The following is a 72,089-nucleotide window of genomic DNA, read 5'->3' on the forward strand; positions in this document are numbered from 1 at the left end:
TGGGGATACGCTGGTGAACAAAAACTCAGTTTTTCATATGCAGGTGTTAGGCTAAATTTCTTTTACCATCAAATGTAGTCAAATATATCAAAATGGTATTTAGCCACATTCAATCTGAAAATGCTGTCAAGTGCCATTCTGCTTCAGATAAAAAAATATTTTATGAGTAACAGAAGTAGTAATAAAAGTAGTATCTTCTCAAAACCCAAGTCACTTTTAAACAACATAGAGTTACACCAGGAACTTATTTATCTTTGGGCATTTGCATCAAAAAGCTTTTACTGAGAAAAGATCAGTACGCTCACATGCAGCCAAGCACTGCTGATGCAGAAAAATTTGTCATATTTAGTCAGTGTGTTACAATGATCAAGAGCCATTTGGGAAGGGCTGTCTTAACAATTCAGCTGCAGCTCTTCACCCTCACTGGTGCTGCAATCCACAGAGTCAGAAAAAGATTCCTTGTAGAAAAGGAAAATAAATCAGGACTAAAGTCTTGCAATGTAATGTTATCATTAGACTTAATATGAGTCAGCACTCAAGTAAGGACAAATCAATAGTAAAGGGACAATCTCCCATAAAATTGTACTTGTTAGATAGGTAAAATACAGAAGAGGTGGGTCTGCTTGTGTTAATGCAGCTGATCAGTGACGAAACTAAAAACTAGGGGTAAATACGCTATGTCTCAGCTCAGCACCCAAGTGTGCAAGAACCAAAATAAAAAGCATCTAGAGTATTTGGCCCACATTTTGGCTGAAGGTGTTTTAAACTTCTCCATAGCATGCTTTGGGGGGCAGAGAGCGAGTCTCTTCCTGTTGTTTTTAGAATATCTGTCAGTTTTCTTAGTATTCTTCTCTACTGTTAAGTATAAAGGCTGAATTTTCTCTTACAACCCACATATGATTTGCTTTTCTCATTCATATGCCTAGAAGTTTATGCTAGCATTTAATTTTGTTGCTTGAAAAGTGACAAGTGGATATGAATGGACGAACTGATCCACTAACTGCAGTAATGCAGTACTGGGAACCCACAACCCATTCACATTGCTGATCCATTTGGATTGTTGGATCATATGAGCATTTTTCTACACTGATTATTAATAACCAAAGAAAGAGCATTGTGAGATTGTAACAGTTGCAAAATCAAACTTTCGGAAGTTAGGAAATATCACATTTGCAATCGCCCAAATAGCATCAATTTTGACATTTTCTATGTTCAGGTGAGGCATGAAATGGAGAAGGGCTGGCATGCAAAGTTGCAGAACTAGGGATACTCAGGAAACCTCAGGTTTGGTACTTCCTAATTTCTAAGTGTTCATTCTGCAACCAGACCATGTCTCAAATGAATCAGGGCCCTTGGGAAGAAAGAGTCCTTTACAAAGGCAATTGAGGACCATAGGAGAACATACAAATGTGAAGCTGAATTTGGGTTGGCCAGATGGACAAGTATGATGGTCCCAGCTTCAGTGGACTTGATTTTCACCTATAAAAAGAAATACAAGTTTCAAGTCCACATTCTTATTAAAAAAAAAAAAAAAAAAAAAAAGCCTATGCTGTTCACATGCAGTCACCTCATCTGTGTCACTGGGATTTCAGTGCTGACTGTTTGCGATCACTGCACAGAAGCCAATCACTTGAGAAACTGGATTAAGAAATCTCAGCCACCAGCCTCAGAAAACCTTAACTGCTAATGGGAGAACTGGTGGAAAAAGGTTCTGAGAGTGAGTCAGAAGGACCTTGCTGCAGCCCTCCTTCCCCAGGGAGCTGCTCCTGCAGCCCTTTAACCTGTTGGTTGTTTGACATCAGCTCCTGCTGTCGTGATGACAGTAGAGCTATGGGCACAGTGGTGTTCGGTTGTGGTGCTGGCTAGCTGCCAGAACATCCCTGAGCTCTTTAAGTGAGAAATGGGAAATATCTCTGAAAAAACTCAATTTTGCAGGACAAAAGAATGTGTTTTTCTGCCTTAAGAGCTCCATCCTCTTTCTCCTGCCATGTACATATGTGTACACCCCACACACAACCATATTTAAAGCCCCGTTGGAAGCAACAAAGGTGTTAGGACTTCTCAGGATGAAGTAACAAGAACCTTTTATGCAGAAAAGTGTCAGGGCCTATTACAGTACACCACATTCAAGAATAAGCTCTCCTCTCAATACCTAAATTTGGAGTTTTTGCCCAATATTCATTCAGATTATCCCCCAAAAGTGCTATTACTAACTTCAGCATGACAGGAACCCTAGGCAGATTCATTATCTGATCTCCCTGAATGAATCAGAATTTTAAATACACAAAGCAAATGCTGAATCTCTGCCACAACTATTACAGGAAGAAAAAAACCAATGATGTCATTGTAATAGCACATTCTCTCTCAAGAAGCTTTGATGTCAGGAAACAAAATACCCAACTACAACTATTTTTCTATCTTGGTTCATCTTTAGGGGTTGCCAGCAGAAGGTCTTTTTTGCCTTACAGACCATTGCAAAGTTGAGACATGCAGAACAAGTGATCTTCCACATGACTCTTCTGTAAAAGTTCTGGATTTTCCAAATGGCAGTTTATAGTTACATATTTATTCATTTTTCCAGTCAGTCAGTATTATAAAAATAAAGGAGAGAAAACAGAAGTTATGCTAATTGTTCCCAACTGACCATCAGGAACACACAGTTCTAGTCTCTGATGTAGATGATAGTAGATTTTCTTAGGAAACTGAGAGAAGACACAGTCTTGGTTTATGGAATTACTTCAAAGACAATCATTTGTAAAATTTATAAGGCCAGACCAGCAATTGGATTCTTTGCTAATTCTTGAATTACTGGTAACATTCATCGCAGTTACTGACAGATACCATCTGTAAGAGGTATTGTGGAATTTCCATTAGAGTGGAAAAGCCCTTAAGTGAACAAATACATCTATGATTGACTTTTAAGATTTTCTTTAAGAGTAAGAAACAGTACCAAATTTCTGATCATCTGACTCTCAGACACATTCTATAGCTGAAGACTGATGCTTAGACTATTTTTTGTTAGGTTTTCTGCCTGAAGATAACAATCAAAATAAAAAAATTCTGTGTAATTGTTTAAATACTTAGAATGATGGCCTATTTTTACTGCTCTCCAGTGTGATTCACAGAATAATCCAATATGTAGCCTTGCTCCAGCAGTGCTGGAGTAAATTATACCTTTGTTGCTTGTTGGGATGTTGATAAGAGACAAACTGTTCATCAACATTAAATGTAACAACCCTTCTTTGTGATTTCTTTTTCCAGGCCTCAGTAATTTCTTAACCAAACTTAGTACAGATTGATGAGCCCTGCCAAAATGAAGGCATTCAGGGACACAAAATTGTATTGCTAGGCAAAAGCACAGAGTTGTCTTCAACAGAAACCATTCTGTGCAAGTCTCACAATCTTATTAAATTATTTGTCACTTAAATTCAGCCTGTGTTTTCTCTGCATTCCAAAGTAGGTGAAAAACAATCGTTTGGGAGGGAAGGATTTTTGGTATGTCCACTCTTACGTTCTTCTATATGTTGCTGTTTCCTGCTGTCTGGATAGTCAGTTTTTATCATTTTGCTGAAGTGACCACAGTGAAGTGGTGGATTGGGCTTTATATATTTATGCACTTGACTTTCCATTGTATATAACTTACACAAGATTTGGTCAAAAACTCAGAGAATTTAATTGTGAGATTTTACTATTTTTCCATCAGAGATCATTAATTTTTCATTGTCTTTCTGAATGTTCACCTGCAAAACCACATCCTTGGAGTCATGCTTTTTCATTCAGAGATCCGACAGAGAAGCTCCTTCTAGTTTTGTAGCTGTCTCATATTTTTCCCTCTGTCTGGTATTCTCCCTTCCACAAAGAGTGAGCTTGGGATATTCTCTCTTGCTGCCATCTCTTTCCCAGATACACCCTACTTCCTTCCCTAAAATTTTGTCACATTTCTCAGGTATAACAGTGGACTAAGAGAGCTACTGGGCTTCCTTATTTTCATTTAGGTTGGAATTTATGTTTCCTCCACACATAGGTACAAAGTCAAATGCTTTACAGTAAACTTTTAGAATCAACCCTTCATCTTTCGGAGTTATGAGACAGCATGGACAAAGGACAAACGCAGACAAAACTCCTTCTGGACCTGGACTCTTCTTGCAGAAGCTTGGCTGTATTTCTTCTGCACACAAATTAACTTGAGAAGCACCATTGTGGCACTGTGCCAAAACTGCTTAGCTTTGCTGGATACAAACTGACTCATAGGGAACCGTCTTACCTCTCTGTGGCCACAGCACTGGCTGATCTGCAAACCGAATCGTCTTCCCATGCATAAGGGAGTGATGACTCTTGGCTTTATCAAGCAAATTGGCAGTCTTATCTAAAAGGATATTCAGCCAAAAATGTTGAGGTTTCATTGCAGATGTATGAGCTCAGGTTTTTTTGCAACCAAGACATAAAGGTGCATCAAACAAGAAAAACCAAGGTCACTAAGGACAGCCAGACAACATCTCAGACACCTCTTGACATGAGAGACACAGTGGTAATACTAAGGTTACCAACGTGGCCTATGGAGTTTGGAGCTGTGGAGCTTGTCAAGAACACTACATGCAGCAACAGGTTAAGAACACTGGACCTCAGGGCTGCTACCGAATGGAAAGAAATAAGCAGAGAAGCTTCACAGTGAGACTGGGCCTAGTCACTCCTTATCACAGCATATTTTGATTTTACTTAAAGAATAAAGATTCTGGGGCTTTCTGAGGAAACACTGCTGTGAAAAATATGAAATTACTTCAGATTTAAAAGTAAAAATGTTTTACTGATTTGATGCCTGCCTGACTATTTATGCTATAAGAATCTGCTGTAACCAGCAATCTATGCACCATGTCTGCACCATTCCTCCATTAACTCTTCATGCTGTTAAGTACTGATGTACACTAAACCAACAGAGGATTAGTTATTTTGCAGTTAAGCAGGAGAAAAAAATATATGTACTGAAAGATCCCAAATCAATGAACCAGCCTGAAAAAGATTCTGAAATTTGCATTTGTTCAGGTCTATATGATAATAATCACAGTAACTTTCTACTCTGAATGATTGTATATTGCTATGTGCTGAAAAAAAAAGCTCACAGGTGGGAAGTGTAATACTCCAGGATAAAAGGTGCTCTCTAACTGTGACGCACTGTGTCAAAAGCAGACTTTTAGGACACAGGCCACAGAACTATTTTGCATATGGGCTTAAAATTGATTAAAAGTAATAAATAGGTATTTCAAATACTGATTCGAATAAAAATTCTTAAGCAATACTTAATAGATGGGCACACATGTAAAATATAGTCAAATAAGTTTGTATTACAGATCTAATAGGCTATAGAATGAGGGTAATTGGCCACTGCAACAGGTTATCTAGCGCATTTTTACTCGCTTGAAGTAGTTAAATAGAAATTCTACATCTTTTTACATGAAACTTCCCTTCACCATCAGCAGCTGTGAGCAGGAATCACTCAGTGAAATTCCAAGGTTTATGTTACGCAGGAGGCCATCCTGGTTCATCATAATGACCCCTTCTTGTTTTAAAAGCTCTGAATATTTTATGTAATTCCTGTAATTAATCTAGCTCCATAGGTTTCTGTTTACAAGTCAGTTATTTTGGCTGTCTGTATCAGGAGAAATAACTAGTTGCAGCCAGTCAGGGTTTATTGAAAATAGGGAATTACTATTTGAAGCCAGGTCTGTTTCTAAAAAGCCTGCTGTATAAGCCTATGCTCTTTGGAAACACCGGAGTTGATCTCTATGACACATCCTATTTGCTGAAAGTTTACGGTAGATTGACTCATGCAGTTTTATGTTGTGCTCTGTTTAAAATACTATTTTTTTTGGTTGAGTGGTAGCTGTTTCAGTGGTTACCTTTTGGTTTGATGGTTTGTTTTCATAGGGCAGCGAAATTTACCCAAATTACGAGCAGTTGCCAGTATTGCCTGAAGAAAAATGTCATCCTGACATTGATTTCTTTGGGCAATGAATCATGCAGCCATATAACTTTTAGCAGCGCTGTCTGTCTAGATTTGTGATCTTTTCTCTTACTTTTAGTACAAAGTTTGTCACTTGAAACAATGCGTGATGTCTCGTCTTAAGCGTATTTATAGTTTACCCTATGTTTACTAACAGTTCTGTTCTGTGTGTCACTCGTGTCTGGCATATGCATCATCAGTAGTTCCATTTCAGTATAGAAACCCATAATTTCATTTTATATTTTATCCATATGCATCATTTTTGTGGCTATGTTTTATTCATGATGGGGTATTACAAGGAGGCCTTCTTAATGATAGAAACCATAATGTGTCCCAAATATAGCACAGTATGGATAATTGTAGACAGGAGTTTAGGGGTATTTTTGGTTTTGATAATTAATGACTGCCTGCATGAAAGTTTTAATGCATTGCATCACATAAAAAACCAAAAACAAAAAACCAATGGCACATTCCTTTAGAGACTTCCCTTGAGCTCAGCTAATCCAAAGAAAATCAAAGCGGCCAGATCTTTAAGTCAGCACAAACAACAGCTCTAAGTAATGAATGCAATTTAATGGATTTCTTCAAGCTAGATTCTGCTTTCTTTCAATCTTCCATTTAGGAGGAAGGGGCTGCAGAATCTCAAGAGCAGTAAAATCAAAGTAACAGATGTTTGTAGTCTGGTTCTAATCCCTTGTAATTAGAATAACAGACTAATCATACTTTCTCATTTTCCCATTCCTGCTTATTTCTTTTTTTTTAAGAACACTTGATTCCTTTGGTTTTGTGCTGTAATATTGTGTGTCCTGGTTAGTTATTATTTACCAGGTGGTGGTTGATGCACAGGTTTGGAGTTATAAAGACACTGTGCCTTTGCCATGTTTAAAGGCTCTAGTCCCTAAAAATATCAGCTCTTGCCCTTTATAACCTTGAAAAAGAGCAGCTCAGAAATCAGTTGGTCCCTCCATTGCCCTCCCCAGCATGGAGAGACACTCACCGAAACTGTGCCTGTATGTGGGGTATGGCATGATAGTGGGTATGGTAATCACATCTGAGGGAGTGAGCACGGAGTGGCACTGAGGACACACTGGCATCCACCCAGATGGAAAGACTCACAGTTACTGTCTCATTCCCCTGCCACAGATCCTCCTTAAAGGAAAACACGTGCTGTCTGTGAATCTCTTCCTAGTGCTAACAGACAGCAATTCATTTCCAGATTGGCTACAAAAAAAAAGAAAGTTACTACAGAAAAGAAGATAATTCCAGATGAGCAACTGGCACAGTCAGCACCAAGCAGGATGCCAGTCTAAATCCATTTCCAGTGCTTATCTGTACCCAAGTGAAATCGGCTTCTGACTGCTGCGAGCAGCCACTGTGCCACCCAACAGCATGGCTGTGAGAGCGGGCAGCCAAGCGATCATGCCCAGGCACAGACTGTGGGCGAGAAGGGCATGACTCCAAGCCCAGGAATGTGGATGCAACAGCACAGCCGGAGCCTCTGCACAGACCGTGTCAACAGCGTGGAGCTGGAATCACTTCAGGGATCAGCCAAACAGCCTCCACCACCACATACGGGCCTTTTTGTTGCCAGGGATCAGGGCATATATTGCACAAGGACAGAGGAGGAGGAAATGAAGAGCAGTTGGAGATTTTCTAATGATGGTCCTTGGTCTTTGAGAGGAAACATATCTAATACATGACGCAGCAGTATGGATGCTTTGCACAGCAAATCTCTTCTGTACTGTAAAGCAAGGGACAAGATAATATTAGAGGTAGCCTGTTACTGCTGTTAAACCAGCTCCTCATAAGTGCACATTTATTCTGACCTGTTTCTGGCTGGTTACAGCCCAAGGGAAAAGACCTCTCTACCGCAGTGTAGGCAACACGCTTCTAGGATGAACTGTTTCGTTCCAGGCGCATGGAGCACTCTGCTCTGACCAAAGCGCAGAGCACCTAGCACAGAGTGCAGCCATCTCCTGGCCCCTAGACCGCCAGCGACTGTGAATCCCACGGTAACACAGCACTGAAAGTGAAATCTCCAGGATGCTCGGAGAAATGGCAACAATACGTAACACTTTACCAACAGTGTCAGACACTATCCTTGGAGCTGGTTTAATGTTACTTCTAAACTCATAAATTCCTTTGAACACTGTCATAAATGCCCACATATTAAACGAAGTCATGTGCCAAATTCTGGTAAGGAGAAATATTGTTCTGATCTTTGAGCTTTTCCTGAGCCTTTCTTCTACATCTACATCTACATTTCTATAGCAAAAGAGCAGATAGATTGAAAAACAAAGCACTCAAGCATGTGTCACAATGTAGGAAGAGACAAACAAAAACCTGAAGTTTGGGGGTATCCTATCTCACAGAAAAAAGCTGGAAACTCCAAGGTTCAGAACAGTTTCTTTCAATGATTCATAGGCAGAGGTCTATTTATAAGCTCTTAGCTAAAATTGATCCTCATAGGGATGGCTGAGCAGTATATCCAAGTAATGTGAATTACACCAAATGACAGAAATCTCTGCAGTCCTTTTATCTAGTCCATATTAGTGCTGTACTGTATATGTTAACCACTGTTAAATTAAAAATCTGGTCATAATGAAACCACACTTGTACACTTTAAACAAGTACCTATAATTCAGAGATGTGCACATGAAGCGGGAACTGGAATACAGCCTTTCAGTTCCCAAATCACAAGGTAAAAGCTCCAGAAATACTAGCAATAATCAGAATTAAGTGTGTCTTCCCTCTTTTTTTTTTTTTTTTTTTAATCTTTCTTCATTATGTGAAACTCAGAGTTGTAAAAAATAATTAAATTCACTAGCAGGTTAAGAAAACAGACCTTTCAGAGTATGGACTGGGAAAAGGGTTTTTTGGTTTTGTTAGACTAACAAGTAGAAAAAAAGCTACCAACATCACTCTCTCTCTCCTTCACTAAAGAACAGTCTGGCAGTCAAGACAGTAACTAGGAAAGTGGGAGAATGAGGTTCAAAACTTTCTTCTTTTTGCCAGAAATAAACCCACACAGACATGAATCTGGCATTACGACAGACGTTACACAACACTCCAGGTCCCCAAGCCCCAAGGAAGCAATAGAGGAGGTAAGATTGAGTTCACTGAGCGGGGAAGCCCCATGTCTATCTTGAAATGTTCTTGGCTCAGGCAGTGTCCAGGGCCAAGGGCTCTCAGAGAGCAGCAAGTTGGCCACTTTCAGAGTGGTGAGCAGCCACAGCAGTCCTCAGAGCTGCCACCACTAACGCTGTTCTTCAGCACAGCAAAAAAAAAGGGGGGGGTGGGGGGTTTGAAACAACTATTTTAGGCTGTTCACTCATACCTCTGGGCTAAGAGGGAGGTTTCAAGCTCACTACAGTTTCTTGTGGATCTTTTCTCTTTTCCCCGTCTCTTTCTATCAAGCTTCCTTGCCACCATTTTACCAGGATGAGTTCATAAAACCTCCAAGGCAGATAGCTGCCTCCTAAGTTTTTTTGGCAAAGTGCTGAAGAAAGTGCTAAGAGCTGTTTGGCTCAGGCTCTCTTTGGAAAGTGTGTGGCAGAGTTTGAACTGAAGTGAAAAAAAAAGATATTGCACAGCTATAATCTATAAATATGCATGTGTTGAAACAGAAGGTCATATGGGTAACGCAACACAGAGCAGCTGAATGCTGGGAGCTGGTGACTGACATCCCATAGGGCTGATGGTGCTTTGAAGCTTTTTCATTGTTTTTTCAAGACAAACAGGTTTCATGTAAAATCCGTGGGTCAGCACATGGCCTAGGTATCACTTACCCATTTACATGTTTTATCCTGGGCACAAGCTTAGCATCTGCCCACCCTCATGAATCTGTCTTCCACCCATCACACAGCTTTCTCTGGAGCACCCCACACAGCTCACCACTTCACACAAGGACTGAGAATGTGTTGACAGGCAAGGCTCAGTTCTGCACTAATACAAGACTTGGAGCAGTCTGGCAGTCTGTGCTTCAATATCTGTCACTCTTCTTTTCTCTTAAAATGTTAAAGAGAGTAGGATCAACCTGTTTCATTTTGTTGTGGTGGAGAGTATGCTTGCTCTCTTGGGGCAACTTGTGCACAGCTTTGCCACTAACCCCCACTATAAATTTAGAAAGCAAACTGAAAAGATTGAACTTCAGTCCTATTTCAGTTCAGTCCTACGTCAGCAGTGTGTTTAAGTTTGTTTCTAAATATAAACATTTTTCATTAGCCATGCAGTTCCTTTTAAAATTGCTTACATTACTTTTTTTAGAGAGGAGCCTCAAGCCAGAATGGGAAGAACATAGCTGGGCCAAGGAGAAATGTGATTCCAGGCAGAATGGTCCCTATCTCTGCAGCCCAAAATACCAGTGCTCAAGAGCCTTGAGTATACTCAAATTCCAGAGCCAGAACTAAGCTCTGTGACCCAAGACATGATGGCATCTCTATGAGGAGAATAAAAGAGAAATTTAAAACAGAGAAATGACTGAGATAAGAATGTAAAAATCTAAGGCAGTGGCTGGGTACATGCCCTAAATCTCTCAGATGTAAACAAACAGTTAAATTTTTGTTAGGGAGAAGTATGTTCAGTTTTCTGAAGAAGACATGTTTCCCAGAAGGAATTATATAAATATTTATGAAAATGAAGCAGGAAATATTTTCCCAGGGTAGGACACTGTTCAGCACTACATCAGGTCAGCAGAAGCCAGGGTTTATTTTGTCAATCTTCCCCTGGAACTGAATCATTGCCCTCTTGTTTGCAAAAATCTGTTCTGAAGCAGGAAGAGGCTGCATTTAGATAAACACAATTACAAACCACACTCAGTATTTCACTTTCTATTGTATCTCTAAATGAATACGTGAAAGTCTTACTCTTTTGGACAGCTTCTTCGAGTGTTTGCATGGAAAACGATAACAATAGGTATTTGTCTCAGCCTCTTCAGGAAGTCTAATGCTGTATGAGTAAAGTCAAAGCCATTTTCAGTATGAGTAATAGCCTGCAGACCAACTGTAAGAGAAGGTCTACTGTGTAGAGTATAATTCCCAGTAGATACAAATAAGGGCCAGTACTGCATATTTGATATATGCTGCTGGAAAAGAATTAGGTGGAGTCCCTGTGTCACCTTTAGTTTTTGTAATGGGGCTCATTAACTATGAGCTAATAAATCTTGTGAAGTGCAAGAGTTAGAAACACGAAGCTGTAATGCAGTGTTACATGAGTGAGCAGAGGTTGCAGAATCACAAAATCACAGAATGGTTGAGGTTGGAAGGGACCTCTGGAGATCATCTAATTGAACCCCTCTGCTCAAAAGGGGTCACCCAAAGCACATTGCCCAGGACCCTATCCAGATGGCTTTTGAATATCTCCAAGGAAGGAGATTCCACAATCTCTCTGTGCAACCTGTTCCAGTGCTCAGTCACCTTCAGAGAAAAGAAGCTTTTCCTAACGTTCAGATGGAACTGCCTGTATTTCAGTTTGTGCCCATTGCCTCTCCTATCGCTGAGCATCACTGGAAACAGTCTAGCTCCATCCTCTTGACACCCTCCCTTCAGACACTCATACACATTGACAAGATCCTCCGTGTCTTCTCTTCTCCAAGCTGAAGAGTCTCAGCCTTTCCTCATATTAGAGTCCCTTCATATAAGGACTCCAGTCCTTTAATCATCTTAGTAGCCCTCTGCTGGACTTGCTCCAGTAGCTCTGTGATTCTCTTGTACTTGGGAACCCAGAAATGGACTTAGCACTCCAGATGTGACCTCACCACACACAACCAAATTTCGTTTAGAAAACAGGGCACAGTGTCTGCTCTGCATTGCACCTCAGAAAGTGTCCAGCAGTTCCCTCAGTCTATGGTTCTGCAAACCAAGCTCCTTCCAAGATTTTGGTACCGATCAGTCATATTGTTGCCTGGGTGCTTGCTGTCTCCAAAAGCCGCCTGCCTCAGAGCTGGCACTTCTGGGGGAATCTGGGCCAGCTCTTCTGTTCAAGGGCTAAAAGCTGAAGGGAGGAGTGGATAGGATGGGTTAAGAAAGTGGAGAAGGAGTATTCCAAGGTGTCCAAGTAAGGTGTTGTACAGCAGACCTCAGTATGTCTTAGAGCACTATCTCTGAGCCAGACTAGGGAACACTAACTAGCATGGACAGCCAGCATGGACAGACTCATGCCACCCCTCGAGGTATCCTACTCAACATAGTCAAATGGACTAGCAGGAGTCAGGGAGATCGTAGATGATGGGAGATCATATATTTCTACATTGCAGGGACTGACAAATCTCTTTGAATATTCAACAAGAGTTAAGGAACATCATGAGACTCCTAAAAGCTCTGTTTACTGAATAGAGAAGCAATGAGATTTTGGAGAATTTTGTCCTTAGTTGTGTCCTTAGTTTTACAGTTATTTGCAGGCATATTAAAGTCTGGTCATTGCTTGTATCTTAATGATAAGAATAACATTGATAGAGCCTTTGTTTATAGGTTCAAGCAGACATTGCATAGTGTCAAAACCAAAAATGATATTTTACAAAATAACCTTAGGATTAGTTTCCTCCCTGTATTTGGCAAAGCACATTGTAAGGCTTTTTCTCTTCCATTCTCTGTAAGCTTTGCTATCCTGATTGAGATATCTAGCAGGACAGACTGAAACACTTCAAACAGTCATGGTCTCCAACACCAAGAGAACAAAAACCATATAGGAACAAAAAGTAGAGAAAATTTGTACTTTTTTCTTTGACTTTAGATGCCCTTGGGTAGTGAGCACACTCAGGCACAAAGGATGAATGTTCTCCTTAATATTAAATTTGGGACAGAAAGCATGCCAGTGGACTCTCAGCACTTCTGGCTGAATCAACCCATAACAAGCAGGATGTATTAACCTGGAGTCGAACCACAGGATCTGGGACTCTACGAATTATTAAAATTGGCTGTAGATCTGGCCACATTTTGACAAACACTGCTTCAGGATGTGGTGTATACTCTTTGTAGTCTATTAGCATTTAACTACTAACATCCAAAAGATAATCAAATGAAGGTAATACAAATTACCAAGGAAGTACTTGGATTCTAAGGAGGCAGTGTACTACACAAAGGTGAGTTGACTACTGCTCAGCTTGAAGCAACAGAATCTTTCAGGATTTTCTTTTGTGTTTTCTTGTGGTTTTCTTGTAAAACATTCATGCTTTAAGAAATGTTTGTCTTTTATGTCTGGACAACTGCCTCATTTGTTTTTCCTTCTTGCCTACAGACAATTCCCTAAGCCTGTTTAAATGAGAATTAAGATGCACAATACACAATCTGCCTCATTAAATCCCCATGAGCAATAGAGCTGCTTGAGGAATTTTTCAGTGAAACTGGTTTGATAAATATTTATTACCAAAACCCATGTCTTGGGTGCTAGTATATCAGTTTTGATGGATTTCCTGTTGAGGCAGGTTTCCTAGTTCCAGGACATGATTTCTAGTCCAACATACAGGAAGAGATAATTGATTAGCCCTGTAATAAGGTGATACAGCCTTAAAGCTCTACTGCAAACACTGATCTGAATTAAACAGATGAAGAATTTGAATCTGGATTTCCTAGATTTTAAGTAAATGCCTTAATTACCAAGCTCTTAGATATATTAAGCATCATTTCTCACTCTGCATTTAAGGGGTTTGTGCCTTTCATTACGAAAACATGTAAAGAGTCTTGATTTCTTGTCTAATACAGAACAAGAAAATTTAAAAACCACCATAGCAATAGCAGTATCAGAAAAATGTTCCTCTCTTAGTCATAGTCAGCAGCCGAACTGGTTAAACAAATGGTTTCCTGTCTCACTTACGCTTACTCCTTTTTATCACTGATGAATAACAAAGAAGGCACTGTAAGTCTCTCAGTATTGTAGAACAGATAGCATCATTCACATCACTTTGGCACCATTTCCCAAAATGCCTCCTCCAAAGCTAAGTACACTAGCTTCCCACTCCTACGCTATCTATTCTTGCTCTTACATTGACCTTATGCTCACGAAATGGAAAGTAGAGAGAAAGAAAAGATAAATAAAACAGATTTAAACCTTACAAGTCAGAGCTGACTCAAATCACAGAGGAACAAGTTTATTCCTGGTACAACTCTGTCCATCTATAATCCCAGGTTTTACTTTTCTCCTCCTCTACCTATGGTGTATCTGTTATCAAGGCCAGATCTGAGGGTGTTAGATGACTTTTGTTATGATAGACCACTATTTGCTTCTAAAAAACACCATATACAGTTTAACAAAAAAGAAAAATCATGTTAAGTGTTTTGAAAAGTGGGACAGTCTGACCAGACTAGAAAGAGAGGGAGAGAGGAATCTCTTGACCCCTTTTAGGAGTTTGGCCAATGTGTCATTCCACATGAAAGCTTGAGATCAAAGCCCTTCTTCAGCCTATAAAGAAAAGGTATCCACTCTTCTTCAGTACTGCTACTTTTTCTGTCAAAAGGCTTAAAGGTTACAGGAGCTAAAGAATTAAAGCTCTCTTAAATAATGAAGAAAGTATCTAAAAAACTATTATTATAGGAATTGTTTGCCTACAATAGAAAGCAAATACGCTATCACACACTAGGCAGTTAAACAGAGAAGTTCAGCTTGGAAAATATTTGTGTCCTTCCTTGTGTAACAAAGCAAAAGTTAATGAAGTTCCAGGAAAGATTATAAATGCCCATCTCCTTTCTTTGCTGCCAAGCTACGTAGAACAGTCTGCTGTCCCTGTTCACTGTGTTCTCCCTCACCAAAAGCTAAAGTCTTTTCTAGGAAGAGACTGCACAGGGATGGATATCTGTCACCGTTCCTTCTGAGAGGATATATAGCAGTGTTGCAGGCTACCTGTTCCTTCATCCAGGAGGGCTCCTGCATTGGGTTGTAAAGTCCCAGCACCCAACTGAAAAACTGATAGCCTACCTCATGCTGCTATGAACCAGGAACACTGGTCCTGGGCAACTCAGGAAAAAGAGCAGAAACAATATGGCCTTGGGAGCTCTTCTATGCTACTATCCTGGTCTCTCCTGGTTAGAAATAGCAGGTAGAGGCAGAAAGGTAGAAGGTACTCAAGCTTATCTTGTTCTGTTGCTTCAAATCTGACATCAGTCCTTCTGTACTGCGTCTACCAACATAATATGGGCTTGCAGCAACCATTGTGGAGAAAGCTATATACATAAAACCCTCATTCTCGGGTTTCTGGCTCAGAGATCCACTGGTAGCTTCAGCTTTTCAGCCCCCGCTCTCAGGTCCTACTACACAGTACACAGCAGCTAGGAAGTGTGAAATAGTCCCTGTGACTTCAACCCATGGCAGGCCCACACCTACTCCAGTGTCACTAAAGATCTCCTTGGAAGAAAGTTTTCATAGAAATGACTCTTTATAAGGAATCTATGTTACTCTTTTAGCACAGAACCAGCCACAAGTATCCTATAAGTAATTAGTACTCACATGGTTACAATATTGAAGTCTTTTGTCTTTTGAGTAAGCACAAAGTTGTGTATAAAGGAGTCTATGCTGAAAGGAAAAAAAATGACAAAAGAGATATCTTCATATATTGAAGAAATTTTCCATGGCAAAAGCAGCTAAACATCTCACAGATAAGAGATAAACTGGAATAAACAGCTGTCACTGTTAAATAAATATCCTGGATAATGTGCAGGACAGAAATAACTAGGGCATTGTCAAACTTTCTCCTTCACTTTATTTAGCTGTTGTAGCATGTAACTCCCAATTCTTTGCACTGCTTCAGTTAGTAGAGCATTTATTTTTGTATCGGCTGCATTTGTTAAGACTGTAACAACGAAAGGCATTTCCTGAGAAGCTGCAAGGATGAGCAGCAAGAAAGAACAACAGCTAAGGAAATATGGGAGCCTAGTAGTGCTTTTTATTTTCCAAGTTCAGATTTTTGGTTTTGATGTTGACAATCGACCTACAACAGATGTCTGCTCGACACACACTATATTACCTGGACCAAAAGGTGAGGAATATCAGGTTGTTAATGCTGAGACCAGTACTGATGAAGGTTGATTTTTTAAAATAGAGACATAGAGGGTTTGTGGCATTGGCTGGGGATGAAAAATCTAAATCACTGCAGACTGTACCAACATCTAGAAAAGTGAAACTGAGATGAGGGGAAAGTGATGCAGCAAGGAGACTTGAATTTGTTTTCTTTAGTTTCAGGAACAGTCTCATAGATTCTCACCTAAGTTAGAGATATCCTTCTGCATCGTTCTCCAGCCACATAATTCTTCTTATATTTATCACGAGTACAGTTAGCAGTCATAAATTGAGAGGATTTGCCTAAAACTAAGCACCTACTATAAAATGTTCATGTTTCACTTTGGATCTACAGGTAGGGAGATATATGCAATATTTAAAATGATTGTACTGTCATTATTTCCAAATGTTTACTTGTATATAGAGCTCTGCTGCATTTATCAGACCTGATCCAGCAGCTATTGCTGAATTAAACAGGACTTTCACTGCAGACCTCAACAAGAATTAGATCAGCTCTTGCCTATGCAGTTCTTTTATCTTCAGAACACTTTCCAAATACCTGAAACCAAATTTTCTGCATTAACTTTTTGTGTAACACAACTAATGTCAGTGGAACTGCCTGGGGGAGCACATCAGCCAAGAACTAGGTCCTTGACATACAAATCTATCTTGCAGTGACAGATATAAAATATATATTCCAGACCATGACTACTGCACTTCAAAATACGTCTTTCTTTTTAGTAATTCATTGTATTTTTCTATAGGCTAAAAACTGAGTGAAAAATGCAATTTATTTAAATTTTAAACAGGAAAGAGATTATCAAGTCAAAGTACTGCTACAGACTCAATTGTTTTTTGATGGATTATTCAAACACACACTGCTTAAAGGATCATTTTTAATCAGCAAGTTAATTTCTTTATGATTACGATCCAAGCTTAAACTTTTGCTGCTGCAGCATAAATGCAGAGAGAGATGTAATGATCCCCAAGGGAGATCTTTACTGCTAGTGGGAGTTTGTTTAGTTAGTATCTGAATAATGGAAAGCTGGAGATGAAAGTTTGACAAAATTGTGTTTAACAAGTCACAGGGCTAATGAGGCAGTCTTGTGACAACACAAGACTAGTTAGGACTCCAGCTACTTTCTGTGGTCTAGCTGGGATAGGGAGCATTTAAAGGTTAGACATTGTTGCTCTTCACAGGTGTTCCACTGAGAAAGTTTGAATTTAGCCATTATCAGTTCTATTGTCTCCTGGTTGACACCAAAAGATGAGCAAAACCAAACAGTACTTTGGCAGGGTCCCCACAACTACTTCGTATGATATGATGATATGAATTCATAGCATCATTTCAGTTCCTAACTGATCTGAGTTCATCCAGGAGACTTGTAAGTGTCTGTCAATAGCACTGGTAGTTTTGATTGCCAGTCAACTGAGCAACTAAAGACAGAATAAGCTGGGTGTGTGAACAACTCTGTTATTCCTCCAACATCCCTTGTAGTTAAGGATGTTGACTAATATGGCAGAAGAAAGTCTCCTGCTGACAGTTTTCCTCTATCTGTCCTGTGCCTTAGTACTTAGGACGCATGATACCCAGCCTAGGACCACACCACAGCCACAGGCAAACTTCACTGCTCAGACTTTAATCCTGACAAGGAACAATTTCATGACTTCTACTGCTGCAAATTTTATTTTCGGTGCTACATCTGTGGTATTCATTCATCCACTATTGTTCAGAAAACAAGTTTTTACCCACCCTGCACAAGTTTCATCACTTCCATCTGTTCAGCACCTTCAGCTATGGCAGAACACAGTGGTGATCTCACGAGATGGAAGAGCTGGGCTCTCACAGTAGGCTGGTCAGCTTTTTCCATCACTGCAGGTCAGATTGCTGTCTTGGCAACTTCCTCCTTCCACATGGACATGGGAGTCCCTAATGGGACTAAGCACCTAGGAGTGCAAGGGATTAAAAGGTATTCAATAGCTGTAAAACTTCCTACATTGTATATAACTCCTTTCCCCACTCACCTACTATCCCAGTGCAAAGTTGTGGTGGGAAAAATTGTCCCATGAGCTAGATGCAGTTTGTGAGCTACAAGTGGGACTGACTCCAGTCCAATGCAGCAGCTATACTGCTGTTCCCTTCATACAGTGCAATGCAGAAGGGAAAGCTGAGGGAGAAGTGGAGGTGTTCAGAGAAACTCAAACCTCGTAAGCCTATGTTTCTTTCACTCATGGAAGTTACATTACTCCATCATCTAGGCATTCCTAGTTGCTATAAGAATAAGAACTTGACATTTCTGGATGCTCCCTATCAAAATCACCTGCTCAAAAAGGGTCATTAGTGTCCTGAAAACTGGTCACTGCTCACACCAGCCATGTATAACTTGTCTAAGTTAATTAGCCTAAGCCAAATCCTTCCCCTTAAAAAAAATATTCTTTTTTTATACTCATACCAGAGGCTCCACAAGAGAAGTATAACATGAGTGATGGGATGGAAAGGAAGGGTGATTCTAGGCCAAATATCAGGAAAGCCTCCATACCAGTCGTGACAGGCCTAGCAGCTCTCAAATCACATGAGGCAAAATCAGAGGCCTTTATAGACATGAAAATACTCTGGAAGGATACAGTGTGCCAGGACAGGAGGAATTAAAGGAGCAAACATCCTCTATATCTTTTGCACTTCCAGTTTCTATGATATTAGCCAGTCTGAATGAAAGTTGTTTAGTATTACAAATTAATAGGAGTTAAAGTCTGACCTCTGGTGGTTATGAGTGATACAAACCAAGCATGTTGCAGTTCCCTCCATCTGATGCTTTCCAACCACTAGTGCAAGTAAATGCAAGTTGAAGTCTAGTTTTAAAGAATTATGCAATGAAATTTTGTAAACATGTGCTCCAGGAAAACGAAACAGAAGGAATTAGAAAAAAGCAAAAGCTGGTACTCCTCTCCCAGTTTTCTAAGTCATGCTCAGCTTACTTTTCAAAACAAGGGCAATCTTTTTAATGAACATAGACCTAGTGCAATGGCTGCCTTGTCCAGTCATCTTGAGAAAGCTTTTGAGTTACACAGCAAACATGATTATATAGAAGTTAAACATAGAAATCTGTGAGGCTTCTTCTAGAACCCTTACAGAAATTCTCTAGGAAACATGCCTCCACTACAGCCTAAAAGACATAGCTCTATAAAAAGTCTGTTCTTTGGACCAAAACAGCTTTTCAGTATTTGTAACTAGTGATTTTTGGTGTCTGACCTGAGATATTTATGAACAGGTTGGTTTTAGCTAGAGCACTTTCGCACAGGATGTCTGAAAAGTCATGTTAAGTAATGCTTATCCACAGCTGAGTAACTAGGACAATAAAGGCCAAATTCTGTACTTGGCCGACTCCTTCAGTACAAACAGAACCAGATCAAGCATAAACAAAACAACGAATTTCTTAGGGCAGCCAAGAGCTTGGACAAGCAAAATTAGTCACGGCCCCATCACTTACTTTCCACCCTCCTCAGCCTGCAGATAGGTTGGCTATTGATGAGAGAGGAATTAAGGAGGCAGCTGAAGCTGCGAGACCAAAAGCACCAGTCCTCTGGCAGCAGTGGAAAGAGCTGGCCTTGCTCTCCAAGGCTTTCCCTTTGGCTCCATCCCAGCTCTGCCCTTTTTTCACTTCCTCCTCCACCACAGTGGGGAATGGCCCAGCCCCAGCCTTGAGGCAGTGAGTTCAGCTTTGCCTAACCTGCTGTAAAGCTGACATAAATGAGACTAGGATCTGACCAGGCTGGAGTAAATCATTATGCCTCAGTGGGAGGGCAGAAATAAGCAGAGAGCCCAAAACTTTGACTTCTCAACTCCTATTAGAAGCAGAAGAGAGGCAATGATGGGAAGCAGTGGGAGCTGAGTCCATGGACATGCAGAACAAGACTATAGTTGGTTTCTTGTGGATTTATGGGAGCTCAGGGTTTCAGAAGACTGGCTCTAGATCTTTTCAGCTGTCCCAGGTCCCAATTAATTTCCTTTGAAATCCAGACACAAGAACTTGAAAGGCCTTGAATCAGATCCAAGGTGAGAATGAAATGAAATCTGAAGAATACTGGGAGTTTCCCCACAGTAATTCAGTTGTAAAGCATTTCCTTATTATTATTTCTGACAAATGATGCTTATAAACTCTATGACATTGGCTGGCGCCTCAAAATAGCATTTATTGTGGTCTCCAGTATAGCTGTCCTTCTCTCAGCTTTAATTGTGCTTACACAATTCCACTCCTGGAAAATCTCAGACTCTCTCAGAAACCAGATATGCTGCTATCCGCATTTCCTTCCGAAAATATAAAATGCCTTACCACATCCTATAGGCTGTTCAAACCTATAACTAAGCTCCCCTCTTAGCGCCTCATGTTTGATCCGAAGAGTCCTTTAATTTCAACACATAATTCTGCTTTTCATGTATTTTAGATTTCATATATTTTAGCATATATTCAGTTTTTGAAGTTTATCAGTCTGAGCTATATGCATATATGTAGGCACTTAAAAACATAAATTCAAAATAAAATGGGCCTGTATTTCATATCATTGTTGGTTTGATTCCCTGCTTGAGCCGCAGTAACCCATGGGTCTTTGAGATAATATCACAATAGCAGAAAAATACATCAGGGCAGCTCAAGTGAAAGGAGAATCACAGCCAATATTTAAATTATTTCTGTGTTATTAAGGACATAATATATGTCCCATTCATCCAAAAAGGACCACATTCTCAAATGACATAAGTCAGCAGAGCTTCACTGAATACACTGCATACTAGGGTCTGATTAATGGAATGAAACAGAAGACGAGGGTATTTTTACCAAAATCAATGGACATTTATAAGTGGAAAGTGGAAAAGTGAGTAGAGAATCCAATTTATTCTGGATGATTCTTTCCCTTTCATCATGGGAGGCGACAGTGCCCATTGTCTGACTTGGGGCTGGGTGAAGAAAGACAACGTGTGTCCAAGAACTTACAAAGAAAGCTTCTGCTTCTCATGGTACAATTTGTGGAGCACTGCATGGCCCCTGCAGCCTGTCTGGGAAGAGTAGCTAGCTATGGGTGAATGTATACACTACAGCTGAACTGGTCTGTCAGCTTTCTGCCAAAAGCAGAGGTCCAACTTCTCCTTTGTCTCCCCCCCTCTGACCTCCTACCTCCACCTTTCATGTTACTAGACCTTTCACTGAGCCAATTCAGTTCACCTAAAAATGTTTATCTGCCTTATTATTTTTCTGTTTTGTGAGTTAAATTTATTCAACACAGGGTAATAAGCGTGTTCAAAACTGTGTACAGTGGGAGGGAAGTTTGCAGACCAGTGCTGGGGACTGGTGGGTAGAAGAAGGATGCGGAAGAGGCCATTGTATCAGAACAGCTCTAGGCAGACGTCATTTCACTCCAAGACAGGACAAGAATTCCTGTCCTAACTAGTCATACATAGCTTGAAAACAACAATCCCTACTGGAAATTCTGAAAAACGCTGAAAGTGAAAATAGACAAAGTCTTGAGGCTTTCTTGACGTAATTGTGACATGCCCGTACTTCGGAAAGACAAACTAGACTATTTATTTCTTGGAATCAGCAGCTCCCTCTAGTGCCTAAATCTCTCAATAGCGACTGTACGTGCCCGAGCGCTGCAAAGTTTCACAGTGTGCTCAGGGTTACTTAGCGCCTGTACGCTGCATACTGAAGACGTAAGACGTGTTTAAAGCCTAGTAGTTGTGGGCTAATCCTGTGGCTATCTGCAGAGCTTCTCTAGGAGCACAAGGCTTTCAGTTGCTTCTGGATGACTCTTAAAGCTTCAGAATTACGCACATATCCTTCTCCCTTTATTTTAACACTCGGGAAAGGCTGCACCATCTGAACTCTTCACGTTCTGTCTGTGGAGATAGGGAGGGTCTGTAATTGCCTAAGCAGTACTGTGAGCACAGAACATAGCTCTTGTCGACATATTCACTGTGTAGGTAGCTGCCATGGAGCAGTGAAAAGCCCAGATTAGAAATTCTGGTTTGAAGGAGCTATGGTGGTTATCAATCGCAGCTCCGTAAGTCCCAAATAGTAATGCTCTCTCATTTTGAGAAATATCAGGGAAATGCAGTGTAGATCAACTACCTCTGGCACACAAAGGCTTTCTAGTAACCTGCAATGTACATGCCACTTCCCTGTCTGTCCTGATTCACATAGCCAAGCACAGGGATGTTTTGGCAATGCCTGGGGTATTTTACCAACTTCTGTTCTGCACATCTTTCCCTGGAGGGCACCTGTCCTTCTGGTCAGTCCTTTTATGCATTATCTTCTGAGTAAGGGTAGCTTCATCTAAGAAACTTAGCAAGACCTCAACTCTGTGACTGCTTCAGCAGAGAACATCCCTGCAATAGGGACACCAGTGTCTTTTAGAAAATCATGAAACCTGACCACCCACCTTAAACTAAAGCAACCAGGGCCCTCCATGTAGCAAGTGGTCAGAAGGGAGCCATCATATAAACTGCCCTCCTTGGAAGATGTCCTGAAGTGATAGCCATATTGAGAGAAAGACATGTGACACAAAAAAGGAAATACTATGATGAAAAACTGAAGAATCTTCCCCTGAACATCCCAAATCCTACTTGTGTAGAAGGGTGTTACCCTCTCTGGGGAAGAAAGAGAAAGCTGCACGAAGCTGAGCAGAACAGGGCAACACTGCATAACAGATTCAGTACAATGACTGTGGTGGGAGATGGGCTACATCTGGAATACTAAATGCATCTACTCCAGGGTGTGATCCTTGGCCTCCAAGACATTTAGTGCAAAATGGCATGTCCATACTGATCAAGGTTAGTCCTCTCTCCCTCCATAAAGCATACTGGTCATGCCCCCACTGCACTTGGCTGCAGGTCTTCTCAAGGTATTTTTTATCATTTCTTAGTCATGGGATCTTTCATTTCAAGTATCTGATGCAGGTGGAAGGCTGTGCTGCAGCCCACCAAAAGTGACATTTTTATCATTACAAAGACTGAGTATGCCCTAGAGTGTGGAGGAAGGCATACAGGGTTGTGGTGTGTGCAGAGCCGGCTGGGATAGAGGTGAACACAGTGCAGGGAACTAAACTTGAGATAGTCCAACCATACTGCATATTGGAAGGAGTCTCACGAAAGGCAAATAGCCTTTGTCTGTCTGTTGTTTCAGAGGGAACAATTTAGCTGATTCACTGTGAAAGACAGCCTTGGAGAGCACTAATTTTTCTGTGGTATTTTTGATCAGGAGACAGGATTGGGACCTAACCTGAGGATACAACTTTGTCAGCTCACCTGGAGAACTGCATCAATAAAATCATGGGTAGAACCAGGAAGTCTCTAAGTAGAGCTCTGAATGAAAAGACTGGGCATTTTTCATGCTTTCAGAGGAAAAAAAATACATAAACCCAGAGTTAGGAGTCTCCTCCTGGCTTTAGTCTTTATACAACTTGCAGACTTGCTCTCATCCAGATGCAAGCCTGCTTCTACATGTAAGTGTGGACACTGTAAACCCCAGGGATTACATGCTGATTCTCCAAGAACTGGGGTTAGCGCTTAACTACAAGACTCAGGGAGTCACTAAATATACGTGAAAAATTTAACCTGATAACTTCCTTCATTCATGAATACAAGCCAGATAAATTGCCAGCAAAAGATTCACCAGGGAAATACAAGCCACTTGAAGGTTACTAAATTCTTACTAACTAAATTCTTACTAAAGGTAACTTCTTAACATTATATAGTTTAATGGAACTCCTAAAGCAGCAGAGACCCTTTCAATGGCCTAAAAATCCTATTGATTATTATATCTTCACCATTTTCCTAAGTTTTTTTACAGGAGGAGGAAAGGCTTAGTTTTTTCCCCCTCTCACTTACAATTAAAATGTTCAAATGACAGTGAAAGTCATTTACTGTTCATGGCTTTTGCTTTCCTTCTGTTTTGCACAGTCCTACTAAGCTCAAAGAGTCTAGTAATTTATTGTTCTGTGTCTTCACTTTAATAGTCTGATATTTTAAATCTGTGACACAGAAGAAGTGAATCAACATGAGAGAATACTTACAAGAGCCGACATGGCTATTCTTCAGCTACCAGCTCCAACTGCTTCATCCGTGCTTCAGGTGCCAGTGCACTGCCTTATCTGGCCCCCTTGCAACCACATTTTAAAGTGATAATCAGCTAATTAGGATAAAACTAAACCTGTCACTTCCTCAAATAGTCAGCAGCAGAAAGGAGAGTTTAAACTCGGTATATGCTCTAAGCTCATTATGTCAGGGATCTGAGGATTTTTTTTTGCTATAGAACAAATCATGTTGTACAAAGCACAATGGCACAAAATTTCCAAGCTCAATCCAAAGTACTGCCAGGATTTAGACTCAATTTTTTGCCAGATTACAAAGAAGTGGCTAATACAGTGGGATAGCTTGTCCACATGAAGGCCCAAGAGGAAGGGAGAGGTGCTTATTATAAATTAGAGACAAAGCCAACTTAACCCCTGCCCAAAACAAACAGTAAACCTCCTGCAATCCTTCCTACCTCGTTGTAAATTAATGTGCAACCACAAGAGGGGAGCATAACCCAACAGTTCACACTTTTTGCCAAAATTCGAGATTTCTACACACAACAGCTAATGGGGAACACAACGGACATATAATTATTAACACTGTATTATCAAACACTGGAGTTAATCCAGTCTTAAATTAACAACGAAATGGTACCACTAAATAATACTGTTTGCTTCTATCCTTGCTTTGTAATGGTTTACCCATTTCAGAGGCAAAATGGGAAGAACAGGATCTTCTTTCTCCTTTTACAGATAGCCATATTATTATGTTTTTACTCCTTTCCCAGGTAGGGGAACGAAGGCATAGTGGTAGGTAGGCTATAGGGTGGTAGGCTGCTTTACATGAAGACAGAATGGGTCATAGAACTTACTTCCTTCTCCTTCAGGCTTTTAGAGGCACTAAACATAGGTCCCTGACACTATACATCAGATATTATCAATAGAAGTTGAGACACTCTCAAGTCTCTCAAAGGATTTTCCCACATCTTTCACACCGTTTATCAGCTCTCAGTCTAATGGCTCATACACAGGAATCAAGCTAAATCTCTGGCAGCCTCATGTGTGAAAAGCTTGCTCTAAAGATTCCCAGAGAAAAAAGCACTGCAGCTTTTAATGACTCTTTTAATACAGCTTTTAATGTTGTATCTGAGACTGGGGAAAAAATACATCTCTAGTAGTAATCACAGCTGCATCTAGTGGTATACTGATAATCTTTCCAGAGCTCTAGTTCTCAGACTAATTGTCTGTGCAATGTGTCTTATAAACAAAGCATCATTTTTGCATAGAGCCCCCTACAGAAAAAAACAGTCTCTCTAGAGCCCTTAACCCTATAAAACAGTCTGAAAGACATGCAGATGTGTCTAGTTAGCCTGACAGATGCAATATGGATTTTGCCAGGGTGACAGACCCCTTCATGACTTGGAAGTTTGCAGGAATTTGTTTTGCTCCTACGTGACACAGGCCAAAGAAACTACCTCAACAGTTCCTACATCAAATCCAGAATTATAGCATGTCTTGTATAAAGGAATTAATCTCACCAGTAAAGCTTGGAAGTGAAGAAGAGCCTCCTGCATCTCCCTCTCCTGCCAGAGAGCATGTTCCAGTTGTTAAATATCCCAGTACTACTTTTCTAATCAGAACTCATCCAATGTCATTTTCCAGCCTTTAAATTGTGTCTTGCTTTCTTTCTATTATCACAAACTTCTTCCCCTTGCACAGGCTTGCGGACCATGACCACATCAGCCCTTAACTTTCTTTTGGAGTTTAGTTTTACAAGTTCTTTGTCAGCCTCAGAGAATCTTTTCCAGATTTCCAAACTACTGATAACTAATTATTACAGTTTTTTCAAAGTCTCACAGATGGGCTTGGAAAGAACAATATCTTGGTTTCTCAGTCATAAATGTTAGCACTGAGGTTAACAGCAAAATTAACCTGTAAATTCTCTGGGTGCCTCTTATTTGATGACCTCTATAAAATAACCTCGGTACATGTACGTATCTTTTCATGACCTTAAAGTTCAGACCAATAGCTCCATCTGGATTTTTAAGGAGTGTGGCTTTTCAAAATATATATACTGACTTAATCAAGTATCTTTGAAGAATCAGTGAAAATAAAAAGATGTTTAAATGTTCTTTTGTTGGCTGCTTATAACCTTTTCTCTTCCTACTTCGTCCTGTGGCAGCTAGCATTAAAAATAAAGTGCCTGAGTGAACAAGCACACACAGCAGATGTCATGTTTCCTCAGAAAGTCTTCTTGTCCTTCCCTCTAGCAAACACTTCCTCCCTCTAACTCAGACTGAAGTACAGCCCTTTACATTCCTCAGTTAGGACTATTCACCACCACCCCCTGAGACCATCCTGACCAGTGGAGTGAGTCTGCCCTCCATAGGAGAGCCCTATAGCTAGTGTCTCTTTTGATGTACAGGGACAGACTCAACTCAGTCTCCATGAGTCCATGAGTATCGAGGAGCAAAACAGCTACTACTACATTTCATATATTGCAATTAATGTGCACCACTTCTCATCACCCCATAAAACAGCCCTACCTGTTGGAAAAGAAAATAAATTAGGAATGAGTGGACAGTCTGTTTCACAAGAGTGAGGGCACTCAATGAAACCATCAGTCTGAAAGCAACCAAGGAAAGTGACTTTCTCTCCCAGTACACAGTTAAACCACTGAACTCTTTACCATAGGGTATTATAGGGGGCAAACATATAAATGGGCTTGAAAGGCACAAGACTAATCTGTGCAGGGCAGAATTGCTCTTCATGAGTGGTCCTCGATGTTGCCCTTGGCTGCAGTAACCTTTCACCACTGCTCCTGTGTGGCTGTAAGTGGCTACTTGGGCAGCAGTCCCCCTCAGCAGTCAGCAGCTCCCTGAACACCCCCAGCCAGGGCTGGAGACCCTCTACCAGGCACTCAGTCTTGTCATGTAATGCTTGTCATGTAGACATTCAGACAGACTTCCCTCCCTTGGTCCCCAGGCCCTGAACTGCAGCCTCTTCTCCATTCTGGGCTGCAGGCATTAGATACAATAGGCTGCAACTCACATGTAAGATCCTGGACTGGGATGGGGAGTGTGGCACTGCTTCCCCTCAAGCTGCAAGTCTTTTTGCAGAGAATGGCAGGGAATACAGAGAGTGGCTTTTGACAGCTGCCTGTATTCACAGATGGTTGTTTGGTGCAGCACCACCCCGTGTTTGTCCAAAAAAAGAGGAAAAATGTTCCTAAGATTTGCCTCATGACTAAAAATCAGAAAATAAGAAAATCAACTCCAGTTGTGTCTCAGATTTCCTGCATAACCTCAAGCTAAATTGCTCTCTAAGAAAGGATGTAACATTTCTTTCCAATTACTGTTTGCTGTCTTGATCCTTTATACTGTAAGCCATTCAGTAAGAGGCTCTCTCTTATTATAGTTATATACAATAACCTGTGTAATAGGACCTTGATCTCATTTGTGGGACTCTCTGCACTACTGTAATAAATGCAACGAACTTAACCTCTTGCAGATATTCTGTGCATGCAAATTTCAAAATAAAATATTGGCATAATTGCAAAACATGCTTTTCACATTAACACATAAATATAGTAATATATAAATGTCACCTATCAAAAATTGAATGCAAGATTTCTGAAATACTAAGTGCTAACGTCTATGTTAAGATCTATTACCACATATTTATACTCCTCCCATCACTGTAGCTTCCACATACCTTGAATATAGACTCACTAGGAGCAATTAATAAATTCCTATTGCATTCCTTGGTATTTCTCCTGTATGAGTTTAGGTTTCCAACTAGAGAAAGACTTGCTTATTTATGTGCTATACAACTAATAGGGCTTAAAGAGTAGGAATAGAACTTGATGTTACACATAAGGTGTGTAATCCTTATGTTGGAACAGCCTCTCCAAAAGAGAAGGTTTGCAGTTTTTCCTAATGATGGCCAGATTCATCAGCTCTTCTCTGGAAATATATTTCATGGCTACTGTGTCTTCAATGTATAATAAAAAGAAATCAATGGAAAAAAAATATGAACTTCTCTTTCTGAGGACGTATAGTTGCATTTACTGTGCTGAGTGAAACGTACCGTGATGCTTTTTTTTTTTTTTTTTGGAAGGGGACGAAGGTGAAAAAGGAGATAGAGGAGAAGTAGGAAGACAAGGAAAAGTTGGACCAAAAGGACCAAAAGGTATTTATGATGGTTTGTTGACTATTAGTGGTATGTGAATAACAATGTACACAACTGCACCAGTACATAAAAAGAGTGATGTTTAATACTTTTTATTCCTGTTGCACCAATTAATTTCACAACACTTGCCAAACATTAATTAGTGAACCTGACAATGCTCCTGAGAATTTGGTGTAATTTCTTCTGGTATGGAAGACAGCTACAGCTGGCAATAAATTTAAATACTCATGTAATAAACCAGTACTTTTACTGCTGCTTTCCCAAGTGGCAATCACAACTGAGATACAGAAGACTGATCAGCTGCCCAGATCACATGTATAACCAGGAAGACTACTATTCTATATGTGAAATGATCCTTTAGGTGAATTTGGAGAGTTACTTCTTAGCAATCTATCAAGATGCTCAACAAAATCCAGTCTCAGCTGTCCCTATTTTGCAGATAAGCAAGCTGAGGCATACACTGAGAAAGAAAGTTCCTCTGATAAACAGCAGCTGCACTGGGAACAAAGGGCCTAAGTTTTCTCAGGACTTGACACTATTAAATATATCCCACATCTACATAATGAGCTGAGCAGAGCCTTCTGACACACCAGACATTATCATGTCAACCTTGTCTGCATGCCGTAACTCAAGAATTTCATTTATCATTAGAGCTTAATGTTAATGCATATCTGTGTTCCTTCTTAATTGACAGTAGTCCAATATTTTAAGACAAATTAGGAAAGATTTTACTTGAATAGAACCTTTAAAACCATCCTCTTACTATTGTTATAATGTAAACATTTTTCACTTCTATATACATTCATGTGACTTTGCCTCCTATCTTAAAGAGATTAGATAAAAGGAGATCAGATAACAAACCATTTACAAAGTGGCGTTCAATGTTGGTGTGCAAACCGAAACTCCCTAAATTGGGATCTCATAATTAGCCAGCCACTTCAGAATATAAACCACTGATAAATCAAAAAGTCAATCATTATCTTGGTGCTCTGAGAACTGGGAAGGTGCATAGAGCAAAGCTAGCACCTCCTTATTTGTAGTCCTGCTTTGAGAAGGACTCCCACTAAAGCCATGAGGACTTTACCTCGAGAAATCATCAGGGACTTTTGCCCATGGTACAAAGAAAGAGAGGGAAAAAAAAATAGTTTAGCTGTGAAGTAAGATCAGTTTCTGAATACTCACTAATAGTTTTACTTTGTATTTCCTGTAAGAAATATGGTGTTTCTGGGCTTTTAAACAGTGCTTTGCAATGTCCTACTGTTTTATTCTACTGTAGGACAGAGCTGAACTATCCTTCCAAACCATCCTTAAAACTCCAGTTATTTAAGCTTTGCAGCACTAGGCAAGCAACCACTTACATATAACAGCAAAGGAGGGTGTTTGGAGGAGAGATAAGGAGAACTAGAAAACTGTCTGCACAAGGTCATTGCAAATGTCATTTGTTTTCTGACATTACAGCCACATTCCTGTTCCCTGCTAAAAGAGTGAGGATACCTATAACACAGTGGCTGATGGCAACACCTTCATAGGTCGGGTCAGAGCAAAGGGAGCTCCAGTTAGCAAACCTTCCTAAAGTTACAGTAGTTACAGCTTGTACCCTAGGCACCACACTTAGGACGCAATAAATTCATGCCTGGTGTGGGTTCAGCACTGAAAGAAACTCAGCAAAATGCGAAGGGGAAAGCTGCCAGTAGAACGGATGCAATTGCTGACTATGGATCCGTGCTGTTTTCCTTGTGCCAGCAACAGTTTTCACGGAGACCCCTCAGCAATCCAGCTCAGGCTGCTACCCCAACAGATGGCTAACTTCATCAAAATAGTAATTCATTCTTTGTGGGTTTATTCCTGAACTGTCTCCCTCTAAGCTCCAACAAACACCAGTAAAAAGGAGAGGGAATAAATATGAAACCAGAGCTACAGAAACAGGGAAGAAATGGGTGCATCATTTTTGTTAGCATCTACCCATGATACTGGCTTATGCCTAATACCACACTATTCCTCGTACCATGTACACTTACATAGCATACTTGTGTCAATGACTAGCATTTGGACAGGCAAAGCTCAGGAAAAGTATCAACAGTAGAGAGCTAAGAAGTGTCTTGGGAAAGAAATGATGGATACCATCCCCACCCTCTTCCTTGCATTTCTTCTCTTAGGAAACAAAGGAACTGTGGGGGATATTGGTGATCAGGGAATGATTGGCAAAATTGGCCCAATTGGAGGAAAGGGTAAGTTCTAATTTTGGATTTTTTTTTCTTTTCCTTTTTTTTTCTTCTTTTTTTTTCCTTAAATTAAGCATGTGTTTTGTGAGATTTCCAGGTATGGAGTAATATCAAATAATGGCTGTGATCCATGTCTCCACATAAACTAATGAGTAAAAATTGGTGACCAGTGATAACTGACATGTTTATGATTTACTTCCTATCTGGCATATATCAGACTTATTTGGCTAACATAATTTGCTACATGACCTAATAAACCAATCCTCTTGGATGATAAAAGAGAAAGAGAGAAGTTTGCCCCTTGTGAAGTAAGTAGCACAAATCCTCTGAGAGATCTAAAAGAGAAAGGCAAATTTGTGTCTCTGCTTCTGATACTGAAGGCCCTAAATCAATATTCTGTCGCTGTTTGGGATGCCACACTTTGTCAGCTGCATTGGTGTGGGAGATGTGAGCAAGCGACACACACAACACCTAGGAAGAGAAATGATTTAAAGATTTTTAAGAGAACGTAAGCAGGGCAACTCTTCCTTGCAAATCAAGGTAGATTCTGGCTCTGCCTGGATAATAATGCCATGAAATTATTGCCCTAGTAGCCTGAGAAGAGACACAGACCCTCCCCTTAGATACTCCAAAGAACGACACAAGAAGAACCATTCCTCCTGCCAGCAACCTGCCTTGAAAGCTCAGCAGGGATTCCACCAACCTAAGAGGAACTCTGGGGTCTCTAATCAGCACATCAACCCAGAAATACAGTGAGTGGGTAGAGCAACCTCTCCTGAGAGCTTCTCAGGTCATTGTATTCTAGCAAACCCTTGATGGCCTCTAGCAGCCTCAGGATCAAAGAACAAAAGAATTTGGCCTGAGGGACTAATTTTCAAAAGTTCCTAGACAACTGAAGACACAGATAGTTATCTCCCAAGTTTCTTCAATCAGCAAAGGAGACTAGAATTTAAGATTACCACAAGTTGCTTATCTTTAAGTAAACCAAAGCTCTGAGTCTTTAAGTAAATTAATCTCTCTGGCAAGCTGACTGTATACTTCATCACTCCCTTCCAGTTGGAATATTTTTCCTTACTTCTCTTTACTTTTTATCTGGAGAAAAAAAGGAACTTCCACTCAGGAAAGTCAGGGCATTTCCTGATCAAAATTACAGCTGAAATTTTTTAAAAAGGTGCCTTTTAGCACATCTGAAGAAGTACTCTCATCATTTTCATGATTTACAGAACAAGAGGAAAGCAGCTGGATGAAAATAAACCATATTTCCATTAAGTGTAATGTCCTGAACTCTGAAATGTAGTGCTAACGCTTCTTAATCCCATTATGAAGGTGTTAATTGCTGCCTGCATGCTCACTCTGTTGCACACACGAATTCAGTGGCTTAGCGTACATCAGCCTCATCTTGTGCCTAATCCCGACATGGAGCTATTGAATCCACGAAAGGCTCTGTCCTGCCAGGCAATGGAAAAAACTAGGTCTCCCCTCCCACAGGTTTCTTGAGTGTCTTCTGCCTTCCAGGATCATTGTGTAGCTTATATTTAAAGTAAGTGGTACCAGGAACCAGCAACACGCAAAATGCTTGCTTTATCAGTGGGTTAGCTATTAAAGGGTTCTGCTTATTTCCATTCACTAGAATTAATCATGGGATGTTTGACTTGGCACATCTGCTAGTACAGTACATCAGAGCTTTCTACCAGATGCAGACCATTAGTATATTATTAAGCAGGTGTTTCGAATATGTTTTCCTGACATGTGCACAATCTGAGATCTGAGAATATATTTTCTTTTTTATCCAGGTGACAAAGGAGCCAAAGGCTTATCAGGGGTGCCTGGAAAAAAGGGAAAAGCAGGTATGTTATGCATCTTTCTCTTCAAAATGGTTGAGTCTGCTGATTCTTTGATCTCAGAGTTGGTTGTTTGAATTTGATCTTTACAAAATTCTGAGGCCTACAAAGTGGATAAACCTCAGAATAGATGAAACAAAGAGAAGGAGACTGGAAAAGCTTTGTTTGGCAAAATAGACACTGTGTAGGGACATGACTGATGGTTATGAATACACCAAAATACACACAAGATGGAAAAGAGTTAAGGAAATTAATGGACAATGACCGATAACATAAAAACTAACATGTACAAATAGATCAGCAACACATTTATATTGGAAAGTAGAAGAAAGTTTCTGAACATCAAAGGAATGAAGAGCTAAACTCCTAATAGCAGGATGAGTACAAAAGAATATGGTTTTTTTACATAGAGCATAAGCTGTAGTCTGCTAATAACCTTAAATGTTTTTCCACTTTGAATGTACAGCTATAATCATTTTTAACACACTTCATGGGCAATGCCAGCTTGGTTCTGGAATGGGAAACCATCAACAATTTCCTCTCTCTCTGAGAACAGGAACAAACAAAATCTATACCAAATCAAATTTCAGTTTACCAACAAAAATACAACTTAGCCTTCAGCACTTGAAAGCTATTGATTATCTGAGTTGGTGTAAATTATTTCTGCTCTACCACAGCTGTATGCAGCCTTCACTAACATGGTCTCTCTCCCAAAGATTTTCCACTCCTGCCTCTGTGCACACTCACACTTACTCAGTTTTACTGAGCAAACAGCAGTTCCACATTTCACAAATGCTGCTGTTTCCTTCAGGAGGCTGAAGAATCAATGGTGTTTACAGTTTTGGAGATAGACTTTGAGCATTCAGATCACAATGAAAATCACATCTCAACTCGATGGAATTAGTGATGACAGGGGCAGAGGATGTATAAATCCTACAGTGATATGGGTGGATGGAAGATGGCAAACTATGACTCTTTCATTTGCATTTTCAAACTTAGGGATGTTTAAGCAAGTTAACAAGGGAGTATATAGAGGTAACATATTGAGTGCTTTGGTCTACAAAAGTATGGCCAATAAGATAGGGTGAGACTAGCTCTCCACAAGTTGACACCAAGTCTTTAGAAGGTTTGAAAGTGGATTACAGCTGATCCTCTACACACACATATATACTTCTAAATAGAGGAATTCTCTGTCCTTTTTATTGCATCAGGCACAGTCTGTGACTGTGGAAGATACCGCAGAGTTGTTGGACAACTGAATATCAATGTCGCTCGGCTTAACACATCCATCAAGTTTGTAAAGAATGGTAAGCATCACCACGTCCTTAACGTGTTTTATTTGCTCCTGCCATGTTTATCATTGCTATTCCTCTATCACTGCTGTTTTACAGCAGTGCCAGGAAAAGGGCCAAATCATATGAGGCACTCTCAAAACACACAGCAAACAAATTCCTGTCTCTGCAAGGACACATGCAGCAGATGAATAAAAGTAAAAACAATATAGAAATGATCAATAGAATGATAGGAAGAATCATGAAAAGCACATGGTACAGGTTGCTAAATCTATGAGCACGGCTCACCTTCAGGTTCAGTCACCTCTCAGGCAACAAAAGGAAAAAGTTTGTGCCAAGCTGCTCAAAGTGCCAGAAAAGGTGATAAGAATCTTTTGACCTCTCTACTGCACAAGAGGGCTGCATGGATGGTAGTCCTAGCATTCCCCTCAGGGCAAGCATTAGTTTTTCCAGTAATAAGGGAGATACCAACACCCCAAAAACATGGGTTATAAGGAGTCACGTTTGCAAGCAGTGCTTTCAGCTGGACAGTGTAAACTGCCCCTACTGAAAGGAAAGAAGGAAATGTCCTGGCACAGCAAAGCTTTTTGAAAGGGCTCCACATCACATCCCTCTTTGAAAGGGCATTACTTCTAGGATTAGGTCTCTGTGAGTAAATTAAATGTCTGGGACCGTTCTCTGGCACTGTGGGCAACTGACATAGTGTAGACCTCATCTGTATTATTAAATCCTACAAAACTGAATGGTCACATCATCAGGAATGGTCTCTGGCCTCTGCTAGCTCCTAAACTGTGCCAAGGGTAAGTCCTAAATTGTTATGGAAAGCATTAGTTGCCCCAGGCCAAATCTGTGTCTGGGACCATTCCAGCAATCTAGAAGCAGGGACAATCAACTTCCTGTACCCAGGAATGCTCCTTTGCACTGTTTAATTCACCAGGATAGATAATGCTTGATAAGTTTGGCTTTTAAAGCTGCTGAGCCTCCATAGCTCCCTTTGTAATCAATGCACACTAAGTGGCTACAGCAGCTCTGAGAACATGGCTCTCATCTCTCATTCTAGCAATCACATTTTATAAACATTGACTTCTTTCTGTATGGAAAGGACCTGAAAGCTATTCATAACCCTGTATTTCCATCCCAGAGCACTTTTTAAAATCTATATTCAATAAAAAGTAAAGCAACTGAGGTGGCTGAGAATTAGACCCAGCTAATTGTCCATTTAGCATGCCCTGTCCAATCACTTTTACTTCAGTGATATCTAGTACTAAAGTGTCTCAGGAGATGCATGCCAACTAGGACTGAAGAGCTCTTGTCCTAACTTGTGTAAGACGTTCATCACTCCCATTAGCAGCATTAGCCTTTGATCCAGTCATCATTGTTCATTGCAAGTTCAGTTGCAGGAACATTTTTTCCTCTCTCCCTTTGATTAATTCCAGGGTAGAAATCACCTCATTGTGATATTGGAACAGAAGCATCTTCAATATATGTTGAAATGCCATTGAGCAATGTTTTTTCCCTCTAAAGTTATAGCAGGCATCAGAGAAACAGATGAGAAATTCTATTACATTGTCAAAGAAGAGAAGAATTACAGAGAAGCCTTGATCCACTGCAGGGATAGAGGAGGAACACTAGCAATGCCTAAAGATGAAGCAACTAATGCCCTGATTGCTGACTACATCTCCAAAAGCGGCCTCTTCCGAGCATTCATTGGGATGAATGACATGGAAAAAGAAGGACAGTTTGTGTATGCAGACAACACCTCACTGCAGAACTACAGTAATTGGAAGGAAGGGGAACCAAACGACCCAAATGGGCATGAGGACTGCGTGGAAATGCTCAGTACAGGCGAGTGGAATGATTCAGAGTGTCAAGTTACCATCTACTTTGTCTGTGAATTTCTCAAGAAGAGAAAATAAAAGTGCCACAGAATGTGCCTGGCACTTTCTGTACATATAATAACCCCTCGTGATTCATCCCTTGTAGGAAAAGCAGACTAAAAGGGCTCAGCTCAGCTTTCACTTCACTGGGTTAAGGAAGAGTAACTATTGCTGAGTGAGCTAACGGTGGCCCTGAAATCAGTTCAGGTCTGTAGGTGGCATTCAGCCAATAGTGAATATGTATTTTATTTTTATGTGCAATTTAGGGTGGTTGGACAAAAGTAGAGTATGCAGAGGTGAACATGACTTCACTAATGCCAGAAACAGTAAACTCACCGGTATATTAACTGCCGATGAGCTTCACAAAGTCCACTTATCTTTGACCTGCATAGGAAGTCCCAACACTTTCCCTGGAGACTTCAGACCTGGAGGGACACATTTCCTGTTTCTCTTGAAAAAAATCCTTCCTTTGTTAGAATCACAGAATAATTAAGGTTGTAAGGGATCTCTGGAGGTCATTTGATCCCATCTTCCATCCAAAGCATGGCCAATTTCAAAGTTAGATGAAAAGTTGTTACCCTCCTTGCTTGTGACTATACAATTATATTGCCTGATATGCAGAAGAGGACTCACTTATCCTTACTTCCCACTCCATCAATCCATCAGGCTGGTCTAAAGTGTTAGGAATTAACTTAGCACTGGCACTGATGTTCCTCTGCAGGCAACTCTGAGCAGCTTTTATGCAATTTGAGAATAAATGGAGCACTTCTAGCTTCTGATGACCCCCCCAAAGGCAGCTAAATAGAAAAGTCTAGCACAAAGAGAACTGTATAAAGGAAGCACCATTACTGTAGGCTGTAAACAGACACATTCAGATTCATTTATACCAATGCACACTGCTGGTTTAACAAGTGATTCTAGAAACATGCGAATGCCCTAACTCAGTAGTCAGTGATACTTGATGTTTAATGCTAAAATCACCTGTTCCTTCGCAACATAATAAGCAGCTTAACATCAACAGCCATAGAATGTTCTTTACCCTCTAAGAGCTCAGAACTGCATGTAGTTGAGCAACTTAATTACATACTTCAGTAACACTCTTCACAAATGATCAGCAGTAAGAGGCTTTGCTGTCAGGGCCTGACTCCTGAGTTTTCCATGGCACTATGCCCACAATGGATCAGATGTTGATATATTTTTAATAAAAAGAAGCAGTTTTGTTCATGTGGTAGAAGAGCCCACACTCACATGGCATTTTCTAAAGCATTTCCAGGACCGTTCTGAAGTCCAGGGTGCTGCTGACATACAATTATTTTGCCTTCAGAACTAGCTTTTTCTTAGACTTACTTCACGCTGCTTAAAAATCTTGCCTTTCCTCACAGCAGAAGATGTCAGGAGAAATTCCTCTGCAAGAGACCTCCACATCTTCTTTCCAATTTGACACAGAAAAGGAGGGAGAGATATCTGGAGGCTGAAGAGAATGCGAGGCATTAGTCACAGGCACTAAACGTACCTTGTAAGTCACTCTAAACACCAGTTGTGCATAGTGTTCCTCTGGCAATATGAGGAAGGTCACTTCAAAGCCAGACAAGAAGGCAGTTCCATCAGGTAGTGATGCAAAGGATTAGCTGCAGGTCTCCCATCTGCTGCTATATACACAATGTAGAAGCAATCAGACAACAGTCACACTTACCCAGCTTGGCCCTCAAAAGGAAAATCCTCCAAACTCATTTCTGAGCAATGACCAACCCAGAAGCCTCCCAGGAGACTCTGTAACTCAGAATCACTCTACTAAACCAGTTTCTCTACTACTTGTTTATCTGGAAAACAATTTGCTGCTACCAGCAGTAAATTTCCCTTGTTGCTGCCCACCATCCAGACAACTTTTCAGACCTGTGAGTGCAGGGGCGGGATCACATTTCTTTTCATGTTTCCCCTACTACGCTATAAGAGTGTTTGGGCAAACAAGTTCACGTAGCACAATGTACCCTTCCTGTGTTATCCCCTTACTGGGAAGCTGACATTCCCCAACATCAAGCAGAATTCCACCTGTTAGGATGTACCGTAATAAACTCAATAAGCTAAACTCATTCGGTTTTAGAATCATTAATGGATAAGGAATTTACGACTCATTCGAGGCTAAGTTTCTTGAAGAAAGATAATATCTTTTCTAAGATCAAGCCCAGAGTAAGCTGCTGGAATATGCTTGCTTTTCTGGAACTGTTTGGCCATCCTGGGACCATTGGCTGAGATAAGCCTGGGGTGTCCTTAATACTGACAGTCATCAATAGGCCATTCTCCTGTTCATTAGGAGGAAGCTTAGAGCTGGGAGGAGGTGAAAAAGAAGAAATGCTTTGCTGCAGGATCAAGCCCTGCCTGGGATTTGACTATGTGCTTTGCTTCACTCACAGTATCAGGCAACACATGTCTAAATTGAAACTGGTCAAAACACTGAAGAAAAGTGAACTCCATCTGCTCTTTTTTCAGATAGTGAATTAAAGTCACCCAGAAGCAAGCTCTGTGCACAGGAAGGATTCACTGTTTCAGCCTTTAGCTGCACAGCTGATTGGAGTGAGGAACTTGTGTTGGGTTTCTGTGATAGAGAGGCTGGAACTGTCTGCTTCATCTCTCCTAAGACTATCATTGAGACACCAGCTTCATCCTTAATTAATTAGGGAAAAAAAAAAAAAAAAAAAGGCAACCCTTTCACTCACTATGCCTTCATGCAACAAGCAGATTTGCCATGGCTGTTCTATACTAACTACAGAACAGGGACAGTAGATGGGAGCAGTACAGACATTAAAGCTAGCAAGGCATAAGTCAGATCAGGTGCTCATGAATCCCAGTCCTGCAGCACTGACTCCCAGTTAATAAATTTTGCCAATAAGCCTACCCATAAGCCAAGCCAAATAAAAGAGACTATACTGCACAGGAAGCCTGGCAGGTAAGTCCATACAGCTCTGCACCATGTTATGCAGACACAAGCTTGGGTCAGCACTTACTCAATATTTTAGCTGTGTTTTGCAGAAGAAATGTATTTATTATGATTAAGAATTTGAGATACAACACAATGGTTCTCTTTGAACCCTTGTCCTAAGCATAGAGGAACAGGATAGTTTGTTGGTAAAGACTAAGGCAAAAGAAGGCATTGAATACCTGAGCCTGATCTGTGTCTGCTGTCACTAAAACATCTGCTTCATTCAGCAACGGTCCCCCATTTTACTTGTTCAGCCTTTTTCAACTAATGTAGCAGAAGCTCTTATTTTTGCCCTTAATATCCTTTGCAAGTCTCAACTCCTATTAAGTTTTGGCTTTTCTAACACTACTCCTCCACACTCAGGCAATGTTTCTAAATTCTGCCACTGTGACATGTCCCTGTTCCCACCTTCTGTATACTGACTTTTTGCATTGGAGCTCCATCATGAACTCCCCATTTAGCTAAACCAGTCTCCTGATACACGTGCTTGTATGTGTCCTCTGAACACAAGCTGGCTTGCCACATCACAGCAGGAATACTTAAATGTTCTTCTTGGTCTTAGTGAATCAGGATTTTATCTCCTATACTCTGAAGACTATCATCCAGGTGCAAACATCAACTTCGTGCTTCTCCTAGGTCTGGAATGCACATAAGGCACAGACATTGAGGGTAAATACAATGTTTTCAACAACTGTTTCTAAATAAAAGATCATAGAATAAATAGGTCCCACTAGGAACATATTTTTCTGAAGCATTTCAAACAATCTTACATGGGAAATTGGAAAAACCACATCTTTCAGTGCCTTTCATCCATTCAATCACTTTTTTATTAATGTTTAGAAAATGTTTCAGTACTCAGTGCAATGTAGTGCCACATTCTTGACCACAGCCACAAGAATCTAAACAGGCAGCTCTCTTTACTTAATTTTATACACAGTCTTAAGTGGTACATCGTAGTTGTAGCACAACCACACAAACCAGGTATTAAGGGAAGCGATTTGACACTGTATGTAACAATAAAAACATCATGTGCCACAGTGAGGGGAATTAGCTTATGGTTACTTTGGAAGGCAATGTTCTAGCTTGTCTTCCTTTAATTCATATCAATTAATGGCTTTTGTTCATATGCAATTTTTTTAATTAAAGTCATACTTGACTTTAGTCATACATATCTTCTACATTCTTGCAGAAGAAAGAATGAGCACGATCAAAGGCGTATATTAATCTGGATTGTTTTTATGTCTGTGTGGGAAGCGAGAACAGCAAATTGTAAAAGAATTTTGTGAATTCTGCCTACTTGCCCTGTAGAGTGTGCCTGACTGCAGTCCTGACACCCCACCCTCTCCAGTCCTGTAAAGGTTTCTCCATGCTGATGTTTCAACATAGAGAGGAAAAGTTTCACTTGATTTTCATTACATGGGTGGGACTAGGAACCTGCATGGTCTTGTTTTGCAGAAAGCAGCAGCAACCTACCAAAGCACAGTAGTTAACTGCATAAAAATCTCAGTGTCTGGGAGCTAGGCGATCACGTGCATTTTTGAGTTCTGAATCTATTCGACCCTTACCACGCTCAGTGCTACACCTATATTTAAATCCCACAGAAGTCCTGTGCCTAAACACACACAGATTTACTGATGTTTGGGCAGTAAAGGGGCTGTAACTCTGCATTAGTAGGAGGCAGTACAGCATGGATGTATCTACAGAGCCATGACCCGCTCATATGCAATTTCTTTACCTCTTCCCTCCCCCTCCCTCTCCATCCAGATAAGGGCTGCATCTGTCTTTGCTTACTTGTTTTACTAAGCAGTTAGGCATAATGCCAATCATTGCTTTGGTCTTATTATTTCAGACATACCTTAAACCTTAAGAGTTCAGCAAATATAAGCAATGTCCTTCTGGAAATAAATTACAGTTAAAACTACTCTGCTAATTTTTCCCTTTTACTAGATGTTTTAAGCCAGTGCTATCTTATTTACCTCTCAGCAGTGTGTCGCCTAGTAAGACATGCTAATTTCCCCAACTTCACACAATAGAAGTCTTTATATCAACTGTGCCATAACATTCCCTGAGCACGTGGGACACTATACCATGCAGAGGGTTCAAGCAGCAACAATGATCAGTCAGTCAGTAAAGGATTAAGTAAAATACTGTGGAAAAAAATTTGAATACAGAGTTGGCGGATGCTTAACATGTGAACTGAGGAATTTGCTCCCACTGTGAGCCAGTTTCTAAGTCTTGAAAATGCTCAAAACCTTGTCCGAGGAAATCTAAAAGGCTGCCAGAAGATCTGAGAAGAAATCTGCACGCAGTAACTCAGGAACCCTAGAGCTTTCTATAAGATTACTTATGCAAGACAGAGAGTTTCTCAGAGACTGAAGAAGTAGAAATACATTTTTTCTGCAGAAATATCATACAATTAGAAGTCTTTCCTTGTAAAAAGCATCCTTTTTCATCCTTAATTCCTCAAATTTGAACTGTTCCTAAAGCAGACAAATATTAGTGGGCACACTAAAAACACAAGCATATTCAAGCAGTGTGTATGGCCACACTGCACATGGCTTCCCCCCAGTTAGCAGAGTAGTGTTACAGATGATAGCAACTGTACATGCCATGCCATTCCCCTAAAAGACTCTTATAAAAGAAAACATAGAAGCAGTATAAAAACTTACAGAGAATAGAATAAAATACAGGAGAAAAAAAATAAGGATGAGAACAGAGTAGAGAATTAAATCAGAGCTTGAGCTATAGAAAGAGGTGGAGCAATGAAGAGCCACGATGGTGAAGTCTTTAAATTTGGTCCAGAAAAAGAAGCCAATAGAGTCATTTGCAGATTGAGGCTGTTGTAATCAAAGTCAGAGCAGAAAAGTTATTTTAGCTGAGATATGCTGGCAGAGCTGAAAATGGAGCTTATTTTGTATATTAGAGCAACTGTTTAAAATAATTAAATAATACCCCAGAAAGCTGAGCTGAAGAACTATGTCACAGAATACCAGGACCTCTAGCTTGGAGTGAGATGAAATAATCTAATTCTACCTCAGCACTAGAAACAATGACTTTCACATTACATTCCCCTTTCTGCTTTTGCTGTTTCTGTGTTTGTGTTCAGGACATCAACCTTATACACTCACTTCTCAACAAACTGGGAGCAGTAGGTACCCTAGTAAAAGCCCTGTGTAACTCTACAACTTACATTGTTACAACTTTTACTGGTGTTTTCAAAAAAGAGTATGATATAAATTTATATATGCACACACACATATACATATATGAATGCTCTGGTGGACATGATGCTAATAAAGGATGCCAGACTCACAAGAAATGGGCTGACTTTCAGACCTGATGCAGAAATCTCTACCTTGATCCCATCTCTGATGCTTCAGTATCAGAAAGGTATACTTCAGTGTTCAGCCTGGTATTTGACTGACCAATGTATTTGACCATGGCCTCTCACTGGATTTGAGCAGAAACTCTGTTTCCTCCCAGTAGCTCCTTTTTCTGTCTATCCTTTCTGCACTGTGCTAGCAGTATGGCTTAGGACTTACCTGGCTAGAGGATATGGATGGAGTAACTAACAGAGCAATTCTACATCAAAACTGTACAAGTAGCCACTGGAGTTTGGAAAGCAGAGGAACTACATAGAGGAAAGGTTATAGCATAAGACATACCTTTGCTTTTCCTTCCCATATATATATATATGTATATGGGTCTAGTTAGATGTAATTCATTAACCACTGAGAATTCAGACGTTGGTTCCTCCTGACATATAAAGATCTGATTCTTGACTTAGAGATGTCATATTTCATATTCTATTATTGGTACCTACGTTAATTCCCTTTGGTCATTAGAAACAGGTAATTTTCTCCATGCATGGACAAGGGGATCAGCTAGCTCCTATTCCAATGGAGGTGTGGCTTACTAGAAAAGCTGGAAGCGAGGGCCAGCTGTTTGTGTTGCTCAGCAAATAACAGAAAGCAGAGTTCAGTCATGAGATACCTGAAAAAAGTTGAAGAGAACCTCTCAGAAGCACAGTCCTGCATTCACCCATGTGAAAGAACAATTTTAGGGGAAGGAGCTGGTGAGAGCCTGGCAGGAACAGCACAACCTTACACTGAAAGATAAGTTTTCATTTTGTACTAATAAGGTCAGCAAAAATCTGAGAGAAAGCATTTCCTGGATGAGAGCCAGACTGTGCCACAGGGGTGGTGGAAAGAAGAATCCAGGCAGAAGACAATGAGTTGAGTGCATGGGAAGAAAGGCTGGAGATAGTTTTGTGTCCAGCATAGATTCAAGCAGGAAGGTCTTGTATTTGCTTGTTTACCACACCACTGAATCCAAGAGACTGGGTCTCAGTTTCAGAGCTACCACCTCCATTACTGATCTGCACAAGGGTCTGAGGAGCATAGAAATCTCTGGAGGGAAAATGAGGCAGGATGATACAGCATCAAGCAGGAATGGGTTTGCTCTAGGAATGTACCCTGCCAGGCTTTGAAAGAAAGAAAAATGCAGGCACTGAGAGCAAAGAAAAAGCATAACAACATTTTTGATCTATCATAACATTTTTGATCTATCATATCAAACATACTTGGAACCTAGTACATATGTATATGATATATACAGACGCATCAAGTTATGTTGCGTGAGTCCTTTCAGTCAACAAACCCAGACTGCTATTTGATTCATTTTAAGCAGTGCTTCCATTTACTTTCAAATCACTACAAAAAACACTGAATTACTCTGGTCCAGAGATCTGTCTCACCTAACTTTAGTTATCTGCAAGATAGATGCCCACGTCAGGCCAAGTACCCCCAAAATTTCCATTATAGTCAGAGGACAGAAGCAGGCAGATATGATTCATATGATATATTTCAGACATCTGAACAGACATTCCCCATATATGGCTATTTCTGTTGTCTGTTTGCAGTGGGGGGTCTAGCCAGGCAGCTCAGAGATACATACAAGCATCTGCTTAGATGAATCCCCACCCTGGTTCTTCATACCAGAACCACCAAAGGACTTCATACTAGGTTAATAATTTCTTTCCAGGTAAAGAGCATACCTAAAATGTAAAAGTATATGAACATTACATTAGTCCTGTTCAATTACACCTTCAAAGTACCACATAAACATTAACTTAACTGCAATTAGACTACCCTACTAGCAAAAGAATGCATAGAACACTGACCTATTTATTCTTTCACTATTATGCAGAATTACTGAGCTGGTTTTTGACCACTGATTCTTCCTTCCTCCAAATACCTGTGGATTAAAATTTAAGCTACTTAAGTAGCTCCACAAAATTAACTGCAGGCATAAAATGGAAAGGCAAGTATTTCAAATGCACTGCTTTATACTATAAACACTCAAAAGGATAAGTGAACATAAGGTCCTATTTCAAATCCTTCCTTAGCATGGACTTCAGAGCAGAAGAGTTTTACTTACTGCTTACTGCTGGGGTTTGGTTTCGTATTGTTTAATTACTGTCTTGTAAATAATCTACAGAATTTTCCTGGTAGCTAATTCATCCTTTCTTCCCCTCCCCTCCTTCAGTCTCTGAGAACAATGTACAAGCTATTTACTACAGAAGATGAAAACACTCATGCAAGTAAGAGGCACACGTATAAGAAGTGGAAAGACAACAGGAAAAAAAGCACAAGGTCAGAGACTGAAGAACACAAGAGATTACATAAACAGCTCTGAATGAATTAAAATATTCATTAACATTATCTGTGCAAGTAACTGCTGTGGTTGTCTCATTAAAAATCAGAAAGGCAAAGTGAGATAGTCTGTCCTTATTCATAGTCTGAACCACATCTTAGCAGAGTGCATCTCAGTGTGGGGACATCACTTCGTCTCCCTTTACGATTTGTAAATTAAAGGACGCTAGAAGAGCTACAGGTTGTTTTCTCTCCAGAAATTGCATACATACTCTGTGTAATACTTATTTCCTCATAAAGGACGCCAGGCTAACAAGAATGCAGTCTAACTGGTTTAGGTTTAAGAAAGAAGGAAAAAAAAATCAAACCTGTTTGTTTTCCTATGAATCAAAATGTACTTGATCAAATGTTTAAACTTAGCAAAACATTGTGTAAGAACCTGAGGCAGGGTTCAGTAGGAACTGAATAGCTGAGATAGCCCCGAAGAAATATTTTTACAGTAATTCCCTGCTTATAAATACTTGTCAGTTCATTGCATTTGCTGCTGAGATTCCTCAGACTTCTTCCCCGAATGGAATCCCTTATGCACGTGGGAGTAACCACAGATTTTCCCAAATTCATGCACTGTTTTGATGGGCTTTTAAAATAAAGATATTGTTCACATGTGCTATATTAACTTCAGGTGTTGCTTCAGCACTTCAGTGAATCAGAAATAGTAACTACCTGGAACTTGTCATGAATGTTAGGGCCAGTTTTCAGAGGACGTTATCACATTACTGAGTAGTAGTTATCAATCTGATATCTGAAAATTGTGCCTCAGAAACACTGTTTGTGCTCTGTATGGGGCACCCAGCTTCTGCAAACACCTGAGTAGCTGTGGGAGCTTATCATTTCAGAGGACAGGCAAGCTCACAGTCTAAAGTTCAAGGTTACAGAACATGTATTTTGTGCTTACCCTGAGCCTCAAACAATGAGACAGATGCTGATGCATTATGTATGATCTCTACTGAGATCATTAGGGTTTGTCAGAACGTAAAATATTGTAAAAGTTGGTTCAATAAAAAAATCCATTTTTAATTTCACTGAAGTAACATGCATATAAAAATATTCAGATATCTCTTTATGAACAATATGAATTTCACACTGAAAACAACCTTCTTTCAGTATAAACAGATCACTGTGATGATCTGATTTTTCTCTTTAATATGGGTTTAGCAGCTCACAAAGTCTAGAGGTGCAGAAGCACAGCTCAGATCAGGTTCCAGAGGCTCTGTGCACCAGCACTTCTCATCTGTGCGTTTTCAGAATCTCTAAAAAATAATCATAGTAGTGGTTTTCCATCTATCGTCTTAAAAGAGAAATAAAGTCCATGTACAGTATTTTTCATAAAAAGAGCTAAACATAGCAGTATATCTGACTCATAATCTTTGTGTTTATTTTTAAACTAATCTTCTAGTACTAACAATTTTTTAGGCCTATTAAACCTATTTAGACCTATTAAAGAGAAAAAAGAACAGTTTTTCCTTGGCCTGGTCCACTCTCATTTGCACTAGCTCTGATGCAAAAGAGGCAGAGGACACCCATGGCTGGGGGAACAGGCTCACTTCATTTGGCAGCAGCCTAGTTATACTGGATTTAGGTGTAGCTTGAAGCATATGAGAAAGTTCCTGAACACCACAGAAGTGAGATTCTGGAGGTAAAGATGGTTCTGAGATGAACATAGTCAGTAAAAGGATTAAAGGTCTGCCTGTGACTCAGCGGTCAAGGAGCGCTCTCTCAGCCTTGAACTCCAGTAGCTGCTCTAAGCAGCAACAGATGCTAATAGAATTGTACCATGCTATTTTAAGCAAACTGAAACTAATTATGAACATACAGAGGTGACTTACAATTCACTTAATGATGCCTGTAATTACATTCAAATAGCTATATTTACCATCCTACTTAAAATCATCAGATAAGGCATAATTAGGTATATACATTCTTATACTAAGCTTGATCCTTTTTACCTACAACTGAATAAACTCACAGGGCTTTGAAATCTATAGGCTTCCTTCTTTTGCAATCACTTTCTATGCTACTTCAAAACAGTAAAAACCATTTGTATACAAGCATATTTTAATTTGTATTCCTGCTTCTCCTTCCTGAATTCATTCTTCATAAAAATGAAGCCACCTTTGTTTGTTGCCTAATTATCCTTCACCTGCTATTGGATTTTTAGGAAATTGCTAAATTGAGGAATTTGTTCAATAAAACAAACAGTCCAAAAAAGGCAAACAAACTGCAAAGAGGGAAAAAAGCGACTCCTTGTCAACACTGAGAGTTCATCAAAACACTAGATGCATACTCCTGCCCAGTGAGATCAGAGGCCAACACCTCACGATTAAAGATTAGTAGAGCTCCGACTGATGACGAGAGAGAAGAGCCCCACGCTACCAGCAGCCCTAATGGCATGGCGTGGTGCGGCATCTTGCATTTGCAGCACTTAGGTGGCATGTCCTTGGGTTTGTGCTGCCAAAGGTGGGCTCTTCTGCACCTGCTCGAACTGCTCCTCTTTCACCCCATTGCACAGGAAGTGAAAAGTGGTGAGAAAACAGCAAATGTTGCTGCTCTACAGCCCAGCTGCTGGTTTCCCTGGGCAGCTTTCTGTCTAAAACATCCAGTGTTACTTACTTATCCTTCAGCTACAAGAACATTATGCTCCAGTTTGTACCTTCAGGACTTGCATGTGCCCTGCGGGCGGCAATCCATTTTGGCTCACCTATGCCAATAGCAGAAAACATTGACCTCTTGCAACATTTCCCCACTTAAGTAACTTTTCCCTGCTCAGTCATCTCAATCCCCACCCACCTGTATCATGTGGATTCAGGATCCTCCCCTCTACTAGTGTTGAGATTTTGCATTTTTACCTTTGCTGCACCCTCATGCATCAAGAGGAATTTCTCAGTATAAATGAAAAAAGAACTGGCCCTTTGAATACACGTCATACAGACTAGTATACTAGTAGAGAACTGCAGTGCCATCAGGCCAAAAAAAACTAAGTGGTGGCATCCTTTGGGACAGGAAAATGATGTTAGTGGAACAGGTTAGAAACCTAACTCTGCTCTCGGAAACACCAGTGTGCTTCACTGAGGAAGGCCTCTGAGGATCTCCACACCAGCCTCCTGGCAGCCTTCTGGCTGTGGGAAAGGATCCTCAAACTCCCTTACTGGACCAGCTAAGGATTCACTTCTTTAAGAGGAACTGCTGCGGGGTGGAGAGCCAGAGCAGCCAGAGCCTTCCCTCTCACAGCTCTAGGCATGGAAACCTTTCAGCAGGAAGGGGCCATAGACAGAGTACACCACAATCTCACAAGCCAGACAGGAATCACTCCTTAAAGCAGCTCTGAGACCCCTTAAAGCTACTCTGGGGAAGGAGTTGGTAATCAGCCATCCCTGGGACTGTTGTACCAAACAGGTGGCACATTTCATCTCCTCTTCCCAGCAGGCGTCCTAAACACAGTTTAACTAAATCAAGCCAATGACTTCAATAGAGCTTTTTTTGGCTTAGTCAGCCAATGCAAAACAGGCAATGGGTAAGCAAAATCCTGTCCGTTAAAATAAAAATTGTCACAGAACATCTCAAGAATTTGCACACTAATTCATAATATGTGCTGGTCCAAACATGATACTAAAGTTCTGTTACCACTGAGTAAATAGAAAGCCTGGAGTATAGAAAATACGCTGAAGTGTTTGCTTCCATCTTACATAAACCAACTGTATGCCAATATAATTTCACTGGCTGAAGTACTACGACTGCTGAATTTGTATCAGTTGGAGATCAGAACCTTGCACACAATAACCAGGAGCATGTTAAATTAATTCAGACTTGAACAAAACTGCTTGCATTTTATGCAGTTAACTGCCAGTTTTTTACTTTTGTTATATAACTAACTACTGGATTTAAAAAGTTAGTATTCTTTCTTATGAAAGCACAGCTTTGCAAATCTAAAAGAAATTCACAGTACTTTGTGGGGAAACTTTTTAAAGATTAGGAAAGTAAACAGAAGAAGGAAACACATCCTGACATTATCAGAAAAAATGTGCTCTGGCTAAATGAGATTTGTTTGTGAAGACCTGGCTGTGAGTAAACAGGGCCATGTGGGTACAGGATAGGGTTACTGCCATGTATTGTTTTTAAATCTTCCACACACTGAGCATTTTGGCAGACCACCCTTGTGCACGCTGCAACCTGAGACATGAGCTTAGCAGAGCTGCATCTACTTCCAGAGGTGATAAAACATTCAGATAAGGTGTTGGAGACCATGATTTCCTATATTGACATTACTTTCACCTATTACTCTATTATCCTTAAAAATATTCAACTCCTCCAGAAAAGAAATACCACACATCACCAAAGGTTGTCTGAATCTTGCTACTTAGGACTTCTGTGTAAGGAATTTAATCCAACAAGATTAAGATAACAACATTCATATTTTTCAAAACATTATTTTTTTTTTCTTCTAAATCTCTGAAGCTTATATGTGAGGGCTGGTCACTTAAGGGAGAGGAGACAATTACAGCATGCAGAATGACAGGTATTTACATTTCAGTATATGTGCTGGAAGGCATGCACATATTACATCACTATACTTGGAATTTAAATCATCAGTTGATTCAACTTAGGATGCTTTTGTATATTGTAGGTTGCTGATTTAACTTCCTCAAGCATATGTTCCCCAGGAAGTCCAATTAAATAAATCCAAGGATTATCTCTAAATTTTGAAAAATCTGTAAGACTTGTAAACAAAGTCCCATTCTACTAGTGTTTTCACTGTAGCTACTGACATGCAATATATACTTGCATATTTTTGGAGTTCTTAAATGCTGGAATTTTATTTTATTTCACTTGTATCTCCTCTCTTTGTGGATAATTTTTATCATCTAAAAATCACAGCAAGCAATTTTGTGTTTTTTTGACAATCTCAACTTAAGGTTAGGCTGCAATATGCACTTGAAGATAACCGAGGGGAAGAGTTTAGAATTTACTTACAAAATATTTTAATGAAAAGAAGTTTTTAGTCCTTTGGTTGTGTAGAAAGACCTTCTTATGTACTGTGTGAATCAATATACTTCTGTCTACTTGTTGACTCTACTATCAGGCAGACTTGAAGCAGCATCATGCATTTATTCTGCAAGATGCCAAGACGCAATTATTTACATAAAAATGCTATTAAGCAAGCTGTCCAGCACAAGCATGTGCTCATGCCATGGATACTTAAAAACGCAGTCCTGATTCTAACCTGTTAAAGAATTCAAATTTTTAAAGATTGAAACTGTATCAGAATCTGTAGACAACCAATCACATAAGGTATAGTAAAGCACCCTGCCTAAACATAGTAAAAAATAATTTAGCTATTTTAAATTAAATAGTTAGGGTCTACTTTAGGGTCATTTGTGTAGAGGTACATCTAAACAGTAAAATGTACAGTATGCTGTGAAAACCTACTCAAATTCCAGGAAATCAGTGTTAAAAGGAACGCTAAGGTTAAAATGAATAGCAGTTACGAGCCAAAAAATAAAATAAAATAAAAGATTGCACCTGGTCAGTAAAATCCATTGCTGCTGGAGTTGATGCAGATTAATTATTTGTGTGACTGGATAATAAAACTGGAAATGTTTATGACCAAGTGTGATTTGAACTTCCCCTGTACAAGATAAGGATAATCATGTTCTGTGTTCCAAATCATAAACTGACCCACCCAGCTTTCCACCCACTCAGATTTTTCTATGCAAGGCATTCACAACAGCTTCAGGGCCAGAAGGTAAAGATATTGGACACCGGGCCCTCCAGAATGCAACCCCAGGAAAGAACAACCTACTCCTACTCCTTTTTCAATTGGACACAAGTCTAAATCTTATTCTCCTCCAAAACATTCTTAAGTCAGGAGCTGTAGGTGCCTCCAGAGCCTGGAATCCTTCCCCGAAGATAAATGAATGGAACTCACTGCTCACTCCTGAAACGCGTCCAGAGGAGGAGTAAGAGGTATTCCTTTCTTATCTGATAACCAACAGTTATAGCACTCAGAAATGAGGAGAGGCCAGGCTCAGCGTCTTCCTTAGCCTAACAGGACTCAGTCTCACCTCTCCCACTTCTTAGGAGAGCAGGAGGCATCCAGCTGCAAAGGGCGAGGGGATGAGGAGAGGAAAGGTACCCCCTTCTCCCATTCCTGAAGTCGCACGGCATGAAAAACAGAGTGAGCCTAGAGAATGTATAAGAAAGAGCATGACTTGTTGCTTCTTCCTTCTCTAGCAGTCAGGATTTAAAAGCTGGGTTGCTATTACTGCATTTCAGAAGTGCTTGATGATGGTTGTATTTGGAAGTTACTTAAACTAAGAAGGATGACAGAATACATTGAAAACGATCTAATGAAAATAAATCTTTCTTTACCTGTGCATACCCAACAGTTTTACATCAAATAACATTTTCTACTACTGGAATTTAAATAGCTGTGCACTGTTGAATGCTGTTTTTAAAAAAAAAAAAAAAAAAAAAAAAGTGGATACACATGAAATATTTTGAGTATTTTCGAAGTGGAACCTACAGCAGTGCATAAAGAAATCAAAGGAAATTATTACCTTTTTCCAAAATTACATTGTGTTGGCAACTTCCACAGGTTTATGGTATTTATATATTTTTTTTTTTCCTGAAACCTCATCTCCTCCACAGAAGCGCTAAAGGCATGGTTTGTCTTTTAGGTTTCCAAAAAACACTTCACAAACTAACACTCGTAACTTTGAGGCCTCAAACATCTATAACCAGAAGGTAGACAGATGCCGGGATGTTAGGAAATAACCCCATCCATCTGGCTGGATCTGCCTCGGGACCTCCGAATGAGCAGCTTCGCAATCCCGTTCCAATGTTAGACCACCCCCCTACAACCGAACCGCCGGCTGATAAGGGAGCGGGGCAGACCCAACCTCCACCTGCGCTGGCGGAGCGACAACCCCGGAGCAACGCCACGGGCACAGCCGGCGCTGCCCCGCACGCCGGTATCGTTGCGGCAGTCAGTGGAAGCTCTCCGTGCGTGCCCGCGACGCGCGTACGCGCGCCTGGAGCGGGCCGCTGCCCGCGGCCTCCCGCCCGAAGGCGCGCAGGGGGTCACCCTGGCCGGACGGCCTCGCAGCCCAGCCGTGCCCCGGTCAGCCAGCCTGTCAGTCAGTGGGACCTCCAGACAGTCAGCTCCGTCAGTCAGTGAGCCCGGCGGTGCGCCCCTGGACAGTGCCCCAGTCAGTGAGCCCCTTTGTCTGTCAGTCAGTCTGTCAGTCCGTCAGTGATACCCCCAGTCAGTCTGTCAGTGAGGCTCCCACTCCATCTGTCTGTCCTTCAGTCAGTCAGCCCGTCTGTCAGTCGGTCAGCACCCCAGTCAGTCAGTTTGTGAGTCTGTGAGCCTCCTGGCAGTCAGGCAGCCTGTCAGCCTCTCGGTCAGTGAACCCCGCAGTCCGTCAGTGAGACCCCCGTCAGCGACCCCCCGTCAGTCAGTGACGCCCCGTCAGTCAGTCAGTCAGTCTCGAGCCGCCGGTCAGCCCGTCCGTCCGTCGGTCCCTGAGCGAGCCCCCGCCGCCGGCAGCGCCCCGCCCGCCGCAGGCCGCCCCCTTCGCCGCCCCCCGCTGCGGCCGGGCGGGCGCCGCAGGTTGCCGGCACCCGGGGGACGGCGGGGCGGGCCCGGCGCTGGGGAGGGCACAGGGAGGCGGCCGGGCCGGGCCGGGCCGGGCCGGTGCGCTCGCGCCGCCGCACCTGCTCCCTCCTCCTCCTCCTCTGCGTCCACCTGGCCGCGGCCGCGCTCGGCAGCAGCAGCAGCAACATGTTGCCTAGAGGGGGCTCGTCCATGCCGCCGCCCCCCAACCCCGCCGCCTACTTCCCGCCGCCCCGGATCACGCTGCCCTCCGGCCTGGACATCCTGCGCACCTACTCGGGGGCCTTCGTCTTCCTGGAGATCGTGAGTGAGCGGGAAGCGCCCGCCCGGCCCCGGCCCCACCTGCCATCTTGGGAGCGGGGGGCGCCCGCCCGGCCCCGGCCCCGGCCCCGACCCCGGCCCCGGCCCCACCTGCCATCTTGGGAGCGGGGGGCGCCCGCCCGGGCCCGGCCCCGGCCCCGGCCCCGGCCCCACCTGCCATCTTGGGAGCGGGGGGCGCCCGCCCGGCCCCGGCCCCAGCCCCACCTGCCATCTTGCGAGCGGCGGCGGGTCTCGGCGGCCCTCGCCCCGAGGCGGTGCTGGGGGCCCTCCGTGGGCGCGAGAGGCCTCTGGAAATAGATTTTATGTGGGTTGTTTAAGGTGGCGAGGACTTTGATCCCCCAAGTAGCCCTGAAGTCCCGAGCCAGAAATCCCCGGTGGAAAAAACTGCTGGTTTGTGCCTGTGTGTGTTACAGGTCCTGTGTAAACTCCTACGTGTGTTTTTAAATTTCCCTGTAAGATGCTGCTGATTTAAGTGGGGCTGAGGCTCTCTGAGCTGAGTATGAGCTTTTGTGGCATTGTAGCACTAATTAGCAAGAAAAAAAAAAAAAAAACAAAAAAAAAAAAAAAAAAACCTTGCAGGACTTATTTTATTCAGATTATTTTTTTTTTCCTTGGGGATTAGAGCTGAATACTCACCTGGGTCCCAGCCTGTGAAATGGATCCCCCTGTGCAAGCAGCAGCAAACCACGCCAGAGCAAAGAGCTCAGCGTACGTGTCCAGGTGCTAAGTGGGGCCTCAAGTCGGTAGGGACAAAAGGCTAATCAGGCTGGCAAATCTGTCATACATCTGACAAGCTGGCAGGAGTGGACAGGTGTAATACAGGGGAAATAGCACTGCAGCAAGTGCTGAAATCAGGCAGTGCCTGCAATGCACTTGCTGCTGCACACACTTTCTGCTGTGCCCTCTGCTTCCTCCCTGCCTATTACAGTTGTGTCTCGGAGTAAGACTTGCACCTGCAGGCATGTGAAACTAGAGAAACTTTGGTTCTTCACAACGGCTAAAATAGGAACCCTAGAGAATAAGTTGAAGGCTGTTGCATAACCCCCTGGGAATTCTGAACCGAGACTAGCAGTGCATCTTTACATGTATACTGCTGCGGTGTAACGCTAGAGAGGTCCCAGTTTGTCTTACAGCAGGCACCTTATGAAAAACCAACCTTGATTCCAACGAAAGTTTGTTGAATCTGAAAATGTAGATCTAGAGATCTGGAAAATAGAAACTTACTTTGAAATTAATTGTAGCTGTTATATCACAGCAACTTGGATTATGAATTTGAATCTTTCTATAATAAATTAACATGTTTCAGATGGCAATTATGATTTTTTTTCAAGCACCACTTTTTTTTATGAAGAGGCAGGATTTGCAGGAAGAGATAACATCCTTTTTTAGACCAATGATTAATAAACCAGAGAAGCTGGTTATTATGGTTAAAACAGAGAAGCTTTAGAATATGTAAATCGTCCTTCAGTTGATTGAGATTGATGTGCTACAAACAACATTCATGAGACTGAATTCTTCTCCTAGTTACAATAACTCTGAAAAGCTTTGTATACTTTTCTAGTAATTGCATAATTTACAACTCGTCTTTTTCTGCATTCCAGTCTTCTATTTCATTTTATGACTTAATGTGTTCTCTTTCAGCACTTTATTACAAATGCATTGAAAAATAGGATGCAATTTAATTTCTTTATCTCATTTGATAAGGACTAGCAAAACTAAACAGCATAATATTGAATCCAAATCTGATGTGCATCCTTGTCAGCTAATTTTAGTGTATATTGTGATAGTATAAATTGATATTATATATGTTGTGCATATTAATAATGTTTTCATATTTCTTATATTCCCTTCAAATTGAGCCTAAGGGTAAAATTATCAGCAGCAGCCCAAGAATAACTGGGGTTTGTAAATCACATTTTCAAGGCTGCTTTAAGAGCTTTTAAGAATTTAGTGAGTCTTCAACTTAACTTTAACTTAATGCTTATCAGTTCTGAGAGAGGTACTTAGGCTCCTTGAGTACTTTTGAAGAGTTTTCTCTTAGTTCCTAAAAGTAACCTGTGGACTTGTTGGTGTGTGATATTAAGGACTTGTTCTTAGGCAAAAAGGACTGACTAAAAGTTCTCTCTCAGTTTCGTCACCCATATTCCTTTCTTTGCAGCTGTTTGGAACAATAGTCTGGATTTTGGTAGCTGCCACCCGAGTTCCGCTGCCACTGCTGCAGGGATGGGTGATGTTTGTAGCGGTAACTGCGTGGTTCCTGTCCATTGTGTTCCTCTGTGTGTTCCTCTTCAGTTATGCGAACAGGATTGCCATCAACTGGAACCAGACAGTAAGACTCTGTTTTAAGGATTCTGTTTGCTTTATAAATTGGACATCACTTAATGAGAAGTACTTATCCGAAGTCATGATGCTTGTCCTACTGTTTTAACAGAAAATTGCTCAAAATGAAGGAATTCAAGCTGGAAGAGGACAGAGTAGAGCAGTAAGGATGATGGGGAAATACAGAACTTGTTTTATTTTGGAGACTGAAAGGGCCTGACTTTTGAACTTGAATGAAGGTGTAAGTTTGCCCTCTATAAACACATAGAACACATGAACAGCAAGGAGAGGACTGCTTTAACAAGGCGTGGCAACAAATTGGTTTAAATTGGCCAGAAATAATTGCAGACTGGAAATTATAAAATATTTTCTAACTATTAGAAGAGTGGTGGTAACACCCTGTGAATAATGGAAGTAGACAGATCCATCTGGTATTGTAAATGAAGTGATACATTTGTGAACACATTGTACTATGTGGTTGTCTAAGATTAGCACTAGATTCAAGGACCCAAGAAGTCTCTTCCAGTCCTGTGTTCCTGTGAAAACCTTAGGCTGTTTTTTGGGCTAACTCCTTAGATAGCTCAGTGTGGATGACTGGCTGATAGACTTTAGATAGTCAAAGACAGCATGACCTGCAGTATAGAATGGCTTAGTATCTTTTTAGGAGATTTAAGATCCTCTTTTGTAGAGGAAGCCTGGGGAAACTACAGATATCACTGTGCTCTGCTCAGCTTTTGTTCAGTAAGAAGACATTATGGCTTGTGCCGATAGTTCTCACAGACTGTATCTTCCTATTAAAAAAATGGCAAGCATTGGCTCTGTTTTTTTACAGACCTCATGGGTACCTCAGGTATTCCCTGATAGTTTATGTTCTCCTTTGCTATCATTAACTGTTTATTGATGTAAGTAGCTGAGCACAGTATGGTATTATTCTGTTTTAGAATACTATGAATAACAAGAGTGGCAAAAATATCAGAAGAATTGGAGCTTCCAGAAAATATTCCAAAAAGATTAGAACTTCTAAAATATTAAAATGTGTCAATGTGTAGCTGCTGATCACTTTCACCTTCCTCTTGTGTGCTTTATTTTCTTACCTTCTTCTATGGACATTTTTCTTGATCGTAGCTAGGTTTGTTTGCTTCAGTATCAACATCTGTGATTATCTATCTGTTAGTGTTCAAGTCATTTACAAACAGTCCCTTGAAATGAATCTCTGTAAAGCAAAGCAATAGACCTTCATCCATTTGAGTCTCTGACAGATAACTTTGAAGCCCATCAATGTTTACAGACTAGATTATATTCAAAACAAACTTCAGTACTTTGATAGCAAATGCATACATACAACATCAGCTCTCCAGCATGATACAAGTGGTAATCAAGCTAATAATGAGTTAGGATAATTACAGCTTTACAGGGATTTATGCTATGACATCCTCACAAATTATGATGCAGCAGGGCCCTTGAGCATAACTTAAGTAAATTAATAATGTCCTGGGTTTCATTGAAACTATTTTCCAATTTACAATCATGCATCTGTTTAATAGTGAGGGCATAGTCTTTTGTATGTTAAAAATGCTATACAAATGTTCATCTTATAATGCTCATGTGTCTTGCACGTTGGCTGTTAGGTGCTGGCAGTGATTGGTTGTAGCATTAATTTTGGCCCATTGTTTGTGAGAAATTTTCCATGCCAGGAAATTTTCCATGTCGGTTGCTACGCAACTTGAGTAAAGGCTGTATCTGTGAGACTCCTCTGTAACTTAATCAAAAAAGCTGTCATAACTAAGTTAACATCCTAAATAAAAGCAGTGTCAATCTGTTTGTCTCTATCATGGTAGCCCTTCCAAGAGTCAACAGAAATGCTCCTAGAAAAATAATCTGACCACTATTTGCAGATTCCTGAATGTTCTGTAACTTGTTGGAACTAGACTCTTTAGCAGCACTTCAGAAAGATTGCTGCATTCTGTTGTAAATGAGTAGTTATTAGAAATACGGAACCTATATTTTTAATAAAATAAAAAGGTATACTTGTTTTAAATTGGTGTCTATTCAGATAAATGTTTTTGCTACTTCAGAAATCAAATTTACAATAGAACTGAGGAGTTACGTGTTGTTTTATTAGGTCAAAAGTGGGAAGAGACATGGCTTGGTTATGTTAGAGTACTGTGACTTCATTTAAAGATTCCTAAACAAATCTGATTTAAGATTCCAGCAGCTTAAATATAAATATGAAAAGCAGCATAGGAATAGGCCTGCGTTTAGTAATAGCTTTGTGTCATGGATAACTCCGTTGATACTGATACTTAAGAAATAAGATGCTACACAGTGGAAAAGTCAGGAAAAATATGGACTGTATGGAGGTACATTCCTCTGTATTCCACCAGATGGTATGACAAATACTCTTCTTTTTACAGCCTGACTCACAACATACTCATTTACAAAATTAGGTGCGAACTAATATATTATACAGATTTGGCAGTGTTTTGTGTACACAGAACAATGTGATGTTTCAATGATTATACAAGTTTTAAGGCAAGAGAGAATTAGGCACTATGCTAGTAGCCAGTGCTACATAGCTTTACTCTAACTGCTACCAGGAGAACAAAATCAGAGGGTTTGGGAAGTAAATGGAGGAAATGAAAGTGTTTACAGCCAGCATCATTTTCCTCATGGAGCTATTTGTGCTCCTTTGCAAGCTATGGTGCCAAAAGAGTATGACCAGTAACACTGAAAAAGTTTTGTGTTAGGTGTTTAGCAGCCCAGAAGAATAATCATGGATCTCCTTGACTAGCCATGGATTTACATAGATGTTTCAAGTTGCTGGAATCTTGTGCTCTAAAACTGATAATGTTAGGCCATAAGATGGATGGCATCTGTCCTGTAGTGAACACACCTGCATGCTCACCTGGTGCGTGCTTGTGGTCATGTAAACAGATCTGTGTCTGTCTGTGTCAGGTCGAACAAGAGGGAGAGCCTACAACAGTAGGCGGGAAAGTTGTAGCTAGACATAGTTTCCTTGTCAGCTCCCTTGTCTGCCAGTGGCTGCTGGCAAGTCTGGTGCTGGTACCTGCTGTTTTTCTGTGAGGTACAGACATTACAGCAGGGCTAGAGACCAAAGGAATGTGCTTTATACTCAGAGCTTGAGGGATGGCACACAAAGGCTTTGAAATCAGATCAGGAAGCCACCTCCTTCCCCATGTCTCTTAGTTCTGCTGATGTCAGTGGGGCTTCCTGGTGACACTCCAAGAGGAAGTAATTGTAAAGAATAGCTGGGACAGAAAACAAGAAACCAAGGATACTGCAGGTGTTGTTCCAAATCTTGGCTTCCAAATAATTTTCAGTCATGAAAAAAAAGCAGTACCCTATATGACCTGACCTCAAATGATCCTTAATTGAGAGATAGTCATTTCCTGGTCTAAGTGGAATGGAAAACTGTGGTAGCAACTTACACACAAAAAAAAAAAAAAATGACTGTGGTGTGATTTAAGTGGTTTCAGTTGCTGTCAAATGCAGAACGATTGGTGAGTTTGCAAAGCAAATACTTTTCACCAAAAAGTAAACTTGACATCTATGAATAAAACATTTTCTGAATTGGGAAATGAAGCACATTCTTAATAGTTAAGGGCACTGCACAGTTATTTCTAGAGCACGTGAATGCTGTATCCTGTTGGAATCAAGTCACATATGATATATACTACGCGTTCACTTTTGGGATACTGATAGGCCCTTGCACTTAAGCAAATTGCAAGTGTAGAATGAATTTATTAATGCTGTAGATTGACTATATAGTGTGAGTATCATCAAAAACATACTCTCATACAATATTCAAAATTGTGTCTGCATAAGTATGTGTACAAAGGCTGTTGTGGGTGGACTCAGACTATGTGGACTGCAAATGACTGTTTTGCAGACTATTCAGCAGAGAAAGATCTAGGAAGAATATTTTAGACATTTTAAAACTCTGCTGCAGCAGGTCGTGGATCTTGCTTCCTGGAACACCTGTCTCTGAAGCTTAATCGCCAAAGATTTGCGCACCCACTGCTGTTTTTAAGTGCCCCAATAATACAGTCCAGAAATGTGAGTTAGGTATCTAAACCTTGTGTTCTCCTAATGTTCACCACAGAGCAGAGACTTCCCTAGAGAACATCAGGAGAGAAGTATGGTTCAGGTAAATCCTAACTGCTATCTTCTCAAGGGTCAGGTGTTTTATTTAGCAATATCAGGAAGTATGCCCAAGTTATTGTGTTTTGTGTAGAGCCAAATATGAGAGTTGAGGAAATGCCTTAATTTTTGGATTCTGATTGTACCTTGGAGTAAACTTCGGCTATGTCAAGGTGTTTCTGGGCATTTGCAGAAGCGAAATTTGATCATGGGAGGGGGAACTTTTGGAGTTTAGGTTATACGTGGGAAGGGATTTTTGGGACTGTGAGCTTGAGTTGTACTGCTTAAATTGTAGTAAAGTCAGCCTATATGTCATTTTTTCTTATTTTTATTTAGGCTTTGTAAAGCTCCCTATATAGAGTTCTTTCAGCTGTAAACAGCCTTAAAGTGATCTTAAAGGTGAACATATTTGCATAAAGGTGAGCAGGTGCCTCTTAATTTGAAAGAATTTGGCAGGAGGATGGATTGCCATTTGTCACTAATTCTGTTGCTGTGTTATTATAGTTGTAATTGCAAGCAGCTGTGAAAATGTCCTGGTTAAGCTCTCAGATGGATTTTATACTATTTATCTAAAATTATTGTTATCAGTGGTCATACATTTCATGTTTTGGTATTGGGTTTCATTTGTACTGAGGCTGGAAAAATTAGGTATCTCTTGCAGCACAGACTGATTCTGTCATTTGCTTTTCAGGATTTTCTTTTCCATGGGGCTACTTTTGTCTTTTATTTTGGAGCCTTTCTACTGCAAGCAGCAACTACATCTCTGCATCATTTACCCCGTAATTTTAATTCCACTATACAAGAGACGCTTCTATCTGATCATGAATATAACATAAGCATAGCAGCCTCGGTATGTATTCCATAAATGTGTATTAAGAGATAAAAGTCTGTTCTAAACTTTTGTAACTAATCATTCAACTTAGGAATTAACAGCAAGCTGGAATGGAACGAGAAATTGAGAGAGAAAGGATTCTCTTTGAGAGTAGCAAATATTCCCACAGTGCCATATAAAAATATTGCAGTAAGTTTTTACTATGTGCTAGTGTGATTGATACTTAGTTGCTGCTTTTCACAATGGTATTTTAAATACATGAACACTACAACTTACTATTTTTAGACAGAGACACTTTGTAAAAGCAGTGCTGGATTTTAGAATAGAAGAAAAAGGTGATAACATAGCCTTTGTCAAAGCATCAAGTCTGAAATTCAAGCCTGTACTCAAATTTCCAGTTGTTTTGGGTTTTTTTATATTGTTTAGATACTCTGGAACAGGCAGCGGGGAAGAATCTTGAACTAGCTCCTTGTGAAGCTCTGCATATGCACTCACTGACACCATACCTAGAAGTTAACTGCAGGAGGGCCTGCTGTCCCTTATGGCACGGACTGGAGTGGTTTTATAGGTAGCCTACTTTCCAGACTGCCTTTTTAACACTATGATTGCATCATCACTGAATGCTTTAGCTTTCTCCCTGGCTGGACTCCTGAAGGGCAGTTAGAGGTGTGCCAGTAGGCTTAACTCGAAGGACTGGAACTAGGTACTCTTTGCCCCTCCCAGAGGGCTTTACATACCTCAGGGAACTGTATATATTATTAAGCTTCTAAAACCCTCTGTGGGCATCTGCTATCCTCAGAAATAAATATACCATGCGTCTTTGAAAGGTAAACAGCTTCCCCATACTTGTTCCCTCCTTTCAACTCATCTCAGCATAAAAACAGATGAACCAAAGGTACAAGGTTTACGTTCTCTCTGCAAAAGTAGAATAAAAAGAAAAGGTCACTTTGGCAGGCTGGGTTCGGAAGGAGTGAAGTGGGCATGTCAGTCTCCCAGTCCAGGTTGCCTCACTAAGACAAGGTTGCCAGCAGCACTCTCTGCCACATCTGATCCCTGCCTGGCCATATGGTCCAAGGACAGAAGTGATATTTCATGGTCCTGCCCAAACCAATTGAGAACTTCATACTAAGCAAGCCCTGTTTCAGTGTCTTCAGATCCCATTGCACATACAATAAAACCTTGTTCTGCAGTCCTTTCAGTCATTCTGTCTGGTAACACTGGGGTCTCCTTTACTCATTCCGTACTGTTTTTACTAGGGAGAACTCAAGTCTTTGAGCCCTTCAAATTCCTGTTAAGATAGGGGGGGAGGAGGCTCTCTTGTAACTAATCCCAGTTATTTGTAATTTAAGAGATTCTGGGAAATAGCAAATCTGATACTGTAATCTTTAGCATCTTCACATTTTTTCCAAAAGTACTTAATTAAAATGTCAGAACCTACAAAAAAAATGTAATCACTCGAGACACTTAGTTCTGCTGTCATTATCAATCCTCTGTTCTACATGGAGAAAATACAAGGCAAAGCCTTACTAAATTTTATCTTTTAAAATGTGCACAATGGAATTTAAAATGTTTGTATATATTCTTTTTATATAAGTGATAGTTCTGGGACACAACATCTACTTAGAAAGATAATTGTCAACATTATTGACAATAATGTTATATAACAAGGGATAAGATGTTATTATCTGATTGAATCCATATGTTCTAAGAGAATGTATCCATCTTCAGTGATGGACAATTTAAAAATTGTCTTTTTCAACAGTTCAGTTTCTGAATTCTTCTTTTGAATTACATTATGTATTCAAGTTTGCTGTGGCATGACCTTCAGTTCAAATTTATTAATTCTTCAGGCAGAAGAAACTTTCTGCCATTTTTCAGGAAACTATTCTAATGGCTGGTTATCAAGTCAGGAAGACCAGATTTGAATTTATTTCCCTATATCTGCAAATGAATAGTTGTACCATTTAAAAGATGTTTCCTTAATTTTTTGCTGCATTTGCTTGGAGACAAATCTGAGATTAGTATTTGATCAAAACCAAAGTAGAATGAGTTTGCTCAATCTCTGTAAGAGGAAACTGAAATACAGATGTAAATACATACAAGACTAGTTTGTACCATGACTTATGCAGATGTTCTGGTTCACATGCTACTTGCTACCTTCAGATGATATTTTCAACTAACAAAAGCAGTAACATGGGGTTATAACATGGAGTTTCATGAGAAACTTTGGAGGATCCCCACCTTATCTTTACCTTAAGAGCATTTTGGCCAAGAGAAGTAGCTTTTGAATAATCTGTGTTGTAGTATTCATTTATAATAGAAGTGTAAAGCAATATGTTGTATCATTCACACTATTTTTTTTCCCTACTCCTCCTTTAGATTTTTGCCTTTGCAACCACTGTTTGTTATGGTTGCAGTACAGCACTGGCATTAAGAAGATGGAAGCTATAGCAGTTGAAGAGAGGTTAATGCTCAAGTGTTCCACTTCAGATCAAATTAAATGCCATTTGTTTATTTTACTGTAATATAATTCCAAAAAGGCTCTTTTTTTTTTTGCTTAAAATCTGTTTCAAAGTGATGAAATGCAAATAACCCCTTATCAAGATTTTTGTAACTGAAAACAGATTTCCATCTCTTCCTTTTCTAGTTTTTATTTTTACTATATACTAATTAGAAGCATTTCTGTATTCAATGATAAATAGATATGTCAGTAGGAGATAACTGAATTTTGGTGCTAAACCAGAAGAGGAAGAAAATGGAAATGAAACAAATGTTACCTGCATAGGCAGCTAAATAGCTCCCCCTTGTTACATCCTTTGATTAGGCCTTAAGTGTTTAGCTGCCTTATAATGAGTTCTACACAGCTATAGCCTTGAGGCTCCCTATAGAGTTGTGGGATTTCTCTATCAACTCCTTATATGATTGGAGCCCAAGCTGGCTTTATGATATCGTATAGTAGATATTTTTAAGTTTGATGTAATGAAAAATTTTTAAATGTCCATCCAGTGCAATCTTTTGATACTCTTTTACAAATACCTTCAGCTATGGTGATCTGATCCTTTAAGCTTACTATATTTGTTAGTAGAGGGAAACTGTCTAGGACTGTCAGTCAGTAGTTCATTAGTTTCGTGGATTTATCTTTATCAAGTCTATTTATACTGCAGAACAAAACAGTGCATTTGTGTTGTGTGTGTATATACGTGGTATATTTTTGTTTAACAGGAATACTTGCACTGTTTCCTTAGTTGGAGTATGGTTTTGTTTTTGTTACTTCAAGTGCTGCATTTGTTACTTATTATGTGAGTCAATATCATTTGAATGGAATATTAACAAATGGTGAATAATGTCTGACCTCAATTCTTGCAGTGTGTTTTGTTGCATCCTAGATCTTCAGTGTTGTAAAGGTGTTTTTATTTGGGCATGTCCTCATGCCTGTGCAACATCTTGCTGAAAGCAATGGAATGCAAAGTGGTCCACCCTCTGTGGAGTTGCTTTTGGCAGCAATGAAGTTTAATTGAGGCTGCTTTGAATATTCCAGGTGTATAATGACATACAATATTATAAATGAAATGTTAACAAATCTAAAACATAGTATTGTATTCTGCTCCTTAACACACATCCTTTTTGGCAGGCAATGAAACTCTTTTTATAAAAAAGCTAGGAAATAATTCTAGCTCTTGTGAAAAATGCCAAATTGATAATCTTAAGGAGAAAAAAAAAGACTGCCTGTCATTTGTAGAACAGCTTCCTTACCACATCCTGCCAGCACACTTGAAAATTCTTCAGACACCAGTGGTGGCTGGGTGAGGAAAAACAGGACTTTCCTCATTCCCTGGCCTACTCATTCACAGTGAACCAGTAAGGGTGTCTGTTCGTCAAATTCTTCATGTAGAAGGGTCTTTCCTAGCCAGCCACACTCAGTAGTGCCTGTCCTTCAGTCCTGGCAGACCCAGGAGAGGTTGCTATTAATGGCACTGCAGTGAGTGTCAGCCCTTCTGACTACTGGAGCCAGTCAGTCCTTCTGAATTATTGCTATGAGACATTTTCATATGTCTCGTTTTCTGAAATTTTTTATCTTCCAAGGATTTTGTACTCTGCCTGAATTTTTTTTCTAATCCTCTACTTGCATTGAAACCTTGTGTTGTGAATGTTTTGTCTAGAGTCATATGCTTCAAAAATACTTCATATTGTATAAAATACAACTACGCTGGAGTATATGGATGAAAGTGTTTAATGAGGACCTATGCTGAACTGCATTGAAGTTATATAATATTATGTATATGTATGGCAGCTGCCTGATTATTAATTCTTTGGTTGAAAAATAAGATGAAGAAACAAATTAAAGAAACACCTTGTAGCTTTGACTGAACTGATGCTGGATATATTAAGGCTAAAATTTCTTGAGAAGGCACAATTACAGTAATGTTAATTCTGTGCATTGGGTTTGCTGCATGACATGGCATGGATGGTAATAAGAAAAACAGTGGAGGCTGTGGCCAGCTACAGCAGTGCTGCAAGTGGGGGCTTCTCTTTGGTGTGGTTTCTCCCTCATCCTGGAACCTCCGTGCACCCTGCACACCACAGCAGGGGCATGCCGTAGCTGCAGCCTCTGCAACCACCCCTCCCTTTCAGGAGGGAAAGAGTCAAGGCTGATGGGTGCTGTTCAGATCTCTTGTACTTGTAGCTACTTGTAGAGGAAGCTCAGCACAAAGAGTGTAGTGTGAAAACCTTATTTGTATAGCGAGGAAAAGCTAAACTTTCTCTCTTGAAGTATCAAAGAAAAAGAAAAGAGAGAAAAGTAGAAAGTACAGTAATGAAAATGTGGCTTTCATAGCTAAAACGCAACAGAAGAAAGGAAGCTATTTCTGTTAGCTTGCAAGATGTTTTGCTGGACTCTGAGGAAGATCTAACAAAGGACACAACAGAACAAGGAAGCAATCACTTAACAAAAAGAAAAAGAAAAGAAGAAAAGCGAATTAATTTTGTATTACGTTATACAGGAAGCTGAAAAAGCAGATGTGACTCAGAAATGGTGTGTGCATCATAGGATGTCTGTATGCAAATACTACTAGGGTAATAACGCTTAATCTCTGTGATACTCCTTATAGCTGATAACACAAAAGCCAATTTTAATAAATCTCACTCCTCTCTCTCAAATTGTATGTACAAAAATTCCCCCAAGTCTATGACTCTGATCATCTTGGGGAATACAGGGTTAGACTTCTCCAAAGAGTAGAAAGAAAAGGGGAGGAGATAGGGAGATAGATACGGCTGAATGAATTTAAGGTACAAGGAATGAAACCACAGATGCCAAAAGAGTGTTTTCATCAAACACAGTGCAAACCACAGTGCTGGAATATCTATCATGTCATGCAAGTACCTGCTCTTTTAGAATAAGAAAATACTCTGTGGTGGTTTGGATACCAGTGTTTAGTAACTGCTGGTAAGTATTTATTCTGAGGAGACTTTTTTTTTTTTTTTTAAGGGTACAGAGAGAAGAAAAAAGTTATAGGTTATTGCTAAAGAGAAATGAAAGGACACATTTTAGAAAGCCAGAACTTTGTTACAGCATGCTCAGAAAAGGCACCAAAAGTGCTTCACAGAAGTCCTGACTCTACTTCTGTCTTCCTGAATGCCTGGAAATAGCCCAAGCCCAGCTGCTTTTCTAACTCCTTTGTATGTTGGTTATAACTTTCCTAAAGTCAGTAAAGTTATGCTGCTGTAAAATGCAGCTGCAGAAAGAGAGAGAGGAAGAACTATTGATCACACAGAGCCCTTCATAGAAAGTTAAGGAAAAAGCACTGGAAAATCACAGGACCAGTGTCTTTCTCTTTTGCTTCCAGAAACCACATGATAATACTGACTCCCATTCCACTTCCTCTAATCATTGTATTTTTTTCATTTGCTTTTTAAATTAAAAAAATGTTTAAAATTTTTTTTAATGTTGACATTCATCATTTTCCTGTCTGGATTTGAAAATACTGTATTTAAGTGAGCTTAAAACTCAGTTATAACTCATTTGCTCCATTTTTATCTATATGCTGTGAAATTGGTCTCTAAACACTAGTATGCTGATGCATTTCACGCTGCATTTCTGAGCTGTCAAAGTTGTATAGAAAGGCATCCTGGTCTTGTCTGAAGATAATGGTGAATCAAGAGTTCTAAATAAACTGACATGCAAATGAGGCATTTCTCTTTTTTAATTTTACAAAAAGGGGAACTTAAAAATGAGTCTGATATTTGTTTCTGATCTGTATTTTGTGCAACTGGACATGACACATTGGTCTTTGATGAGACAGAGGAAGAAAACTAGCAGAAGAAAAAAAATCTCAGATACTAAAATCAGCAAATAGTAATGGAAAGTATTTGATCTTTTTTTTTCAGTTGAGTTCAACATGGCTCTTCCTACCTCTCCCACAGTTAAGTTTCTTTTTGTCCATTATGGTGCTTCTGTAAACCTCTTTCTAGCTAGAGTTGCTCAGAATTTATATTTATTCTCAAAGAAGGAAGAAGGGAAGTGCTGTTCTGACTTCACAAATAGGAAACTCAGGTACAGAAACACTAAGCAACTTGCTCACTAATGAGCGCACATGGGAGATTTGTGGTGAAGCAGGAAAACCAAACTGGTTTCTCAAGTCTGAGGGAAATGTAGCCTAGTAGCCCATGCTGCTGGGGCAGGAGGAGGAAGCACAGTGTGAGGTGTGTGTGACTTTTCCCATTTGTGTCTCTGTCATGGTGATGTTACTCTGGCAGTTAGCTACACGGGGTTAAAAGGTAGGTCATCAGTTCATGCAGGATTATGAGTCAAAGGGAGACTCAATGTGCTAAGCTAACGTTCCTAGATCAAACACTGGAGTTTCTGGGCGTTCTGACCTTAAGTTTTGATTAGCCCATTGTAAATACAGCTACATACAGTTCCTTTCTGAGGCACTGATCTGCTCCTTTTATAAGAGAGGAAACAGGTCCTCAAGAACTTGTAGGTTTTCACTGCTTCCTCCTGTACAACACTGAGTCTTACATTCTTGGTATTGGCAAAATACTGTACCTGCATCAGCTCTGTCAGGACACAGCACCTTTCAGCTCAGAAACTCAAGCTAAATTCTGGCAACTAACTTGTCAAGCTACCTTCCAAGGAAGTACAGTGATAAATCAGATTAGAGTCAGGTATGTTTTTAACACTTTCCTTGCTGTAGGGTTACTGCAAATGTCCATACAGATTCTGGAGACTGTAGACAGACTATTCATACACATATATTGAGTATAGCCAGTGTCAGACCTGTTGTGTCTGGCTCCAGAGAGACTCTTGTGCAAGGATGTTGCCCTGTGAATCCATACATTATTTCAGCATTACTAGTAATCTTAATCATTAGGGATTTTAATTTCATCCAAACACCTTTTTCTGGTCCTCTCAGGAAAGTATGGCTTTTATTCACTGAAACAATAGCACCGAACAATAAATCAGCAGATCAAAACAAGCCCAGTTGGGTTCCTTGCAGAGAAAAGGATCCTTCTGCGCTCCTGTCACTGCAGAACCAGGATCTCAGACTGCCCTGTTTTCCTGCATAAAGGTGCTGTAGCTTTGTAGTGATACAATTACATGCTTGGGGAGTTCTGCTCACAGTGCCCACAGATGATGAGATTTTAATATTATTTGCTACAGACATTTTTTTAGGTTCAATAAACTTTATGAGTCAAACTAATGAGGCAAAAACTGTTTTGTTTTTATAAACCCTTTGCTACTTTTTTTTTTGTCAGTACAAGGACCATAGCCTCTGCAATTACTTTTCAAGTGGAAAACATAATGTAGCATAATGTAATTACTAATGTAATTAATGGTACTGAAGGTCTTACTGACTGTTTCTAAGTTGCAGGACCTGGAAGTATTTCCCGTATTGTGGTTGAGATGAACACCCCAACTCAATCATGATGCTATGCTATGGTGAAACCTGAACAGGCATCTCCTCCCTTCCTCCTCCCTCCCACTTCCCAGCTTTTGTAAATAAAGCCACGCATGCAGAAAAGCAGGGAGCTACAGCATGATCTGGGCAGGCTGGACAGGCAGAAACCAATGCGATGTATTGAGGTGTGATTCACAGACCTACTTGCACATCTCATAACATGCAAAGTTATGGCACAGAGGGGAATGGTGTGAGAGGCCTACTGGTTAGAACGGGATGACTGAGGCCTTACCACTTGGCTACATTTGTCTCCTATATTAAATCTGGCATTGAACTCAGGTCTTGACTCCTTCATATATCTGTAAATACTGTAAATACATTGGCCTGGGATCTGAAGCCCTGAGGAGCCTGTAGAGCCAGCTTAGAGGCATGGGCTCTTTGAATAAGAGGAATGAATCATCACCAGATGCTTTAACCCAAATTCCAGAAGCAAAGGGAAAGAGGAAATGTTCCCACTTCCCAACTCCTCCTATCAGCATGGGCCCTGGAGGAGCTGGAGGACAGAAGGGAAGAAGACTGGCTTGGCCAGAAGTATCGTCTGAGTGCCAAGACAGATGCCTGATATGAGCCATAGGAGTGACAGCTGTTCCTGGCCAAAACCCAAGGTTTGGTCCCTCAGTTAATACAAAATGTAAACATACCCAGTAAGGAGTTTGTCGATCAACAAGCTGGAGCTGCTTAACTAGATCAAAATTTTCTCAGAAAAACACAGAACTACCTCAGAGAGAATTTTCATTATGACCATGAGACCAAAGTGCTTTTAGGTATATAAATGCAGCTTCTGTAGAGGTCCAGTCGCCAGTGAGGAATTTCACTAACGGAATCAAGAACAGAATTTTCGCTCAGCACTAAGTAGAACTGACCTTTGAAACAAATGGTATTGCAAATTCCTTGGCCTTGTATCACTTGCTGCTTCTCTCAAGGATTCTGCTTCTGGGGTAAGTTATTACTGGACTGGCTGCTTCCATTAAAGGAAGAATAGGTTTTGTGGCCATGGTAGATTTAGAAAGTTGAAGTCTCCAAGATAAGAAGGCAAATCCAGCACCTGTAGAGTCTCACTGATCTGGATTATGTGACTCATGAGTTCTGACTCATGAGTTATTTTAGGTTGGCAATGCTAGACAAGGTGTATGAGGTGCAAAGTCACATCCACCTCCTGAGATCAAGAACTGCTGTGATACCACCATTTAGTGAAATTCCAGGGGTCTTTCAGAGAACTGAGGCTTTTGCCACTGTGCACATACCCAAACACTAAGAACTGACACTCACCTTTGTCACCTTCAGTTCTGGGACTTTCTGAGCCCATACAGGCACCAAGACAATAACCTCCACAGAGGCTTTTACTAGGAAGAGAAAGGGGCAGGGCAGGGGGGGAACCGGTGCAGAGAAAGAATATAAGCACATTTCTAGCCCCAAGAACACTTCTTTGAATAATATGGATATCAAATGTCTTTCAGTGTATTGTACTTAGAGGGAAAGGAGATTGGGGGAGTAATTATTGGTGAACTAACCACCTTCCTGAATCTTGCAAATTTTCATTTAAAAAGATCTCCCGAAAGAGCAAATTACCACCATTTCTGTACTCAGTGACTGAAAGGTGGAGAACGGATACCAGTAGATGGAGCTACAGCCACAGAAAGCACTTCACTGCCGGCAAAGAGTAGCTTTAGGGACATCTTCGGCCAGTTATACTTCAAGGCTTTTACATACTATGATTTCTAGTTAAGCAAAGTTCCCAGGAATCCAATTAGAAACACTTACTATAACCTATGTGATTGCTTTGAAAGAATGGGGACTATGTCTTCATCTTTTTACTATGGAAGACGTAACAACAGGCTGGTCTTATACACTGTTTCATACTTCTGTCAGGATGCTTATGGTAAACATTTCATGTTTATCTGGTATGATCCCAGTACACTTATACTTCCTAACAGCAAAGATCTTTTTCTAAGGAGCTGAAAGGGAGCTGGAGACAATATTTGTCTCTTTTCCCTACAGGATTCGATTGGCCTCATTCTCCTCTCAGACCTCTGTAAATCATACAGTACTGAAATCCATGGAGCTACACTAAGTTAGACAAATGGGAATTATGTTTCACACACTAAGGCGTTTTTGGAAGGATTTCTTTTCCATGGGGACTTACGAATTTTGACGAAGACAACTCCATTACAATGGCAGCCAAACCAGCTCATACCACAGAGACAGACATCTCTGAGTTTGCAGGTGGCACTAAACTCTTTTAGATCGTTAAATTCTGTGCAAGTGGGGAGGATTTCACAAGAATGAGTAAGCACAGAGGTGGCAGATGAGCTTTAGTGTAGATAAATATAGGACAATGCATCTAGGAAAATTGATCTATTCCATTCTTGCTGCTGTCAAACTTGGAATTGACAGTCAGAGCTCAGGAAAGAGGTTGTGGAGCCACTGCTGGTGGGTCTCTGAAACCATCAGCTCAATGTGTAATGGCAAGCAAAAAGTGAATAAAATGTTGGACATCGTGCCACAGAGTTAGTCATTAAGACCAAGGCAGAGGGTGTAATGCTGTTGATACTTATAAAACTGGTGCATTCAGATCTTAAGGGCAGAGTTAAAGGGCAGCAAAAATGGTCAAAGGTTTGAAGCTGCTGTCTAATACAGGAACTATTTTGGAGAGAAGATGGCTGAGGAGGTATATAAGGAAGATTTTAAAATCACAGAATCGCAGAATGTTTGAGGTTGGAAGGGACCTCTGGAGATCATCTAGTCCAACATCCCTGCTCAAGCAGAGTCACCTAGAACACGTTACACAGGACTGTGTCCAGGCAGGTTTTGAATATCTCCAGAGAAGGAGACTCCACAGTGTCTCTGGACAACCTGTTCCAGTGCTCTTTCACTCTCACTGTGAAGAAATTTTTCCTTATATTTAGGTGGAACTTCCTGTGTTTCAGTTAGTGCCCATTGCCTCTTGTCCTGCTGCTTGGCACCATTGGAAAGAGTCTGGCCCCATCTTCTTGACACCCTCCCTTAAGGTATTTGTAGACGTTGATAAGATCTCCTCTCAGTCTTCTCTTCTCCAGGCTAAACAGTGACGAATGTGTTGGTTAAGCTGAACATGTAATTGTTGTTCACCAGATCCTGGTATGGGATTTAGCAGGTACTTAATGCAACTAACAAAAGATTAGTTTAAAACAGATAAAAGAAGATACTTCCTTACACCACAAGCATTGAGTTTCTGGACCTTGAGCCACAGGAGGTTGTGGATGCAGACAGTATTAGCCTGTTCAAAAAGGTGTTAGACAAATTAATGGATCCTTATGCTAAAGGGTTGAAGCAGGAATGTATCTCCTCTTGCCACAAGTTAGCTGAATGACCTGCCGGTGGGCATTTCTTACAACCAGGAAAGCACTTTGTGATTTCTTCCAAGTGGGAAAGTTTCTACATCCTGACCTGCAGTGCTGACCTACCATACAGTCTGACCCATGTGCTCCATCACTACTTCGCCAAGATGCTGTGCGCATTCCTCAGACTGAGGCCTGAGGCCAACCAGCCAGCCAAATTAGTATTTTTAGGGAAAGGTACAACTTGTATGTCCCAGCATAAACACAACTTCTTGATTTGGTACATATGAATAACAGTGTTGGCTCCTGGTTCTTCACATGGCAATGGAAGAACAAAAGGTAAAATCAGGTCACATTCTTAAACACATTTTTGGGAACAATAAATGAATACAATACATGCTGCCCAAGTCAGCTGAGAAAATTCTATCTTATCCTTTAACTACTTCTCTTCAGACTTTCCCAAATCAAATTTTCAGCAGCAACAAACTCCTTGTCAATAGTGACAAACTCTAAGCTAAGTACAAATACAAGGCTATTGAAAAAGATAATTCACAGACAGGAAGTTTTTTACAATCTGTGGATTTTCTTGTCCTCACCAAAATACTTCCTGTCCTGTCTCTTCTCTCCTCCTTTATTACCTGTTCTTCTGCAATTATTTGAGGGCTCAGCTGCCTGTATACACAGGCTCATACATGCAAATACACACACATCTATAGCTGCTCATAATTTTCACCATGTAAGTCCTGGTCTCCCCTAGGATCCTAGTTCAAACCTCTAACCACTTTTCGTGCTGCACCTTTGGTTTTTGTACAGTCCCAGGCTCCTCTGTGTAGAGCTTTCAGCCCCAGTATACCTCACTAATGTATCATCCCTGCTTCTCCTCCTATTCCTCATCTCATTTCTGTTCTTCCCTCTTCTCAGCCCAGACCAACTCATCACTTTTGTTACATACAAGACAGAGAACTTGTGTTTTCTGCTATGCTAGCTGTCCCACTTGCACTGAATAATTAATATTGCTTGGGTGAAGTGTGTGGATGCTGGTGGGACTTCACAACCCAGAGGTGAGGGTAATTTTGCTCTGATTTCACAAGATCTTACAATCTCACGCCAAATAAGTCTGACCTGCTGCTCCCTCAACCCTTCTTCAGTGGTTTTTGCCCTTCTTGCTCTTGCACTTCGGCATCTAAGCAGTAAGACATCTTGGAGAGAGGAGGATCTTGTCTTGGGGTAAGACATGTTCCAGATTTGCAGAGATAAGCACCAAACCTACTCTGGGATTCTGCTTGGAGATACAGGAGTTCAGCACCTAGCTGGGCACTGGGGGTGACACTTTGCGCGTGTGCCCAGGTGCAGTAACACTGTTGTCTGAGTGGCTTGACTGTGGGTTATTGAACAGCTGAATTCAGGCA

At 40.6% G+C, this 72,089-nt stretch overlaps 2 protein-coding genes across 4 annotated transcripts; both read left to right on the forward strand.

Annotated features, from left to right (window-relative positions):
* The first annotated feature begins 15,708 nt into the window (after positions 1–15,708).
* On the forward strand, positions 15,709–44,549 carry COLEC10 (collectin subfamily member 10). Of its 3 annotated transcripts, XM_062570570.1 has the most exons (7): positions 15,709–15,962; positions 28,166–28,237; positions 30,394–30,465; positions 32,253–32,306; positions 33,512–33,607; positions 35,117–35,437; positions 43,994–44,549. In XM_062570570.1, the coding sequence occupies exons 1-7, from the start codon at positions 15,815–15,817 to the stop codon at positions 44,032–44,034; spliced, it is 804 nt and encodes a 267-aa protein (XP_062426554.1). In that variant the 5' UTR covers positions 15,709–15,814; the 3' UTR covers positions 44,035–44,549. The 3 variants fall into 3 exon arrangements, with proteins under 3 accessions (XP_062426554.1, XP_062426553.1, XP_062426555.1); XM_062570569.1 differs by lacking the exon at positions 43,994–44,549 and having other exon boundaries at positions 35,117–37,559; XM_062570571.1 differs by lacking the exons at positions 30,394–30,465; positions 43,994–44,549 and having other exon boundaries at positions 35,117–37,559.
* A 7,391-nt stretch (positions 44,550–51,940) lies between these two features.
* Positions 51,941–61,939, forward strand: MAL2 (mal, T cell differentiation protein 2). Its single transcript, XM_062568397.1, has 4 exons — positions 51,941–52,075; positions 54,252–54,422; positions 59,265–59,423; positions 61,785–61,939. Exons 1-4 carry the CDS (start codon positions 51,941–51,943, stop codon positions 61,854–61,856), a joined length of 537 nt encoding a protein of 178 aa, XP_062424381.1. The 3' UTR covers positions 61,857–61,939.
* The last annotated feature ends 10,150 nt before the right edge of the window (positions 61,940–72,089 follow it).

Source organism: Rhea pennata, chromosome 2, assembly GCF_028389875.1.
Source record: "Rhea pennata isolate bPtePen1 chromosome 2, bPtePen1.pri, whole genome shotgun sequence".
In the NCBI taxonomy this organism is placed as follows: Eukaryota; Metazoa; Chordata; class Aves; order Rheiformes; family Rheidae; genus Rhea; species Rhea pennata.

Bases quoted from the DNA above. Each gene is read 5' to 3' on its own strand.
- COLEC10 (XM_062570569.1), top strand. From the start codon at position 15,815: ATGAGCAGCAAGAAAGAACAACAGCTAAGGAAATATGGGAGCCTAGTA. The intron at 15,963-28,165 runs GTGAGGAATATC...TTTTTTTGGAAG, and splicing joins TATATTACCTGGACCAAAAG to GGGACGAAGGTGAAAAAGGA. The intron at 32,307-33,511 runs GTATGTTATGCA...TTATTGCATCAG, and splicing joins TGGAAAAAAGGGAAAAGCAG to GCACAGTCTGTGACTGTGGA.
- MAL2 (XM_062568397.1), top strand. From the start codon at position 51,941: ATGTTGCCTAGAGGGGGCTCGTCCATGCCGCCGCCCCCCAACCCCGCC. The intron at 52,076-54,251 runs GTGAGTGAGCGG...CTTTCTTTGCAG, and splicing joins CCTTCGTCTTCCTGGAGATC to CTGTTTGGAACAATAGTCTG. The intron at 59,424-61,784 runs GTATGTATTCCA...CTCCTCCTTTAG, and splicing joins ACATAAGCATAGCAGCCTCG to ATTTTTGCCTTTGCAACCAC.